This window comes from Equus caballus, chromosome 5, assembly GCF_041296265.1.
Source record: "Equus caballus isolate H_3958 breed thoroughbred chromosome 5, TB-T2T, whole genome shotgun sequence".
NCBI classification, from domain to species: Eukaryota; Metazoa; Chordata; class Mammalia; order Perissodactyla; family Equidae; genus Equus; species Equus caballus.
This window is the reverse complement of record NC_091688.1, coordinates 39,305,204-39,377,130: the sequence shown is the minus strand read 5'-3', so window position 1 is coordinate 39,377,130 and position 71,927 is coordinate 39,305,204. Positions and strand designations below refer to the sequence as shown.

General features: G+C 45.6%; 1 protein-coding gene across 4 annotated transcripts; it reads right to left on the bottom strand.

Annotated features, from left to right (window-relative positions):
* Positions 1-26,861: 26,861 nt before the first annotated feature.
* LOC102150986 (CD48 antigen) lies at positions 26,862-47,352 on the bottom strand. 4 transcript variants are annotated; one of them, XM_005610001.4, is made up of 6 exons: positions 47,029-47,328; positions 38,824-39,171; positions 32,757-33,056; positions 30,921-31,031; positions 30,434-30,579; positions 26,862-28,265 (listed from the first exon to the last, which is right to left on the bottom strand). In XM_005610001.4, the coding sequence occupies exons 1-6, from the start codon at positions 47,093-47,095 to the stop codon at positions 28,131-28,133; spliced, it is 1,107 nt and encodes a 368-aa protein (XP_005610058.3). In that variant the 5' UTR covers positions 47,096-47,328; the 3' UTR covers positions 26,862-28,130. The 4 variants fall into 4 exon arrangements, with proteins under 4 accessions (XP_005610058.3, XP_070123106.1, XP_005610059.3 ...); XM_070267005.1 differs by having other exon boundaries at positions 32,757-33,005; positions 47,029-47,291; XM_005610002.4 differs by lacking the exon at positions 30,921-31,031 and having other exon boundaries at positions 47,029-47,352.
* Positions 47,353-71,927: the final 24,575 nt, after the last annotated feature.

The window sequence follows — 71,927 nt, the reverse complement described above, 5'->3', positions numbered from 1 at the left end:
ATCCAAGTGGACACTCACCTCCCTGATGCCAAAGCTCTCTGTGCTTCTAGAATAACACTTGTTACAGTCTGCTTATAGTCAGGGACTCCCTCGAGGGCAAGGCCGGTGTCTTACTCATCTTTTGTGGACCAGCACTGACGTCCCCTGGAAGGTGCGCAAGAATGCTTCTTGACCTGACCTGAAAGGAGGGGATGGGGGTGGGATTTGTAGAAAAGGCAGGGTTCCACATGAGCCCGTATCTGGGATGACAAAGAAGACTCCAGGGTTCATGTCTGGGTAGGTGGGGAAGGTGGAACTGTTGGCAGAGAAAGGGAAGTTGGGACAAGCTGATGGCTCGGGTTTGAGAAGAAAGTGGGGGAAGAGGAGATGCAAAGGTCAGGTTTAGGCAGGTTGTGATGCAGAGATGGTGGCCACTGAATTAGGATTCCAGGCTGCAGAAACCCCTCTGGCAGCTCCCTACACCCTCCTCGTGGACTGGCATGTGACCTGACGTCAAGGTCCTGGCCCTCGAGTTGCTCCTAATGGGAGACACCTGAGACACACCCAGGAACCCACAGTGTTAGAACACTTACACAGCTGCCTATCAACGCCCTGAAAAGAAAGGGTGTCTGGTCACCGTGGGAGGATGAGGAGCCCTGGAGTGAGTGGGGTGCACAGGGGCCAGTCTAGGAGAGCTTTTTGGAGAAGAGGATGGCGGGGGAAGGCTCAGCTTTGGCCAGCAGGGGTCAGTCAGCTGCAAAGGAGGAAGAGAGAACTGGGGAGGGGGTGCTCACTGAGGGAAGACGAGGCTTCCTGCCCCGGCTGGGAGTCTGGGCTGGTCCCCTAATCCGTCAGTGGGGCGCTGGAGGAAGAACACATCACAGCTGTTGTGAAGGCCCGGATAGATCTCTAGGAGACAGGACGACAATAACCACTCCGTGCCCAGCCCCATTCCATGCTCAGGGCCTTCTGTCCCTGTGGGGCTTTGCTTTCTGCCATGTGGACACCCTTCACTCCCACTCCCTGTTCCTCCACTCCCCAACTTTCTGCCCCAGCAGACCCTGGGGAGGTGGGGCCACCAGCCCCCAGCGAGTGGTGGAGGGTGGGCCTGGCCAGGTGCCTCCTGCCTCACCTCAGCCCATCACCACCCCTTCCTCCTGGCTGGCAGAGCCCACAGTCTGGTCCCAACAGACAAATTGAGCATTGCGCCGTGTCTCCCGCCCCCACCCCTCCTGTCCACTCTCCCCCAGCCCTCACCCTCTGCCCTGAGCTGGCTGACAGAGATAAAATCTGGATACTCAAGAGGTGAAGAGGTTGCTCCCCCTGGCCCTGGCCGTCCTGCGGTATCTCCCCGCCCCCACCCCCCCACCCCCAGCCTCCAGCCCGTCCTTGGTTTGTTCTAGCCCCAGCCCTTCCTCTAGTGCCCAGCCCCACCCTCTGCCCGGGACCCCCTCTGCCACCAGGAGGGCACAGCAGCTCCCTGCCCTGACCTGGGGGGGCTGTGAGTCCCTGGGGGGCAGGCACTGTTCAGGTTCTGGGATTTCCCCAGCTGAGGGCCAGCAGGAAGTCAGCCTTGGATGGGGGAAACCTCATTGTTGACCTCAGGCCAGCTACTAAGCCAGACCAAAGTTCAGGGGAGGAGCCTGTTTCCCTGTCAGCTGGGGCCTCCCACTGACCTCTACTATTCAGGTTTGGGGGGTTTAGGCCTCAGAGGCCCAGAGCACAATGTCAGGGGCTGAGGCAAGAGGGAGAGGAGGCGCTGAGGGCAGTGGGTGAGAGACACTCTATGCTGCCCCTGCCTGCCTCCGCCAGTCCTGGCTTCCCCGTCCCTCGGCCTGTGGAGCAGGGACCGTCTCCTCTCCCAGCTGGGTTGTGTGCCAGGTGGGTGTGGCAGGGCACAGAGTGTCGATAAGGGGCCTGTGGCAGCACCACCCTCCCCAGCCCTCATGGGAACCCCATTGTGGCCCCAGAGCAGAGTGGGTGTGTGGGCAGAGTCCCCATGGGACACCTGAGGTATCCAGGAATTAGGGGCAGGAAAGGAGGGCACCTGGAGGCCTTTTCTCTGGTGCCTCAGTTTCCCCCTCTCTGGGGCTGTTGCTGTTGGAAGTGATGACCCCTGTGGATGGGGCCGGCTGTGGAGGAGTGGCTTCCTTTCCCAGTGGCTCTGGCCTGGTAAAGGCCTCCCAGTCATTCCTAGGCCTCTCTCTCCTCTCTGACTCTTGCTTCTGCCCTTATCCCCTGGTTGCCCTGTTCCCTGGCTCCAAATGAGCCCCTGGGGACCCCTCCCCAGCAAACATAACAAGGAAAGAGCAAGAGCCAGGCCCCGGGCAGACAACACGGTGACTGTGCACATTCCACACCGCCCCACACCCAGCCCTCAGGCATCCTTCCTCGTCTCCCCCTCCTCTGTCCCTCAAATCCCAGGCTGGGGTCCCCTCTTCAGGGCTCTTCTTGGGGCTGGGCTGTCCCACCCTGCAGCCAGGGGCAGAGGCAGGAGAGAGAAACTGAAGCAAAGGGGCAAGCAGGCGGGAGGGAATCACTGGGTGGGCTGGAGTCAGGGTCAGATGGGGCGAGGGCCGCCCTGCGGAGCCAAGAACAGGCGGTTTGCGGAGAGGGAGGGAGAAACTGCGTGCCGGGCCAGCGCCCCCTGGTGGAGAGTGTTGCAGCGGCAGCCACCCAGAGCCAGGTCCCCAGCCCTGCACCCTGGCCCCTGGGCGGTCTTTCCTGGACACTTGGAGGGTGGGGAGCACAGCCCTGTACTGGGCCCAGGCAAGGTCTGCTCCAGCAAGAGTTGGGTTTGAGAAGGACTGTCCAGGACCCAATGCATCCTACCCTGACCACCTCGTTTCTCACCTGTCCGGCAAGCGGTGGGTTACCACACAGTGTCCGAGGCCCCTTTGGGTTCTGGCATCCCGAGACTGTAGGTCAGGATGGACCTGATCTGGCTCCCTGTTACCTCTCTGATCTCAGAAGCTCTTACTTCTCTTGCCTGTGCTCACATCTGTCCAGCCACCCTGGCCTCCTGCTCTTGGAACACACCAGGCGTGGTCCCCCGAGGGGCATTACACAGCTATCACCTTTGCCAAGAAAGCTATTCCCCTAGATGTCCACTTGGTCACTCCCTCACCTCCTTCCAGTCTTTTCTCAAAGTCTGCTCCTTAATGGAGCTTGTTCTGACCTCCTGATGTAAAACTGAATCCACCTCCCAGGTCCTGATCCTCCCAACCTGCTCTTTTCCAGAGCCCTTATCACCTTCTCACATCCTGTACTATTTCCTTGTCTGTTACCACTATTGTGTAGTGCCTTCCTCCTTCTAGTTGAATGACTAGAGCAGAGTTTGTTGAACTCATTCATGGACGTGTCCTGAGCACCTGGAGCAACGGCCGGAACGCAGCAGGAGCTCATGACCATTGCTGAAGGACTAAGTGTACCACTGAGGAGGGTCCTGGTTGGGCGCAGACAGATCCACTCTAAATAGCTCATATTTAGTGAGTAGCAATGGTTGTGCTACTGTGACCAAAACAGGGTTTCACTGAAAGGTCCACGTTGCTGATGAGCGATCACAGGTGGGGAGAGCGAGAAGAAGGCAAGGGCTCGTGGGAGGACACACATGGCTTGGCTCCTGTCACTCACCAAATCCACAAACTGGCACCCAGTTTATCTACATCAGATGTGCTCTGTCTGCTCCATGGAATACCCGTTCTGAGGAATGCTCCTCAAAAAAGGAGTGGGGTGCAAGGTTCAGATAAATTTGGGAAATGCTACAGACCGGATCCTTTCTGAGATATGCAGAGTCCTGACTCCAGAAGGAACAGCAGTTTAAATTCTTTCGGCTGGTATTTCGCAACATACGTGACCATGGGATTCCACGTTCCTTCTTTCTTTTTTCAAGTAAAAGCTCTAACTGAGCTCCTGCTAAATTCGTGGCTAACGCTGCCTTATAAGGTAAAGCTGAACCTTGAGCTCAGCATCCAAGGCCTTCACAGTCTCTTCTGGTCTCTCCAGACTAGTCTCGAACATGCCCCACGTTTCACCCATAATGTGCAGTTCTCTACTTGCTTATGGTTCTTTCAGCTCCCTACCCCCACCCCCTTCTCCAGAACTCCTTCCTGGCTCTGCTCAAGTTCCCCTTTCCCCAACCACACCTGTGTGCATCGTCTACACCCATCACTGTGCATATTCCATCCAGCTCGGGCTCAATTGTCTTGTGGTTTGTCTGCCGCCCCTCTGGACCTGCTCCGCCTGGGCAGGTAGAAAGCCAGCTCACCCGCATCCCCAGGGTCTGCCTGTGAGCTGCTGCAGTGGACGCAGGATGAATGGAGCCAAAGGAAAGGACTCTCACACTCTGTGTCCACAGCCTGGGAAGGGGCCCCAGCTCGTCACAGGTTCTGGAAGAAGAGCGGCCTGGCTGCTCCTCCAGTAGCCCAGGTCCCCTCAGTGTTTGGAGCATCTTCCTCTCCGTGGGTCCTTCTCTCCCCTCAAAATGCTGGGGAGTTACCATCCCAAAGATGACTGAATTTCCCCAAAGGAAAATATTCAAAGATATGTGTAGATGATTCACAAAGTAGGAAATCCAACCAGCTAAGAAACATTTGGGCACATTTTCTAATTTAATAGTATTCATAGACATGCAAATGTAACGTGTATCAAGAACTATAAAGTGTTCATACCATGTGATGCAGGCTCCACGAGCCAAGGAGTCGAAAGAAAGATTTCTTGGACTCTCAAGTTCTGGTGGTAGTGCTCCTTTATTCAGAGAAGGGCATGGGGACAGGACCCATGGGGAGTGAAGAGCTGCAATGTGTTGAGGGTAGGGATGAATTTATAAGGCATAGGTATGTGAGTTATTTTTTACAAGACAAAGGAAAGATCAAGTAAAAAACGTCGTTAAAATGCTATCAGTGCAGGTGGGGTCTGGTTATCGTGTGGTCTTATGACTTTAGATACAAATCAGGTCAGGACGTCCTATACTTCCCGGAGGGTGGTATAGATCAGCAGGTAGGCCAGAAGGCCTTGGGCTTCTCTCTCTGGGGCAGCCTTAATCCACATCACCATGTGCTTCATTGCTGAATCTGTGACTAAATCCTAAGGAAAAAACTGTAAATATTGGAAACACTTTATGTTCAAAAGTTATCCACGGTATTCTTTGTTACAGACCTTTTTGATGGAGAAACACAACACAAAGAGAACATAATGACAAGCGTACAGCTTAATGAACTATCATAAAGAAACACTCCATGTAAGCAAGACGGGTCATGAGGTGGAACAGCCCGGCACCCAGGAGTCTCTGTGTCCCTTACAAATCGCAAGGCCCCGTCCCCTCCCAGATAACCACTTCCTTGCTTTTCTCCCTGTCTGACCACGTCAGTAGGCGTCCACGAATATGATGGATCAGAATTGGCCACCTTTGTGTCTCTTTGGCATGAGGATTGTTTGGGGCTGGTTACTTTTAAAAACTGCAAACACAGGAAAAATCTCTGAAAACCAAGCAAAAGTAGAATTCACCATTTGTGAGAGACATTTACATTTGCAAGGGAAATCTCCAACCTTAAAGGTACTCCCTGGCTGTACCGGGAAGGAGGGGGCAGGATCTTTTTTCCAGAAACTCTTACCAATGTGGAAGGCAAGGACTCATCAGCATAATAACCTTGCTCTCCTTTCCTGTGCTTTTCTGGTAATCTCCCATAACTGACTCCCCCCACCCCCAACATCATCCTTTGTCTTACAGGGCAAAAGCTGGTGTTTAAGATGAGAGCCTCTGCCATTTTGACAAGTTGCTCAGTTTTCCTTCCTCTCTCCCATGTATACATGTTACAAAGCTTTGTTTGAGTTTCTGTTATTCTGTCTCATGTCAATTTAATTCTTAGCCCAGCCAGAAGGACGTAGAGTGAGTAGAGGAAATGTTCCTCCCCTGCACCTGTTTTTGGGGTTCACACAAGTGAAATCACAGAGTGACCCACATCACAGGGGGCTTTCTCACGCGTCTCCAGAGCGCAGTGCAGGCGTTTCTGTAGACCCGGCAGTCAGGGACAGACGCTGAGTCCTGGGGATTCCGTGGGGGAACGAAAGCACAGAAGCCCCTAGCACAGACCCAGCACACGGGGGACATTGAGTACCGGTGTCATTCTTTCCCCAGCTCTGTGACAAGGGCCCAGTCCCATTTCTGAAACAGGACTCTCCCCGCCCCCTCCCCAGTACGATCTGCTGCCCATCCTGCTACCACCCCTTCTTACCGCCGCCCCGAGTCCGGGCTCTCTCCCCTGGCTCCGGGGACAGGGCTGTCTCCATGTTCCATCCCTCTGCCGCCCACACAGCTCCCGCTCCACTGAGGGTCCCTTGGGATTTTCTTCCAGGAGCAAGACAGGGTCACCCAGGTGGAGGCCGCCCCTGTCTCCACCCCTGGTTCCTCACTAAGACCCTTCGTGGGAAGGACCTCGCTGCTGCGCTCTCAGTGGGTGGATCTTTACACAGGGATGTGGGAAAGATTTCAGCTCTATTTCAGAGGAGGATGAATACTCAGTCTTTTCGAACATGTTTTCAAAGAAGTTGAGGCAAAAAAGAATGAAATCCAGGAAGTGGAGCCCACAGGAACGTGCAGGGGTGGGAGGCAGGGCTGGGGCAGCAGGGAGGCTGCCAGACTTGGAGAGGGACAGTGTGGGCAGAGCGGGGCCTATAGAAACAGCCTCGGCGCCTTAATCCCGCCTCTTTTTCACTTTGTCCTTCAAAACATCACCGTTGTGTCCCCCTGCTCAGTTTCCAGTGTCTTGTGCCATTTTGCAGGGTGCGTCCTATTGTAGTTGCCACCGTGTACACCAGGTCTCAGGAAGAATTCCTGAGAATGCATGCGGGTTAAGGAGCAGGCTTTATCCTGGAAACTTACCAGAGAGGTTGGCGAGAAGAGAAGAGGAACGTGACCCCTCATCCTCCGTCCCATCATCACATAGAAAGGTGTGGCCAGGCCTCAGCAATTTGCTGGATGCACAGAGAGTGGGGCTGTGTTCCAGATGAGGGACCCTGGTCCCAAGTCCTTCCCCTTCTTACAGGGCAAGGGGTGAGGGGAGCCTCAACAGTGAGGGGATGGGTAGATCTGTGACCCCAAGAGTCCATGTTAGGTGCCAGCAATTGACAAGAGTTTTCTGGGGGTGCGGGCTGCCCAACACCAGAGCCTTGAGGGACCTGAGGACACTGGTGAGCCCTCTGTCCCAGGGAGGAGAGCTCATGATCTCATGGGCAGTTGAGTGTGGCTGCAGACTCTCCCGGGAGGAGGAGGAACCCCAATACCAATTGGGGCAGTATCCAGGAAAGCCCAGAATGAGCTCCGGGCCCACTTTTGTTCAGTTGTCCTCCGGGCTGTCTAGGCGGCGTGGCAACAGTCAGCCTGTGTTCACTGAGTCCATGGATGAAGATGCAGGATCAGGTCAAGAGAAACACTGCAGTCGCTGACCCCACTCCTGACCTGCATGGGGCCAGGGTCTCTGCTGAGCTGGAGCGGGGGGCTGAGGTGCTCACTGGGGAGGTCAGGGTGTGGGAGGAGGCAGCCTTCTCTACAGGGACCTCTGAGGACCCCGAGGAGCAGAGTTCACAGCAGGCAGGTGCCTCAGAGCCCCGACTGGAGCCTAGAACACCTTCCGGAGAAAGTTAGCTCAGAGCCCAAGGCCCTCGATCCTCAGGGAGACCTGGAGGTGGGAGGAATTCTCTGTTGTTCCAGGGGCTGAATTACCACGTGTGGGCCGAGTCTCCAGAGGAGAATTGTCGCAATTCCACCCGCAACACTTCTGGAAGCTGAACCGTCCTCACACCCAGTGCACGTTTACTCAGCACCCACTGTCTGAAGGGCCTGAGTGAAGCCTGAGCACACAGAGTGGAAATGACTGTCCTTGTCCTCTGGGGCCTCTACTTCCTGTGGAGGCCACAGACCCCACCTGCAGCCGCACCAGGACCCACAGTCTGGGAGGTGGGAGGTCACGGTCGTGCTGCTGCTCTGTATTTTCATCATGTCGATGTGGCCTGTGACACTGGGCTCTGCCTACCTTCCCTGGGTCGTGGCTGGCCTTGCCCTCCTGGCCTTTGCCACAGTCAGCTTGGCCTTGCTCTGCGTCTCTGCTTGTGGCCTCCCTCGCTTCTCCACAGCCCTCCTCTCGGCTGGCTGAGTCTTGCTCTGAGTGGATGGTTTACCAGGAACCCACTGCTGCTGAATTCTGTCATCACCCTTGCCTTGAGGCTGCTGTTGTCAATGTCCGTCCTCTTAGGGCCTGGCCATGGGACCACCATCCCCCCAGCTCACATCAGCCCTCTGGACACTGACTCACAGCTGGAAGGGGCAGCGCAGGAGTCCCTTCTCTCCATCAGTCCTGTGTGCTTCCGTCCCCTGTGCTGAGACCCTGAACCTTACCTGAGCCCCTGGAGACGAGTGAAGAGGGATCTGGGGACAACCTAGGCAGGCACTGGGCTCACTTACTCCCCTTTTGCGCTTCTCCCTCAGACTGTCATGCTACTGGTGAATTTTATGCATAAGCAGCTCATTTTTTCCTGTTTACTTCACCTTAAGGCCATTGCCTTGGCCACTTCTAACATCCTTAGAACAGTCACCTGCAGACTCAGGAACGTGGGTCCCCAGGACGTGGATCATCTCCTCCTTTACAGCCGCCTTGGCCTCCATCAGGAGCAGAGACCCGGGCCACAGGGCTCTGAGCTACATCTCCTCCCACTCCTGTAGCCCCTTCCCCTCCTGCTGGCTGTGCGCGCTCCACCTGTCCCTAGCAGGTCATCCTGCACGCCTCCTCCAAGACGCCTTCCTCCCTGATTTCAGTTTCCACTTGTCTTCTTGATGAAAGAAAATGCTTCTTCAGTGTCTGTACTACAGAACTTACAACCTGCACGGAAATGATTTCTGCTTCTACCTCCCTGGGCTGTGGGCTCCTCTAGGACAATGGCTCTGCTTCCTGTCTTTGCATCCCACGGTGCTGGCACACAGTAGGCATTGATTTCATGTTTGTTGAATGGTGGTGACCTGATGTTGCAAGGCCTCCTATCAGGAAATCTCTAGCGGCAGTTTGGTCTCCAGCCGCCAGGGGGCGCGAGTGCCCAGCGGCTGCCTGTGGGCGGGGGGTGGGGGGGGGTGTGGGGGTGTGGGGGTGGGGGATGCTTTGAGGGAGGCTGAGGCTCTGGCTGCAGGCGGCGCTGTGGGGTCAGTCTTCCCGTTTGGCTCCCAGATTGACCACAGGGGCGGGTAGGAGTGGTGAGAGGCAGAGAAACTGGGAGAGGGTGGTCAGTAGCTGGGGCAGCAGTACATAGCAAACATGCCCGCAGGATTCAGCGGTTAGGAGCCAAGTCCAGGCACTATGAGCTCAAGTGAGAAGTCAGGGGCGAGGTCCTGATGTAGGAGAGGTCGGGGCTTGGGGATCAGGTATGGGATCTCAAGGTCCACGTCTCCGATTGCGCTGGGTGAGAATTGTTTTGGGCTTGGAGTGGGGTGTGTTACCATTGGGAATGGGGGACCTTTGAGGATCCTGAGCCTCAGATTTAAGGTCTTGATCCAGCTATGAGGCTTCTGTGGTGAAACAGCTTCAAAGAGGAGAGTGGGGAGCCTTCACCCCACACCTTGACACAGACTCTGAGAAGTGAAGGCAGATCGCCTTGGGAGGGCAGATGGGGCTCAGGGGTTTTCCTGGCTGAGGTGTCATTTGGAGGGAAATACCCAGCTCTGGGTAGAATATTTTGCTCCCTAGAAGTGGAGCCTGCTTTGAAGGGCTGAGAAAAAGCCCCCCAGTCAACAGCAAACCCACCTCCCGCAGTTAGGTCTCTGTCACTCTTTCCATCCTCACTGTTCACCTTTGAGGTGGGTTTTGTTTTTTCTGTAGAGTGGGGACAGTCCTCCCTGCCTCTCAGGTCTGTTTGGAGACAGGCTGATATGATGGATGCACGGTGCTTGGCACCTGTAAGGCACTTGTCTGGATCTTTTCACACCTGGAGCACTCACAGCTTGGGTGCCTGACTGCTGGGGCTGGAAGCCTGGCTTCCCCTTCCCTGGCTGTGTGACCCTGGGCAAGTCACCCAACTTCTCAGAACCTCTGATTTCTCATGAGTTCAAAATGGATGTTAACAACACTGACCTCATCAAGCTGTTTAAAGGGTTAAATTAAATGGTACGTGATTCTTTGTTTTAATTTCTTGTGCATGGGAAGTTTGTCTCTTCTCCCTTATCTATTTATTTATTCAGTCTTTTGTACAGTATGAACTCATAGATATTTATTTTATCCTTGAGATATAGTTTAATATTCCTTTATTTTTTGACTCAAATTGTTCTAGCTTTGGTTCCTGGGAGTTCCTTTAGTTGACTCCTGGGTCCCTTTGACATATCCTCATAACTGTAGGCTGTTTTGTTATGTTTTTGAGTTTTTCCTTACTTTCTAGCACTGGAAGATGCTCCAGGCTCATCTTGTATATTTCCTGCCCCAGACATAGATTCACCCATTTCTCCAAAAAGCTCCAGTTCTCCTTGTTTACGAACAGTATTAAAACTATGATCTGGGCACTAGTTCTGCCTGGTACTACTTGAGGTGGCAGCACTTTTTCAAGTGTTAGGAATAGAGAATGAGATTTCTCATCCATAGACAGAGATTCTACCCAAACCCACAGGCGTTATTATAGTCCTGCTTTTTAGGTCATGAATAGACTTTAATGACACAAAGTGGTTAGAAAATTATCACAAGCATCTTTAGAAGTAAGAGTAATTAAAATAAAAGCCACTAAAGGAAATGTCATTTGGCTGGAAAAATACCAAAAAGTTGATCATCAGGCAAGGAAAACAGAGTGAGAGTCTATGGCTTATTGCTGAATTAGCTAAGTAATAGCTACAGCTCAGATGCTGTTGTAAAGGCCTGTTGATAAAAGCAATCAAGATTGTATTGGAAAGATTGATTGACTTCTGGCATCATACTAGTTAACCTACCTCCCAGTGGAAAAATTATTTTTAAGAAATTAAAGTCTCTAGAAATGGTCCTTAGGATAATCAGCAAAGGAAGAAACATCTACTCAAGAAAATCTATGAAAACTCAGTAAGAAAGGTGGGAGTCCATGGTATTTGGACAAAACTGCTCCTTTTCTTCTCCCTCTCAGCTTAGGAAGGCAGAGACTCCACTGCAGACTGCTGTAGCCAAGAACACAGGCTCTCCAACTCCCCCAACCCAAGAGCGCCCAGCCAGAGATCTTTCTTCCAGGTGGGAGCAGGACTCAACATTTCTTGCCTTGCCCCCACATGTCTGTTGCTGAGGCTAAGTCCCAGACAGGTGTGGTCCAAGTTGGGTAATTTGGTTATTTCTGTAAAGCTCATGGAATGGAGGTTTGGGAAAAGCTGTGTGGGCTAAGGGAATGACTACAGATGCTGAAGTAAGAATTTTGACAATGTATTGTTGGGTTTCTAACATTAATAGATGTAATATATGTAAAAATAATGCCTTAAACATGGGGAAAAGAGACAAGAGCTATATAAGAACAACATTTCTATATATTACTGATATTAAGCTAGCATAAACCTGAGGCTGATTCTGATATGTTAAGATATTTATGGGAAACCCTAGAGAAACCTCTAAAAAGAAAACTTCAAAAATACGGTGAAAATATTGCTGATTATGTTAAAGTGCAACACCCAAAAATATTCGCTCAATGCAAAAGAAAGCAGCAAAGGAGCAAAAAGGACACAAAAAAAGATATGAAACATACAGAAAACAAAAGTGAGATGGCAGACAGAAATCAAAGCATATCAATAATAACATTAAAAAGTCCACTAAATGTGAATGGACTAAACAATCCAATCAAAAGGCAGAGATTGTCAAACTGGATTAAAAATAATTGATCCAACTGTATGTTGTCTACAGGAAATACAATGTAGATTCAAAGACACTAATACGTTAAAGTAAAAACTTAAAGAATCATGTAAAAACATATAGCATGAAAATATAACAATAGTAAACGTATATGCAGTTGATTACAGAGCACCACAAACCATCCACTAAAAATACATGAAGCAAAACTGACAGATGAAGGAGAAATTCAATAATGACAGTGGTGGCTTCCACGTGCCACTTTCAAAAATGGACAGAACAACTAGACAGAAGAAAAAAACGAAATAGAAGAGTTGAGCAACACTATGAACCAACTAGACTTAACAGACTTTTATGGAACATTCCACCAAACCACAACAGAATATATATTATTCTCAATTGTACATGAACATTCTCAAGGATAGACCATATGTTAGTCCATAAAATCAATCTCAATAAATTTTTTAAGGATAGAAATAATAGTATTTTCTACAATCACAATGGAAGGGAACTAGAAATTAATAACAGGGGAAAATTTGAGGAACAAAGAAATATGTGGAAATTAAGCAACATTCTCCTAAATAACCAGTGGGTCAAGGAATAAATCAAAAAGAAAATCAGAAGATACTTTGAGTTGATGGAAATAAAGACGCAACATACCAAAACTTATGGGGTATAGCTAGCACAGTGGTTGGAGGGAATTTATACCTGTAAATACCCATATTAAGAAAGAAAAATTATCTCAAATTAATAACATTATGTTCCACCAAAGGCCCTCGAAAAGAAGAGCAAACTAAAACTAGCATAAGCACAAGAAAGGAATAGTAAATATTAGAATGGAAATTAATGAAATAGAAAACCAATAGATAAAATCAATGAAAGCAAAAGCTGGTTCTTTGAAAAGATCAACTAAATTGGTAATTGTAAACTAGTTTGAGCAAAAAAACCCAAAGAAGATTAAAAGTACTAGAATCAGAAATGAAAGAGAGGTCACTACTAATGACCTTACAGCAATAAGGAAGATATAAAGGAATGGTATGAGTACTTTTACACCAATAAGAAAGATAATATAGATGAAATGGACAAATTTCTGGAAAGACACAAACTACCAAAAGTGACACAAAAAGAAATGGACAATTGGAATAGATCTATAACAAGTGAAGAGATTGACTAAGTAATCAAAAAACTAACCATAAAAAGAATCCCAGACCCAGACGGCTTCTCTGCTGAATTCTGTCAAACATTCAGAGAAGAATTCATACCAGTTTTTCACAAATTCTTCCAAAATACAGAAGAGGAATGAAGACTTCTCAACTCATTTGATAAGATCAGTATTACCTTGATAGCAAAACCGGAAAAAGGCATTGCCGGAAAACTTACAGACCAATATGTCTTATGAATATGAATGCAATAATTTTCAACAAAACAGCAGCAAACCAAATCCAGCAACATGTAAAAATAATTATACCCCACGGACTTCATCCCAAGAATTCAAGGTTGGTTTAACGTAGAAATATCAATTAATGGAATTTTAATTCCAGCGTGTGTTTTTTCCCACACCACCAAGCAGTTAGCTCAGTTCTTACAATATCTACATGGGGATAGCACCAAATTCCCTGGGTTAAGGGCTGGGTCCTACAAGACTCACTGCAACGCACACACACACACTTCAGATGCCAATCAGTAAGTCCAGGTTGTCACCTGTGCTTCTGAGCAACTGGCCAAAAATCAGGGATTGCCATGATCCCCTCCTCAGGTTTGATTAATTTGCTAGAGCAGCTCACAGAACTCAGAGAAACATTTGACTTACTAGGTTACCAGTTTATTATAAAAGGATGTAATTCAGAAACAGTCAGATGGAGGGAATGCATACGGCAAGTTATGTGGGAAAGGGCATGGAGCTTCCATGCTCTCTCTGGGCACACCACTCTTCCTGAATCTCCACCTGTTCCCCAAACCAGAAGCTCTCTGAAACCAATTGCTTTTTTTTTTTTTATAGAAGCTTCAATTGCCATCAACAATTGATTTAACCTCCACCCCCTTTCCGTTCCTCAGAGATTGGGGGTCGGGGGTGACTGAAAGTTTCACCCCTCTCATCACAAGGTTGGTTCCCTTGATTCCCCACTTCTATCCACAGAAGCTTTCCAAAAATCATCTTATTAACATAACAAAAGACACCTTATAGGTCTTCTCACTTAGGAAATTCCAAGAGTTTTAGGAGCTCTGTGCTCAGAATGGAGACGAAGACCAAATATGTATTTCTTATTATAAATTATATCACACGAATGCATCAATCCAATATAGTAAAACTAGCAAGTACAAAAACCACATGAGCACCTCAACAAACAAAGAAAAAACACTTTCCCAAATCCAACAGCCTCTCGTGGTAAATACACCCAACAAACTAGGAATAGAAGGGAATTCCTCAACATGATAAAGGGCATCTATGAAAAATCCACAGCTGACATCATACTTAATGATGAAAGACTGGATTATTTCCCCCTGAGATCCGGAATGAGACAAGAATGTCTATTCTCGCCACTTCTATTCAACATTGTCCTGGAGGTTCTAGCCAGGGCAGTTGGGCAAAGAAAAGAAATATGAGCCGTTCAGATCTTATATGAAGAAGTAGAGATAGCTCTATTTGCAGATAACATGATTTTCTATATAGAAAATCCTAAAGGATCCCCTAAAAAATTATTACAATTAATAAATGAGTTCAGCAAGGTCACAGAATTGAAGATCAGTACACAAAGATCATTTATGTTTCTATACACTTGTGATGAAGTAGCCACAAACAAAATTAAGAAAATAATTTCGGGGGCTGGCCTCGTGGCTGAGTGGTTAAGTTCGCGCGCTCCACTGCAGGTGGCCCCGTCTTTCATTGGTTCGAATCCTGGGAGTGGACATGGCACTGCTCATCAAACCACGCTGAGGCAGCATCCCACATGCCACAACTAGAAGGACCCACAACGAAGAATATACAACTATGTCCTGGGGGGCTTTGGGGAGAAAAAGGAAAAAAAAATAAAATCTTTAAAAAAACCCAGAAAATAATTTCATATGCAGTAGCATCAAAATGAATAAAGCACTTAGAAATAAATTTAGCAAAAGAGGTGCTAAACTAATATTCTGAAAACTACAAATATTCTCAAAACAGCTAAAGAAGATCTGAATAATGGAAACACAGTCCAACTTCATGTATCGGAAGACTCCACATTGTTAAGATGGCGATACTCCCCAAAGTGATGAACAGATTCAGAGCAATCCTTATCAGAATCCCAGCTGACCTCCCTGTAGAAATTGACAAGCTGATTCTAAATTCATAAGGAATTGAAAGGGATACACAATGTCCAAAACAATCCTGAAAGGAAGAAGTAGGAGAACTCACACTCCCAGATTTCAAAAGTTACTACAAAGCAACAGTAATCAAGACAGCAAGACACTTGTGTCTACTAACACAAGAACATCATTTAGATCAACGATATAGATTGAGAGTCCAGGAAAAAAACCCATACATCTATGGCCAACAAATTTCAACAAGGTTGCCAATCTCATTCAATGGGGAATAAACTTTCCCACAAATGGTGCTGAAACAACAGGACAGTCTTGTGCAAAAGAATGAAGTTGAACCCTTGCCTCACACTATAGACACAAATTACCACAAAATGGACCATAGACTTAATTTAAGAGCAAAACTATCAAATTCTTAGAAGAAAACTTAGGGGTAAATTTCCATGATCTTGGATTTGGCAATGGATTCTTATAGTTATGATACCAAAAGCACAAACAATAAAGCAAAATGTAGATAAATTGGACCTCATAAAAATTCAAAACTTTTGTGCTTCCAAGGAACCATTAAGAAAGTGAAAAGACAACCCACAGAATGGGAGAAGATATTTGCATGTTCTATATCTACGTTACTTTTATCCAGAATATATGAAGAACTCTCACAACTTAACAATAAGAAGACAAATAACCCAATTTAAAAATGGGCAAAGGATCTAAATAGACATTTCTTCAAAGAAGATTTTAAAAATGGCCAATAAACATGTGAAAAGTTTCTCAACATCGTTAGTCACTAGGGAAATGCAAATCGAAACTGCAATGAGATGCCACTTCATACCCGCTAGGATGGCTAGAATCAAAAGTCACATAACAACAAAGGTCTGTGAAGACATCTACAAATTGGAGCCCTCATACACCGCTGGTGGGATGTAAAATGGTGCCGCTGCTTTAGAAAGAAGTCTGGGAAGATCCTCAAATGATTGAATGTAAAGTTACCATATAGCCCAGTGATTCCACTTCTAAGGAGGTACCCAAGAGAAATGAAAACACATGTTCACTTTATACAAATGTTTATAGCAGCATTATTCATAATAGCTAAAAGGTAGAAATAACCCAAATATCAAACAATGGATAAGTGGATACACAAAATGTTACACACACACACACACACACACACTCTCACTCTTCATCATTGCTACCCCCCATCTCTAAGTCCTGGACACTCCCGGGGCCTGTTGGGAAGATGTATGGCAACCAATACAACCCAACACAGCAAACATCACCATCTGAGAGTCAGCTCAGAAGCTGGAGAATGATGAGGAAGAGGGCCCCCCATTTAGGGCCCTGCATACCCTGGTGGGTGCATCCGTCTTGGACAAGGACAGGCCTCTCTGGCTGAGTTCTTCACAGACACCTCCATGATGCATTTCCCAGCCCTTGGGTGATGGCTCCCTTTCATTTGGGACAAAATAGCTTCCTTATGGAGGAGCTACAGAGGAAATCAACATTTAAATATATTTTTAAAAGTACATTCTCACTGATGTGCTTTTTTTAGTTACTACATCATCTGAAAAATATCCCTTCATCAATTAAACTTGTTACACTTGAATGTTTAATTCCTGACAATGTATAATTTAAATAATCTCTTCCAAATACTTTATGTATGGCCAGAAGCATGATGACTCCTTTTGCAGATGGCAAACTGACCATACAAGGGCATTTCTAGCCCTGTCCCAGAAAAATGTTATTGTAGGTGCTGGAGGTCCTGTGTTGAACACAGCAGACAGGGATTCACAGCAATGTAAAAAAAAGGAAGAAAATCTTGAGAGAAAACTGCTGTGATTTGATGTATTTTAAGATGGGCCATAAAGGAAAGCAAATTTGTCACCTCATTCTCAAGAGGTATGATATGTAATGCACATTTGAAATTGGCATTATAGGTTTGCAAATAGACAGAAAACATTGTGCTTTACCTCTACTGAGTGTTCAGCAAAAAACAAGTCTCAAATTCTAGCAGCAAATTGAATTTTAGAAATGATTGTTCAGCCCCGTGAATTATAGGAAGTCCAGCTCATTTGGTTGCGTCTTTTGCTATAAAGAGGAATTGTATGCACTTTATGTGGCAGATCAGAGTCTCTTCCTTTGGGTGCAGAAAGTGGGTTTCACATCACAAGAAGCTTTTGCTATTTTTTTTCCCAAATTTTCCTTAGGCTTGTGCCCAGAATGGAAGGGCCTCCCCTGGCCTCCCTGGCCCCTTTCCCATGACGCCAAAACCTGTGTCCTTTACTTCCTGGCAGTGACCAGCTGCTGTTTCCTTTGGGTCTGTTGTGAAGGCGGGAAACACAGAGGAGGTGCCTCGGAGACCGAGGGCAGTCTTCCCAGGGGCATGGCCTCTGCTCCACCCCATCCAGCCCTCTGCCAACTGCACTGGGGTAGCCTTGTGACCAAACATGGTCCTGAGACACACAAGATTCTCCCTCACAAACCCTTATATGCTGCTGGTGGGGATGCAAACTGGTGCAGCTGCTGTGGAAAACAGTAAAGAGATGCTTCAAAAACTTAAAAATAGAACTAACATATAATCCAGATATTCCTCTTCTGTGTATTTATACAAGGAACATGAAAACACCAATTCAAAAGATCTGTGTACCCCTATGTTCACTGCAGCATTACTGACAATAGCCAAGACTTGGAGACAACCTAAATGCCATAATTGGATGAATGGATAAAGAGATGCGGTATATATATACAATGGAATACTACTTAGCCATAAAAAAGACAAAATCGTGCCATTTGAGACAACATGGATGGACCTTGAGGGTATCGTGCTAAGCAAAATCAGACAGAGAAAGACAAATACCATATGATTTCACTCATATGTGAAAGATAAACACATAGATAAGGAGAGCAGATTGGTGGTTTCCAGAGTGGAGGAGAGTAGAGGGAGGGTGAAAGGGGTAAATGGGCACATATGTATGGTGATGGATGGAAGCTTAACTTTTGGTGGTGAACATGATGCAGTCTATACAGAAGCCAAAATATAATGATGTAGACCTGAAATGTATGATGTTATAAACCAAAGTGACCTCAATAAAATAGAAAAACAGAGAATCTTCCTTCACACCATCTTCTTTAAACAAGACAGGATTCCCCCACAGACAGTGGTGTGCTGGAGCCAGCTGGAACCGGCTGTGAGAGCTGCTTTCATGCATCTTTTCCCAACCATATGTTCTGTGTCATCAGGTTGGTAATTTGAAATGAGCCCTAGAGGGAGTATTTACACCACAGAAGTTTTCGAATGCTGGAGACCAGGGCTTGTTCCTCCTGAGGAGCCAGCTGTTAGGCAGTTACCAGCACACCACTGCCCACCAGGAAAGGCCGGTGGGAGCAGAGAGATGGACAAAGGGACCCCAAGGCTAACCCATGGATTTACAGCTTCCATCTCAAACTCCCTCCAAGTCCTTCAGCATTTGAAGAGAGTGGTTCTGTTAGAATATAATTGCTACACAACTTAAATAGCTATTTTTTTCTCTTATTTTTGTTGTTGAGGGCAAATAACTGAATTTGAGTAGTAAAACACACGTATGCTTTGTCTTCACTGTAAAGCAAGAGGGCTGACGCTGGAAGATGTCTTTGGGCCCAACCCATGATGGAGTCATGCCTGAGTCCTGGGGAGGTGGGGCACCCGCCCAGGACAGGGTGGGCTGTGGTGTTAGCTGGGGAAGGACAGCACACACGTGACTGCTCAGGGTCTGTGGGGACAACTAGCAGAGAGGAGCTCACCTTTGTTTTCCCACAGAACTCTGTGGCGTGGGCCCTCCGGGGCCTAGTGTCCATCAGAAGAGGAGGTGCTGGGTGAGGTCATGCTGCCTGTGAAGCCACCTCGGGGCTCAGTGATGGTGACCAAGACGGGAAGGGAAGTCCCTGGCAGTGCTGAGACACAGGCGTGCTCAGTAAATATCTGCTGAATGGAAACTAGTGATGGCTGCCATGTGCACTTTAGCTGAAAGGTGGTTGTCTTGTTCGAGAGCATATGTGACAACGCAGGGTCCTCACAGGCAGGGTGGGGGCTAGGGTGAGACACCCACTCTCAGGTGCCGACCTGCTCTTGGACCACGTCTCACCTCTTCACAGGGCCTGGGTCCTGCATCAGAAGCGGAAGGACAGAGCCAGTTGATGTTGATGTCACAAATGACCAACAATTTGCTAAAGTGCTGTAACAGCCCAGCACAGACATCACCTAATTCCATCTGAGACAGAACAGGGCAGGCCCCCAGGGAGGCCATTTGAGCTGCTTCTGGAAGGGTCAGCAGACATGTGTCAGGAGACAGGAGGGAAGGTTCTTACTCCAGGGAGCAGAAGCAGACACACAGGCTGGAGGCTGACGGGGCGTCCTTTCTTAGGTCCACAGGGCATAAGGATTGACCCCTATAAACAGGGAGATCTTTTCCTAGTTATCTGTCCTGCTGGGGCTCTCCCTCTCCTCTCTGCCCCCATCAGGAGGGGGTCTCAAATGTCCAAGGGCACATTCTCAGGGGCTGTGTGGAATCTGAAGAGCCCACCCACTGCCCTGTGGGGTGGAGTGGTGTAGCCTGAGCCCCTGGGGTGGGCAGAAGGTGGTGCTGGGTGTTGTGGTCTGTCCTCCCCTACTGGACAGATGAGAGATGGTGGGAACCGTTCAGCCAAGACCCGCAAGGGAAACCTTGTGATAAAGGAAGTCCGGCAGGAAGGGGCCAACTGATGTGTTTGTGGTGAGTGTCACCGACAAACTGAGGTTAGTCGGGAGTCCTGCAAGGGAGGTGGGTTCAAGCAGGAGAAGGGAGCAATGCCCACCAGTGGGGCTTCTCCACTCAAACGGCCTCCTTGGAGGCACAGGCCCATCCGTGATGCACTGAGTGCAGGGGGAGGCGGCTGTGGTTGGCCAGGGGCCGCCTTGGTTCTCAGAGGCTGTGAGATGCAGCCACAGGCCTTGGTTCCCCTGCCTGGGGGTGGTGTGAGGGAGGTGAGAGGCCACTGTGGGACAGGCCTCTCTCCCCCTCCCTGTGGCTTCTCAAGCTCTGAAGCCGTCTTAGTGTGGGAGATTCACCTCACTTCAGATCCAAGGGACCTGGATCTGGAAAGACCATGGGTCTGAAAGGCTGACCACCTGGTTCTAGGCCTGGCTCTGCCACCTACTGGCTTCCAGACCTTGGGTTTATTCATGAAACTCTATGGAACCTCAGTTTCCTCATCTGTGAAATGGGAAGGTAATCCTAATGGTGCCTGTCTCTCACAGGTGGAAGTGCTTGTAAACTGCAACGTGCTAGACAAGTAAGAGGCATTGAAGATGATTTAGCTCTGGATGCCCCTGACAGAGTTAAGACCATGGGAATGTCTGTTATGTAGATTCAGCAAGAACAGATTAAGCAGTGCTGCCATTTATCCATCAGTCAGATTTCTCCCATCCTTAACCCTTCAGATCTTAGCCCAGGGCAGGGTTCCCGCCTCATTGCCATGGGCACAGGGACTTGTTTCAGTGACCTGAGCACAGGAGCTTCCATGAGCCACCTCTGGGGACCGCTCACCCACAGAATTGTTTCTCTCAGGCTGCTCAGCCTCGCACAATGGAGATCCTTCTCAAGTGTCCCCCACAGAACCATGCAGCTGTTTTCATTTTCTCTTTTGATACTCTGGCAAATCATATTACAGATTTAACAAAACAAAAGTTTCCTGAAAACATTAGATGTAAAAAGTTAACCTAAAGTGCCACATATCATGAGTTTCTCAGTGACTATCCTGAGACCATGTCTATATTTAGAATTTTATCTATGCTCAGTGAGTATCTCTTGAGTTGAAAAGATGGAGGTTACCCAGAGGCAGGGTGTCCATCTCCCTGCCTCTCTGCCTCACCCCCAGCCTTGTTGGGAGGCATGTGAAGTGAAACTCTGGGCCCAGCCCACAGCGGAGGTCGCATCTCCTTGAGAATGAGGTCTGTTCTGGGACCCTGAGGCCCTTCTCTGGAGGGGCCAGAATTGTCCTAGCTCTTCTGGTCAGCTTCAGGCCCTGGACTTACAAATGTGCTGTTAGGATTGGAGAACGGAGCCCCAGAGTAGACTGGGGTGCAGGAAGGAGGCTGCCTGAATGGCCTCAAAGTGTCCCTGAGAGCTGGAACCCACATCGGATGCAGGCCCTGGGTGTGCTCCTGACACAGCTAGGAGTGATGGATGGTTCCTGCCCTTGGGTCACTTCCTAGCTAATTTCCGCCTCTTCTGAGCTCCTGGCTCTGCATTAACATGTAGGAAAAACTCAGCCTTTCCTCCTGTGTGTCTCTCCTTTACTCTCACACTACTGTTACTGCCACACACACAACACAACGCTTCTGACACCAGATATCTGGGGATTTTTCCCACACCAAGGAATTCTGAGATACCAGCTGGGTGTCCTACAATTCAACTCAATTCTGACACCATCTATCCGGAGATAGCATCGGATTCCACAGGTTAAGGGCTCAGTCCTACAAGAGTACTCCCCCCACCCCACCCCACTTCAGATGCCAATTGCAAGTCCAGGCTGTTACCTGTACTTCTGATTCATCGGCTAGGAATCAGAGGTTCCCATGACCCCCTTCTCAGGTTCCATTAGCTTGCTAGAGTGGCTCACAGGACTCAAGATAATAGTCAACTTACCATTTGCCAGTTTATTATAAAAGGATGTGATAAAGAATACAGATGAACAGCCAGATGGAAGAGATGCACAGGGCAAGGTAGTGGGAAGGGGCGTGGAGCTCCTGTGCCCTCTCTGAGCACGCCACTCTCCCAGCACCGCCACGTCTTCACCCACTTGGAAGCTCTCTGAACCCCATAGTTTTGGGATTTTTATGGAGCCTTCCTCACATAGGCATGCTCAATCATTAACTCCATTTCTAGACCCTGTCCCCTCTTTGGAGAATGAGGGGTGGGGCTGAAAGTTTCAAGCTGCTAATCAGAGCCTGGTCTTCCTGGTGACCAGCCCCTATCTAGCATGCCACTCAGAGCCACCTCGTTAGAACAAAAGACACTGCTGTCACCCCGAAAATTCCAAGGGAGTTAGGAATGCTGTGTCGGGAACCAGGGTCAAAGACCAAATATTAGAACAAAAGATGTTCGTAGTACTCTTATCACTTTGGAAATTACAAAGGTTTTACAAATTCTGTGCCAGGAACCCAGGGCAGAGACCAATGTGTATTTTCTATTATCTCAAAATTACCTGTCATTGGTGGTCTCACAGGCCCCTCACACTCAAGCCGCCCAGCCTGGGCCTCCTCTTCATCCCCAGGGTGAAGGCCCAGCACCTTCTCCCCTGGATGCTGGATGTCCTTGCCTTCACTCCTCGCATCCAGTCCTCTGTTCAGTGATTCTCCCACAGCCACATCTCTCTATCCTATCCCCCTCCATCCCCGCCCTGACTCAGCCCCTCGTCTCTTGCCTGGGTTTTTACAACATGCCCTGTGCCTCCAGTGTCTCCCAAGAGGCCATGCTACCCTGATTAGTCCTCTCAAGCATCCTCTTATCCTGCCTCACCCTGTTCACAGAGCTTCACTGACTTCCAGTTATTCACAGAATTTATTTCAGATGCCTCAGCCTGGTTGCAGCATCACCTACAGCCTTGCTACGCAGAGTACGGTCCTAAGCCCTGCAGCATCACTGTCTCCCAGGGGCCTATAAAAAGTGCAGACTCATGGGGCCGAACTAACCAGCACAGAGTGGTTGAGTTGTTTAAAAAGATCACCTCCTGACTTTCATAGATTGAAGATAATAAACAAAAGACAAAGAACAAGATAAAGGCAGAGCTGACCCTTCTCCCATGCTTGGTGTACGCTCTTCGTCAATGCATTACAAGACAAAACAGATGACCCAATTAAACATGGGGGGGATTTACTCACTGATACCATTCCTGCCTCCCCTTTGGCCTCCCAGTGGTTGGAACTGACCCTTCTGTTGCCAGGTTTTCTCATTTGCCTGGTGATCCTTGGTTTTCCTCTTATAATTATAAATGAGTCACACAGCTCTGTGGGCATCAGGCTCCACTGTGGGGGTGGGCAGGGAGCTGGCTTTTATGCGCGGATCCCCTAAATGTCAGAGTGACATACGCACACAAGCTGCCGAGTCTCTCCAGACAGTGCATTGAGGGATTTTGGTTTTGGTTTTAGAAGAGCTCTCCTTTGTTGATGTCTGAGAAGGAAATGCCTGGCTCCATGACGGTCCACGCCTGGAGCTGGACAGAGGGTTGGGGGTTGACTATTCCATGCACAGACCTCCCACTATTCTCCCTGTTTCAGCCCCGTTCTCACCCCACCCTCCGTCCTACCTGGGCCTGTGAGTTCAGAGCCCCTGTGGGTTCCTCTGGGCATACAGCTTTGTCCCCTGCTGAGCCCCTAAGTGTGTGTCCTAGGTCACTGGTTCTCAAACTTGGCTGCACGCTGGGTGCACTGGGGCCTTTAAAAAAATTTCTGTTCCTGTGCACGAGCCCAGAGATTCTGATGTCATTGGTCTGGGGTCTGGCTCTGCCCTGCTAGGCTGCCCTCTTCCTTCTCGCTCTGAAACTCCAGGCATCTCAGGTCTGCCGACTAGTTATTCCTGTCTCTCTTTCGTTTTGCGATGTATACACTTAATGAAAATCAATTTAGTATAGTTTTAAGGTTCTGGGGAAGGAGAGGAGACGGATGCATCTACTGGGTTCATGAACATCTTGAACAAGAAGTCCAAACCTAATTTCCATGACCGTGTCCAACTTATTCTCCAGCCCCTCCTTCTCTGTGCTCTACAACTTAGCAGATGCAAACCAACCAGCAAACTGCAAAAGCATTCCCTTTCACCTGTCCACACGCTGCTCCTTCCCGCATCAGTGGTCACAAGATGAATACAGCAGGTCAGTAATTAATCCTTAGTTTCTGGGAAGAGCTGCTTATCCTTAAGGAAGTGCCCATGTCAGGGGAGCTACAGCTCTATCTTTAAGGGCGTCATTCTTGGTTTTTAGACATTGTAAATGTTTAAAGCAAATGTACAAGGAATACTCAACAGGGCACATCGGGCCTTTCTGGAAATGCAAGTTCAGGCCAAATTAGTTTTAAACCAAATGGCTTCCTCATATACTCCTATACATCTTATCGCTTATCGTTTATTCATCACTTTGTATTTTTAAATTCTGCAAAAGAACGACTTTTCCCCTCAATTATTTTCTTCATCCCTCCCTCAATCATATTCTGATATCTTCGTTTATCTTCCGCCTCTGGTTGCATCAGTCTTTTGCAAACTGTTGTTCCTTTCCTCTATTTTTGGAGGGCCAGTTATTTGCATAAATCCCATGTTGGTTTTTTTTCTTCTGGTTTTTCATCTTTGATTGAGGTCTTCCTATTTATTTTGCTGTTTGCCTAGCAAACGTGTTTGGATTGCTTTTGACTTTGTTTTCTGTCAGGACACTGAACTCTCAGCACAGGAGTCAGAGAACTAGATATAATGGCTGTATTCTTTGTTTGATCACAGTGGCCTGGGCAGCGTAGGAAGAGAGCAGGAACTTTGGGCAACAGGAGTTCGAGAACTCCGTCTTCTCCATCCGCTGCAGTTCTGTGAAAACCACATGGAGACAGTCTCCGCTGAGTGGAGTATTCCTGTTCCTCAAGGAATGCCCTGTGGGATTCCATTCCTTTTCCCCTCCTCCCATCAGCCTGGGCCAGCCATGTGGCGTGACATCCTTGTGGCTCCTTGGCTTCCCCCAACCCTGCCCCTCTTGTTCTTTTGTCTGCTGTCTTTCCTGTCTGGGTCCATTGCTTCTAGAACGGTGTTTCCCAAACTGGTGTGCCCGGTAGTCTCAGGGGCCTGCAAGTGCTCTGTTGGAATGTTTATATTTCATGCTTTCATTTTGATAATAATCTGAACATTAACACATGCATGTTCTGGATCCTGCAGTGACCACCTTATAACAGGCATTTTCAGGGCTCTGCTTGCTTTCGTGTTAAGGCATCTTCACAGGAGGACCAGATGACGACACAGACGGTGGTCCTGACGGGGGCTGTCCAGTGCGGGGTTCATGTAGAGGAGACAAGTGGGAGGACTGGCCCTCAGGCGGGGAGGGCAGAATGACAGTAATAACATGCACTGAGCACTGGTGACGTGAGTGCTGCTCTGAGGGCTGTGAGTGTGTTAACTCGTTGACTCTTCTAACAAGTCTAGGAGGGAAGCCCCTGCTTACTCCACTTTTGTAGATGGGGAGACTGAGGCTCTGAGAGGTCACGACCCTGCTCAAGAGTAGACAGCCAGTAAGCGGAGTGAGGGCTTAATGCACGTAGCTGGCCCCAAAGCCAAATTTCTTACCTGTTAAGCAGTAAGGCTCACATCAACCTGCCCAAAGGTCAATTCATCTAAAACTGGTTTGCTGAAAAACAGTTTACAGAAGAATCTGTTTCCTAAATGAGCAAATCACTGAATGATCTATTTGCTAAATTGATAGAATCTGTACTTCTATCAATTATTGATAAAGTTTATAACAATGTGAATTGAATGCATCAACAGGGCCTATGAGAACCTTGGGGAGCAAAGACTCCAGGGTTCTGGCTTCGGATTGCCTCCCTGACCCTCAGTCTCCTCCTCGCTCTGCCTGTCAGTCTCCTCACCTCTCTGCCCCCCGGTCACCCCCTTTTAGGAAGAATCACCAGTTCAGGCTATCCTGTGAACTGACTTCTCCTTCTTTCTCCTCGCAGGGAGCTGAGTAGAGAAAAATCAAACATTGTTTTAGGTGCTTTAAGGAGGAAATAGTGAAAACCTGTCAATGAAAATGACAGAAATCTTCAAAAGCTGTTAAACGAGACTATCCAATGGGAATTGCTTTAAACTTTATACACAGTTAAAAGAAGATTCTGGTAAATGGATAGATTTGATCACTTTGATGGCTCGATCATTCACTGAATTGGCCTCTAATTGGCCCACAGCTCTTCTCACACAGGCACGTCAAGCTCCAAAGTTATTGCTCTGTAGCGGTCAGGGGCGTATCTGCCCTGCACGCAGAGGTGTGGGATTCTGTCTTTGTAGTAACAGCTTTCCAAAGTTCATTAGCGGTAATGTAGTCAATACCCGCTACAGTAGCAAATATCCAAAGAAGAATTTTTTGGTCTAGGGTTTCAGTAGTAAGTAGATAGATATGTATTCAGCGAAGATTTCCATAAGGCTGTAATGTTAAATTTTTTTTCAGGTCAATCAAACAATTTATAGATCTCTCACTTGTCACCTGGCAGAGTTTTGGTTAAGAATGAAGTTGACCGTCTTGAACTGGTAAACAAAGACTTTAATCAAGTGTTGTCCAATAAATGTACATGAACTGGTAGTCTTTGTGTTAAAGTTAAAAAATAGATTAAATACTCAATCTGGTGGGAACCTACAGTTTTTTCCTATAATCCCAACATTAATCATTTAGTTTCAGCAAAACAAGAACACCCATCACATTAAAGTTGTAGGTTTGAATGTTAGTTTGAATGACCATTGCTTTATTGTCTTACTGCTTTGTTTTCATTTACTTTATACATGTTTTTTGGTTTATAGCATAAAAGCTATAAGCACAAGACATTTATATATAGTTTCATGTTTACACATCTTTAAGTAAATTTATAATAAAAGTAATTTAAATCAATGCTGGGTAGTGGGAATTCTTTTCTTTAAATGGATTATTTTTTGAACTATATAGCAAATTTTTATTGAATTATTACAAGAAATGAGGATAAAAAGAATCTTTAATAAGTATCACACAAATACCAAATAGACAAAGTAAAGCATAAAAAAAATACAGGAGAATTTTATTTACGAATAATAATGGAAAATCCCAGATAAATATATTATCAAAGAGTAGCACATTAAAAGAATAATACATAAAGTGGGATTTATTCCAATAACGCAAAAGTAGTTCAATGTTAGGAAATCTGTTAAGGCGTTATTAATAGAGGAAAAAGAAAAAACATATGAAATATTCACAAAGGAAAAGAGAAATTTAACATTTTATTCTCAGTAAAACTCTTGATAAAATAGGAATGAATATATAATTACTTAACAAGATAAAACATATATGCCTTAACCAAATGAGAACATCCTGTGTAATGGAGAAACACTAGGAGCATTGATATTGAAGTTAGGAACGATATGAAGATATCCCTTATCATCACTATTATTTAATCTGGAAAGAAGAAAATGGTCATTTACCTAGAAATAGAAAGGGATCAACTGAAAACCGTTACAAACATAGAGAAATTCAGTAACGCAGCTTCATTAATACATTATGTATGTATTATTTTAATCAACTAGCTGGAAGGTCTAATGGGAACAAGACTCTATTTACAATAGTAACAAATGATGATACATTATCATGTCAACAACGCCTGCCTTTTGACCTTTATACTACATGCATATATTATGGGGAAAAAAAGGGACTGTGAGTTACTTAATTTGAGAAATCCTGAGATAGTCCATTTACTGTGCTTAGAATTGAGTCTGGTAGGTGATGGAGCTCAAAACATGTTTCCCTCCCTTTCCACCCCTCCCTTCTAAGGCACAACTGACCCGGGATCATGTATCTGCCAGCCTCTTGCTTTTCCATAGTCAAAGGCCATCGCTTTCTCAATTCTTGGGTACTGGGCTGTGCTGAGACATGCTAAAGGTTCTCCAACCAAGGCCCATGCTTCTTGGGGGCACCAGGACCCTCCCTATTCCAGGAAAGAATTTCTGTCCCTGACCATCCCTATGCACATCCCGCCTAACCATGGGTGTTCTCTAATGGGGTTAAGATGGTCACAGGTCAGAAATCTGGCTGAGCGCTGAAAGGCTTACCTCTTGTACTTGGATATTCGAGTAGCACCATCACTGCCCACAGTCTGTGAAGTGAGAAAACTTTGGTGGGGAACCCAGGGGAGCAGCTCCTGCTGCTCTGCTGTCTCAGTGGGATGGGTCAGGAAGACTTGGGGTCTAGTCCCAACTCCACCTTAAGGAGGGAGATCTTGGGATCCTGGGGTGAAGGGTGAGGTGGGGGAGATCTTGCCAAGGTCCCTCACTGCCCCAGGGTCTTCATGGTCTTGGTGTCACCCTGGGGTTCTGGGCTTTTCTGGATCTTCTCGTAGATAGTGTGGACTACCGGAGCACGCTCAGGGCTATATGAATGGCAGCTGCCCTTCTCCATGTCTTCCTACAATTCAAGAAGAGTTTAGGAGTGGTCTTGGTCAGTTTCTAAGAATTAGCAACAGGGTTATTCAAGCTACATCTCGTCATGTTCTTCTTGTGCTCAACCAGGTAGTTCTGGCTCTCCATCCTGACAACTCCTCAGAATATGGCTTCGGTGCGGACCTCTACCTTGAACACTGCAGAATCTTTCCACTTGCTCTCTCCCAGACCCAGGATGCTAGCCCTCTCCCCGCCCCACCCACACCCTCCCAGACCTCCACTTTGCTCACTCCTTCATCTCTTGTTGGTGAGGTTCCCTAACAGGCTTGTTAAAATCGCACACAAACCCTCCATCTCTCCTCTCTGTTTTATTCTCTCTTTAGCATTTATCGTCATGTGACCCTTCATGTTTTGCTTATGTTGTTTTTCGTTCTCCCCTCCCCCAACCTAGAATGTATATTCTATGAGGCCAGGGATTTTTGTTGTTCTGTTAACTCATGTAGCCCAGATCAGAACAATTCTGGGAACACAGGAGACACTCTGTAAATATTTCTTGGACAAATTTGTCAATCACCTTGACTGCTCTCACTGAAAAATTGAGAAGCATCAGATAAAACGAAAGTGTTATGACTGTAATCCTCATTTTATAAAACAAGAAACTGAGGCCCAGGGAGTAAAGTAACTTTTCTAAGGTCGATCAAGAAGTCAGTATCAGGGCTGGGTTTCACATCCATTTCTCTGGACTCTGCTGCTTCATGCCACCCCCATCTCTCTTCTGTGCTTGTCTTCCCGTGTCCTGGCAGGGAATTCATTTTCTCCATCAGACTGGGAATGCCCCAAGGGCAGGGACTACGGTGGCAGGGGGCTTCAGGGCCGTGCTGAGTGTCTGGGTCAGATGTGGCCTGATTTGTTTCCCTGTCCCAAAGTCAAACATTGCTCCTTTCCTGTGCTTCTCTGGTAGGGGGAATTGGGGTTTGGGCCCAAGGAGCTATTTCCTGAGATCCCTGAGGTCCAAGTCAGAAGGGAACATAATTCAGAGGGGCTGACACAGGAAGTCGCAAGGTGGCAGGCACTAAGGCAGCTGGGCACAATGCACAGAGCACTGGATGGGGAGCGAGGACACCCCTGTTCTGCCCTGTGCTTGCGTGGTTCTCTGCCCAAGCCCCAGTGTTCCTTCTGGGTCCCACTTTCCCAACTCTAAACTGCTGGGACCAGATCAAGGGATTTCTAAGATCCTGATGTTCTGTGGCACAATGAGCCAGTGTTGCTCCCTCTTTAAAGAAATCAAAGGATGGCAGAGGAAAGGCCTCGGCCATTGGTTAGTCCTGCACGTTCAGACAGCGGCTCTACTTGCCTTCCCCCAATCTCTCTTTAGCCCAGTAGTTCTCAAAGAGTGGGAACAAGAGTGTCAGCATCCTTTGGGAACTCATTAGGATTGAGCAAATGCTCAGGTCTCCCTAGACCTGCTGAATCAGAAACTCTGCATGTGGGCCCAGCAACCTTTATTTTACCACGCCCTACCGGCATGTGAGCTCAGTTTAAGAACCATTGCTTCTAGGGAAGTCCCTTAAGTGTCCTCGCTTCCTACAGTTGTCCTGTCTCCAGCTCTTTCCCTTTGGTGGAATCATTCCATCTGTGACCATGGCACCAATTTCCATCTAAGGGCGAGTGGCCACATGAGATGCTCTCCCTGGGACATCTCATCAGTGGTGACAACAAATGCCTTTACCCAAAGAGGTGGCATTAATGGCAGGGTCTCAGGCAGGTAGGAGGGAGATAGACTGCTGGGAGGAGATTTCCTGATGTTCCTCAGATCCTTGGGTCTGCCCCACCTCCAGGCCCTGCTGGTCTCCCCTACTTTTGCTTCCTTTGGGTCCTATGCAGGTGGCGGGGTCTACCAGACACCTGTCCATTTACATTCTTGCATCTCCTGTTCTGCCACCCCTCCTCCCTGGGTGGCAGTGACATCTGATGAGATTGTGGACACTCAGTCGAGGTGTCCTCCCCATCAGTGGTTTCCTCCCATTGCACCTCAGCTCCCGGCATCCTGTGAGTGCCTGGGCACTGCAACCATGTCATCCAAAGCAAGGGTTGAATCCAGAGCCCGACAAGGAGCAGAGTACTCTGGACTTCCCAGGATTCATGACCTCTGAGTAGATGTTGGTCAACCTGATTTGATTCCTTCAGACCCACCTCAGGGTGTCCCAGGAGTCTGATCTTCATGTAGGGGGAGTAGTGGCTGTCAGCCTCACCAGTCTGCAGGTCAGCAGATTCTTCTGTGGGAAGGGCCTGGGGAGCAGCTGCTGAGCCGGGCCCCTCGGGCAGGAGAGCAGACCCACCTGCACACAGCAGAGACTCAGTGAGGCTGCGTGGAATTGAGGTGACCCCTCATCAGCCCTTGGGTGAGGGCAGCTATTGCTCCCCAGGCTGTAAGCTCAGGTCCCAGACCCCTGCCCTGTCCCTGCCACACATCACCTTCCTTCCTGGGCATGTTCTCAGCTCCCACCCCCAGCAGGCTGTAGCCCAGCCTTCCAGGGATGATTCACAGGAGAGGTCCATGAGCCTCTGTCTGCCCATTGTTCTGCCCATCCCTGCCTCCCTCCCTGGGGTCTCTTCCATCCAGCCCCTCCTCCAGTGGCCCCCATCCCAGTACTCCCCTCAGGGTCTCCCCAGCACCTGCCTTTCCCAGTCTCCATCTTCTTCCTCATCCAGATCCACACTCCAGCGCCCAGGCCCACCATCAGAACCGTGGGAAGGATGCCTACCCAAAGCTGTTTGCTCTGAAGCGAACCTGGGGTCAAAGGCTGGTGTCAGGTCTGCCTCAGTCAGGCCTGGTGCAGGCAGGAGGAGGAGGTGGGACCACCCTGGCTCAGGACCTGTATCCTAAGTGGACATCCTTGATGCAGCCCCAACAGGTTTCCTCCTTTCTAGTCTCCCTGAATGCTGGCCACTGTCACTTTAACGTTTCTGCTGCTAGGCTTTCTGTCTCTTCTCTACACAGGAAACTTGGAGGCTCCTACTAGCTGGATGTGCCATTGTTCATCCCCTCAACCTGCCTCTCTTTTCTGCTCTCAGACCCTCAGAAGAGAAATACATCCCAAGAAGGAGAGAGATGGAAGAATCTAGGATCCCCAGACCTCAGGACATTTCTGTTCTCTGTTTGGGGTATCTTGCTCATACTGCCACAAGAAAACTCCTATTCATCCTTCAAGGCCCAAGTCAGGTGTTCCCTTTTCTGTGATACCTTCGCCAAATCCTGTAGTAGTTACTCAATTTCTTTCTTTTGTTTTTGTGCTTGAACCATATCCTTTGTATTTGCTGACTTCAGCACTTAATGTGTGGCTTTATATTTAGAAATATACTCCTCCTCTGCTTTAAAGTATTTTCTAATAATTATTGACACAATCTATGCCACACACTGTGTTGATAACTTTCCATAGATTCCCCTTTGAATTTGCACCACAGCCCTATGAAGTAGATACAATTATTGCACATCTTACAAAAAGGCTCCAAAAATCAAGTGACTTGTCCAGGGTCACACAGCTGGTGTGCTGCAACGCCCCACTGCACTATGAGCTCCTTGAGGGCGGAGGCTCATCTTACTTCTCACTGATGCCCCCAGCATGTGGTAGGCCCTCAGTCCTAGTGTGAGGGTTGAATGCTGAGTGGCTGAGCGAGGGAGGAAATGACACGGAGGAGACTGTTCAGACGGGAGCCCCACGTGAGCAAGCAGAGCTCGGGGGATGTGTGTGGGAGGGGGCCGCTGAACTGATCATTACACTGCCTTTGTTCCATCCATTGTTCCCGCTGCATAGTCCTAGGGAAAGTAGGATGTTTCATACTGTATGAAACGAGGTCCCAAGTCTCCTTTGTAAGGGCTTCCACCCCCTAACCTACCCTGGACTGTCGCTTTATCTAGCAGGGTGACACCTTAGGCTGATGGGGGAAGTGTGTAACTGGCTGTAGTGACCACAGGTGCTCTCACTGCTCAGTGGGTGGTTGAACTTTGGTTTACTTACTCAGAGGTGCTAATCATCTCAGAAATGGCACATCTGTCATGCAGCAAAAAACGGGCATCTATCAGCCTGAATGTACTAAGCATGTCCAGCCCATCCAGGGAGGGGCCTGAGTCTGGTGAACACGAGCTTTCCAGGTCTAAGGAATCCTCAGTCCTTAATCCTCAAGTCCTCCTCCTCCCCTGCTTGGATTCTGATGACTAATTCAGCCTTCCGGGCTCCTCAAGGCTGGGAAAGGGGGTGCCTACATACCAGTCCTGGATTTATGTCCTGGGTGATGCCGCAGTTTCCACATATTGGTCCAGTTTCTGGACTTGCAAGTTTAAAGACTATGATGAGGGTGTGGCCATTCACTGAGGTGGGGACCTTTTGGTTGCACCACATCAAGTCCCTTAAATTATTCCCCTGTCCCACCACATTCCCTGAGCCCGCCCAGTCTCGTCCCTCCCCCACTCTCTGCTAGCCTATTTTCGTCACCCTTCCCAGCAGATCTCACTCACCCGTCGATGGACAGATGTTCTCCAGGTGTAAGGTTGCATTCTTCTCGTCCACAGGGTTGCTGACCACACAGGTGAGGTGGCCATTCAACTGGCCCAGGGGCAGGCTCAGGCTTAGATTCCTGGAGTTGGGGGCTGGCCCCAGTGTCTCTCTCGGCTCCAGCTCCCTGGGGAGGCCCTTACTCAGCCAGGTCACTGCCAGGTTCTCTGTGGCTCCTGGGGTCCCACACTCCAGGCTGATGTTGCACCAGCCTGATGTGCGAGACGATGAATGAATCTGAATCTGGGGCTGGGGCATGGGCTCTGGGGCAAGGGGGGACAAAAGAGAAACTGACCTTCAGGACTGGAGGCCCCCCCAAGTACATCATCCACTCTCACTAAGGTGGTGCAGCTGTGTGAGGTTCCTAACTGCAGCCCTGGGGAAGGACCCTTCTCCCTCTGGCCCAAGGGGTTCTGACTCCAGCCCAGGGGCAGATGGCTGAGGCCCTCCCATGCCCAGTGAAGCCTAGATGATTAAACAGACATGATGTACATGATAACCACACAATGATATGTATCCATGATAATCATACGGATGATAATAATTTTATATATTCTTATATATAATAACTACAACATGGGAGGAGTTGAGAATACAGTGGAAAAACATGTTAAAGTTCTTGTTTTTTCCGGAGGAAAAAAAATACTGATTATCTTTAAATGTTGAAGTAAAACTTTAATTTTAGTAACTAGTTAGATAAAACTAGAAGGCTGGGGACCAGCCCCATGGGGCAGTGGTTAAGTTCACGTGCTCCACTCTGGCAGCCCAGGTTTGCAGGTTCAGATCCCAGGGGCAGACCTACACCACTCATCACTCATGCTGTGGTGATGACCCACCTACAAAATAGAGGAAGATTGGCACAGATGTCAGCTCAGGGCTAATCTTCCTCAGCCAAGAGGGAAAAAAAAACCCAAGGTGGTATGACTTCCAAACTACTAGAAAAGTTCAGGTCAAAGAAAACTCTATTAATCCAACAGAAGACAAGAAAAAAATGGTAAATAAAAAACATTAAATAAGATGTCAGGAGTAGATCCATACCTGTAAAACACAATGAAATATATATTTGAATGCGTTATATCCCCCTGTTAAAAAGCCAGGACTCAGATGAGGCAAAGCCAGCTGCACACTATTTCCATTACCTAATGGCATGGAAAGATTAAAAAGAAAGAGATGGTAAACAAAGATGAGGAAAATGTCAACAAAATGACTGCAGGTGTAGCAACAGTCACTACAGACCAAATAAAATTTAAGATAAAAAACATTAAGCAGGCCAAAGAGAGACATTTTAGATGAATATGTACCTAACAACATGGTTTGGAAATGCATAAATGTTATAAAACAAAACAAAACAAAATCAAAACCAAAACACTGTTGGAAATTCAAGGAAAAATTTTCAAACCCGCTATTACTCTAGTGGAGTATTTTACTATGGTGGGTAGACTAGAGAAAAGGAAGAAATCCAGCTAAAACCAGCCCGTAACCGCCACGTATGTGGCCAGTCTGAGAGGTGGCTCATCCACACGCAGCCCCACTTCCCTCTCCGTCCCCGCTTCCTCTGCTGTGGAATCTAGAGAGCCAAAGTCTCGGTTTCGGTCTTTCTTACAGCTGCATTGGTGCTGACCAGGGAAGTAGGTGGATCTGCTGGGGGAGGAAAGGTCTTCACTCCTGAAAAGACAGAGCCCCAGACCGAGAAGGACCTTCCCCTTGTCCTTTTCTCCTTGCTGCCTTTATTGTGGAGTGATGTCTGGAGCAACAGCCACCTCTGGACCACGAGGCAACAAGCACGAGGACAAAAGTCTATGTCCGGAGGATGGCAGAGCAGGAAGACAGAGCGAGCCTGGGTCCCCATGACAGCGCCAAGCAGATGGCCCAACACCAGCAAATACTATCTCTTGACTTTCTTCCATGAGAAAAAAAACTTTGCTTAAACCTTTGAAAATCAAGTTTTATGCTAATTGCAGTCAAATATATTCTTAACTTATATGCATAGGTAACAATAAAAAAGGAGATTCCATCAGCAAAATCAAAAGCTGATTTTTCAAAAACAGGCCAATTAAAAGAGACCATATTGATATCTAACTAAAAAATTCAAGCTATAATAAATATCACTAGGAATGAGCATTGGGGCAAAATTACAGATATTAAAAAATTATAAGGAAATACTATGTACAACTACATGTCAAATAATGTGAAAATGTAAATGAAATAATGCTTTTCCAGGAGAGTGTAAATGATCAAAATTCTGTTAAGAAGCAGCAGCAATCCTGAATACACCCACAGCTATAGGAGAAAGTAGAAAGGTGGACAATGATCTGTCCTTACAAAGGGCACGAAGTGCATATGGTTTCAGGAGTGAGTGCTACCCAATGGCCAAGGCAAATGGAATTCCTGTGTTACAGACACTGTTTCAGAGCTTAGAAAAAGGCAAAACGTTTCTCAGGTCGTTCTGAAAGGATGGTTGAACTTGAATGCTCACATCAGACAAGGAGAATACCACCACCAACACAAGACAAAACACATTTGCAAACCCACGGGTTAATGTCAGTAATAAAGAGAGAACTTAAAATTCCTAAATTAAATATTGGCAAATACAGTCACACAATACATCACGATCAAGTTGGGTTTATTATAGGGATACAAAGTTAGTGTAATTAGGAAATTTATTAATGTAATTTATTCCATTAGCAGATGAAAAGAAAACAACAGCTAGCACTTAAGAGCAGGTATGCATTTCCAGTCACGGCTCCAAGGGCTTTACGTGGACTCATTTAATCCTCTGAAGTTGCGTGGATCAGCTGTCAGTAGATTCATCTAGGGAGGGTAGGCAAACTATTCTGTAAAGGGTCAGATAGTATTTTAGGTTTCACCAGCCATATGGTCTCTGTCACAATTACACAACTTTGCCATTATAACAAGAAAGCAGCCAAGTACAACATGTAAATGAATGGATGTGGCTGCCGCTGTGTTCCAGTAAAACTTTATGTATAAAAACAGACACTGGGCTGCATTTGACCAATGGTGATAGTTTGCCAGCCCCTGATCTGGGGCAGTTATTAAAAATACAAACGTGTGGGCCCTCTCCAAGACTGTTTGAACACGTGTCTGGATAAAATGATACTTTTAAGTAGCTTCTTTAAAAGATCTGATTTGATGAACAAATAGTTTAAATATAAAAACAAATGGACTGTCTATTACAAAGTGTAAGGAAACACAGATGGGTGTTTAGAAAGCTCATGCTCTCAGGCATTTAGAGTATTCACTCAATAATTGGTTTACATGAATCTTTATTGTGCTCTTTTCAATAGGTGAAGGAATAGTAATCAGGCTTGAATCATCAAAAATCCTAGAAAAAGTAGGTGTGTTTCTGTAGGTATCCTTTAAATATTGCTTAACTCTATCTGGTTAAAGGAATACAGTACTTCCTGAAGGCCTGCTGGGAGCTGTAGAAAACACTGGGCAGATGCCAAGGGGAGCAGGGCACGGACCCCGCTCTCAAGTGGAGAGTGGACCACACACAAACAATGGTAGTGCAAGGCAGAGAGAAACACGATCTGCAGGAGAACTAAGAGAAAGAACTTTGGGACTTCACAACGGAAATATTCATTCAATACAGATCAGGAAATCGGTTTCGTAGGCCATGGCAGTTCTGAAAGCCATGAGGGAGAGAGCGGCTGTATTTGAGGAGCAACGTGTTTGGCTGGAAACAAGGCTGGAATGACGGCATCAGTTGCGGAGGGCCTAACGCTGTGATGAGTACTTAGTCCTACAGGCGATGGGGAGAGAGCGAGTGTTGTTGGAAGATTTAGTCTGGGCATTGGTGGCATGTCAGGAAATGGAAAACAAGGCAAAAGGAAACCAGCTTGTAGCACTTCTTTTTCTGGCAACTTCTGCTCCAACCTTGTGTTTTTGATATGATGTCAGTCATAGGACCCTGACCCTAGTTAGGGGAGGGCACAAGTCCCAGGCATTGCCAACAGAATATGCTGTTCCCCTGGCCAGTGAGCCATCTAGGGGCAGTCTTGTGACCCAAGCCCAACCAATAAGAGTCTCTCCCTGGAAATTTCCATGTGGAGTGCACCAGGAAACTCCCTTTGCTGTCTCATCCAGTGGGACCTATAGCTGCTGAAGGCCATGTTCCCTACTGTCTAGAGAAGCCCAGGAGAATAAAGCTGACAGGAGAGAGAGAGAGACTGAGAGCAAAGATGGGAGACAATACGGCCCCTGACAAAGAGAAGAGACTGCCCGTCAGCTTTCCAGTCCCTGAGCATGAGGGCCAGAGGAGCTCCTGTATTCATCTTCCTCCTAGAGATCTATGTATCTTTATAATGAAAACCTCTTTATTGACCTAATTTGTGTAGGTTTCCATTTCATGCTGCCAAAAGAGTTAGGATGAGACTGTACCAGTATGATATCACTGAGAGAGCTATTCAAGGAATTTATCAGCCAAGGAGGACAGAGACAAGATCAGGAATCAAGAGCTGGAGGCCAAGGGGGCAGCGGGTGTATTCCCCACCCTTCACCAACTGAAAACTCCAGTTTGGACAGTCAAGCCAGTCTCCCCAGTCTCTTCTTACAAGCTTTCCCATCTCCCATGTTGGAGTCCCTCACCCTTCCCCTATTCCCACTAGGTGAGGCTTTGCTGGTTGCGCAGGGGAAGTGGGGAGATGGATGTCCCCTGGAGAGCCACCAGCATACGTCAATGAGAAGAGAAAGGGCCAGAGGGGTAAGGTGAGGGTAGCAAATTTGGAGCATGGCCATGAGGGAAAATGTTGGGAAATGAGGCTGGAGAGGCAGCCAGGAACCAAATCCTGTGTGGGGTTGGACTTTTCCTGAGTGCCACTATCCTGTGGGGGTGGGGACAAGAAGCATTATTTGGTTTTAAGCAGGGGAATAACAGGTTGAGACCTGCATTTTTAAAAAGATCCAATATCAGCTGGTTGGAGGGTGATTTGGAAGGAGGAAGAGACAACAGGCAGGGAGGCCTGTTAGGAGGCTGCTGGGATCACCCAAGCAGAGGAGACGGAGGGTGGAGGCAGAGAGGAGCAATGGGCGAGAGCTCTGGCAGGTTGGATGCCCCCAGGCACTGCTCCCCCTCCTCCCTTTTTGCTGCTTTCTCCACTGCACATCTGCCCAGGTTCTCTGCTTCCTGGGGCAGGGTGTTGGGCTCCTCCTTGGCCTGGGAGCTCCAGGGCACAGCGGCTAGGTCTCCTCCTGCATCTTTGACTTGGACAGAGCAGGACAGAGATTTGTCCTGAGATCTCCCCAGGGGGACTTCAGGTCAATTGGTCTAAAAGTATTTTCCCTAATGACTCGTCCTAACATCAATCTCCTTCTTAGTGCTTTTTATTCATCTTGTTTGGTGTCCAGTTTTGTTGTTTTGGTGTTTCCAACTTTTATGGATCATTTAAGAATTTTGAAATCAGTTGTTGAACCAACCAATTAATGACACTGCTGATATAATTGCATTTTTCTTTCTTTTTTTTTTTTCAGGGAAAGATTCACCCTGAGCTAACATCTGTTGTCAATCTTCCTCTTCTTTTTTCTGCTTCCCAGAGCCCCAGTGCATGGTTGTATATGCTAGTTGTTAGCTGTTCTAGTTCTTCTATGTGAGCCACCACCACAGCATGGCAACTGACAGATGGGTGGTGTGGTTCCATGACTGGGAGGCAAACCCAGGCCACTGAAGCAGTGAGCGCCGCCTTTAACCACTAGACCACCAGGACTGGCTCTAATTGTGCATGTCTAATAACAACTTTGCGATATTTTATGATTGAAAAAACTTTTTGTATCTTTTGGGGCAGCTCCTGCCCGCCCCCCCGACCCCCAGTTTCATGTGCATTTTATACTTTTTAAGAAATTTTAGCTACTTTTTCCTGAGATGTAATCTTTAAAATTAGTTTTATTTTTATGGCATCAGAAGAAACGCAAAAACTTATAAAATATGGGGTTTTACCCAATTCTAGACTAACCTACTTTAGATAAAGTGGTTGTCAGAATGCCTGTGTGGGGCATGGTCCCTACAAACCTTACCATATAAACAGAGTCTGAAGGCTTCCTCCTGGGATTTTCCTGACTGGAACTTGATTTTCGCTGTGTACAGTCCACTCATTTCCATACTGAGATTTCTGATGATCAAGAAAGCCAGCTCTGTTAGGCTGAATCTGTGCTTGTATTTTTCTTCAAGGCCATACCATTCAGGATTAGAGGTATTAGGTTTCCAGGACACCAGAAACAAATCTCTCTCATCACCGGAATTCCGAATCCACTCAATCTCTCGGATGTCAGGAGACAACGACGAGGTCAGTTGCAGCTGCACAGATCCCCCCACGGTCCTTTGCAATGTGCAGGACGAGCTGGGGTCTTTGACAGTCTGGGAACCTGGTGAGAGAACAGCTGAGACTGAGGAAAGGAAGAAGCAGGGCAAACACCACGCTGCATCTCCTCTCTGCTTTCACATCTCATTAACTTTATATTTATATGAAGAGAATTCTCTCTTTTTACGGGCAGGGAAACAAAGCTGAGAGACAACTTGCCCAGGCCTTGGTCCTGCCTAGAACATGGCAGTTTTGATTCAAGCACGTGTCTGTCACCCTCCCACACTCACGCTCTTTCCTTTTGTTGCAGCTTGCACCTAACATGGTCTTTGGTCTCATTGCAGAAAAAAGAAACTGAAAACATTAATGTTGCTAAACAATAATCCAATTTCCCCGTTAATTTGTACACACCAGAAGAAAATCATTCCAGCTTTCTCTGTTGCCACCATTTTCCACTCAACCCGCTGCACTGTGGCTTCTGGCCCATCACTCCTCTGAAATTGCTCTTGATTGGGTCACTAATAATCCCCTAAAATTAACAAAGTCAATTGTCACTGGTCAGTTCTAGTCTTTCAGGACCATCTTGTGGCATTTGACATGGGACTGTTCTCCCTTCCTTGAAATTCTACTTATTGGATACAAATTTTTCCCCCTCTGGGCCCTCAGCCAGCCTTCATTCAGTAAATGCTTAATGAGTTCGGTGCTGTTGAGGTTGCTGGGGACACAGTGATGAACAAGAAGACTAGGTCCCTGCTCTCATGGAGCGTCCATTCTAGTGAGGGACACTGCTGGAAAAAGCAGGGAAAACAAATGACTTCAGACAGTTATGAGTGCTGTGAAGAAAATAAAAAGGATGTGGCATAGATTTCATCTCTGTTGCCTGGCATCTGAACTTCCTTCACATATCTGTGGAATTTTCTACCTTATGAGGCAGAGCCCACCTCCCGCTATGAATGCCAGATACTTTCCCAGCCTCCTTTGCGGCTGAGACAGCACATGATCTGGGCTCTTCCAATCAGATGCACCTACCACAGACTTTCAAACACAAGCTAGTGACATGAAGGGAGGAGGCCCACAGGATCTGTGCTGTTGACAATGGCAGTCATGGCAGCAGCCACATACAATCGCCTGAGGCAATGGTGGCAGCAGTTCTGGGGCAGAGAAAGTGTCCAGAGTCAGTGGAATAGGGGTCTGAGCTGTGATGTCTTGGCCAAGAGGAACAGACCAGCTACTACTGGACCAGCTCTGGTGGTGTGACTCAGGGTGTGACTCCTGGATGAGTGGTCTCAAAGCCTGGCCATCTGAACCCCTCAAAGTTCTGTGGGTCACCTGTTAAGCTCTGATATATACATATTCAATTAGTCAGTTGACTTCTCTTGCTTGTAACCAAGAACCCTGACTGACACTTAGGATAATGTGATAGAATAGCAGTGGTTTGGCAGATTGTGGGGTGGGGTCCGTGGTTCATGAAGAAAGTCCTCCTAGAGAGGCTGACAATTTGACAATTAAGGCGAGTCCTGAATGATGACAGGACAGAATGAATTATTCCCGGCAGAGGAAAGAGCGTGTGCCAAGTTCCCAGTGCAGAAATGATCTTGGCCTGCATGTGGGACAGAAGCAGCACCGTGGCTGGGGTGGAAGGAGCAAAGCAGAGATCTGAAGACAGGAGACTGGGAGCAGGGAAGGCTTCGCAGGGATGGTAGGGAGATTGGACACAGTCTGAGTGCAACAGGAAGCTGCCAGATGGTTCTTAGCAAAGTGATATCACGTGATTTACATTTTTAATGATCACTTTAGCCTAGATTCGGTCTGGAGAATGGTTGATAGGAGGGAAAGACTAGGAAAAGGGATTCCAGTGAGGGGGTTCTTGCAATAGTATAAGTGAGAGAAGGATGCTGGCAGAGGATGGAGAGAAGTGGAGAGATTCAGGAAAAATCGGGAGGTAGAGCTGACATGGATTACTGATGGACTGGATGTCAGAGCGAAGGAAAAGAAGACTCAAGGATGACTTCCAGGTTTCAGCTTAAGCAGCTAGGTAGATGGTGTGACATTTATTAAGCTGTAATTATTATTAAAGCCTAGAGAAGAGCAAGTTCGGGGTGAGGGGAGGCATAAAACAAATTTTCAGTTTTAAGCATGTTAACCTTGGCTTCCAAGAACAGATGTTAAATAGGCCGTAGGGTCTGGGTCTGAAGCTCAGGGGAAGATCAGGGCTGGAGACACGGCCCTCAGCCCAGCCATGCTACTAAAGCCATGGGATCAGCTAAAATCACCTGGGGGTGGGGAGGATTATAGCTAGGGAAGAAAAGATGGCATAGCACCAACCACCATTAAGAGAGAGGGAGAAGGAGCTGACAGTGGGAAAAGCTGGTGAGCGCAGTGTCATAAAAGCCAAAGAAGGAGTTTCAGGAAGGGAGGGGAGGCCACTGGGACAGCCCTGCTGAGAGGTGAGGCCAGGCTGCCCTCTATTCTTTACTTTTCCTCCTGAGTACTTCCAAAATTCTTTGGTGCTTCTCCATTCCACTGGTGCTTACCCCCGTAATACATACATTTCTCTGCTATTATATTAAGTATTCAAATTATACCCTCTGCCCTCCATGTCCCACTGCTCACCACCCCAAGTAGGATGAGAATGCAGAACACTCAGTAGCCCACGTTCTCTGCCACCTCACAGTCCTGTAACATTCTTACCCCTCTCCCTGCAGTAGCCTTCCAACCTAGAGGCTTTACCGAAACAGTCAAGTGTTCTATCTCCAGACATTATTAGATTTTCTCCAAAAATGTGACTTCTTTGATCCAGGAATCTTTACTTTTCACTTAAATCACAAGTTCCCAGTCACATTACCATCATCCGTTGTGTTTAATTACAATTGTCGTGTGGTTCTTTGCTATCACTGTTGACTGTATCTTTTCCTACTCTGGAGATGTCTGTTATGATGAATTTGTTATTTGATGGAGAATTGTTTGGAGGATTTTCCTCAGATTTGCTCTGTGGTGATATAGTCTCTGAATCCTTACCTCAGTGCTAATATTTTGTCTAACCCTGACAGGAAGTGACATCTAGCTGATTTGCAAGGATTTGTCAATTGCTGTCCTTTCCTTTAAGCAGCTCATAGATGTCCTTTCACTGCTATCAAGCTTCCGTTATTGCAGACAAGATGTTTGATTATTTCTCCTTTCAAAGCATTTTTCCTTTGGAAGCTTCCTAAGTTTTTGTTCCTTTTTGTGGTCTTTCAAGAATTATGCCAGCTACTCTTAGGTGCATGTTGTTTTTTTCATTGAAGTGAAACTCTCATAATACAATTGATGCTATAAAGTGTATAGTTTTTAGTGGCACTTTGTGTATTCACAATATTGCTCAACCGCCACCTCTCTCCAGTTTCAAAACATTTTCATCATCCCAGAAAAACACCCTGTACCCACCAAATAGTTACTCTCTCCTCCTCCTCCCCCATCCTCTGGTAACCCTTACTCAATCATGCCTATGTAATGAGTCTCCATAAAAACCCAAAAGGGCGGTGGTAGGAGAGCTCCTGGGTTGGTGGGCACAAGGAGGTGCTGGAGGGTGGCCCACCTGGAGAGGGCATGGCAGCTCCACATGCCTTCCGCATACCTTGCCCTCTGCACCTCTTCCTGTTCGTGAGTTATATTTTTTTATAATTAACTAAGAATTTAGTAAGTAAATTGTTTTCCCATTGTTCTGTGAGGTGCTCTAGCAAATTACTCAAACCTAACCAGGAGGTCATGGGAACCTCCGAAGTTTACCCCGTCAGTCAGAAGCCAGTCGGTAACAACCTGGACTCGTCACTGGCGTCTGAAGTCGAGGGATGATAGTCTTGTGGGGTTGAGCCCTAAACCTGAGGGATCTGACACAAACTGCAGGAAGACAGTGTTAGAACTGAGTAAAATTGTAGGACATCCAGCTGGTATCTAAGTCACAAAATTGCTCCATGTGGGGAAAAGAACACACATGTCTAGCGTCAGAAGTAGTATGGTAGTCGTGTAAGTAAAGGAGAAACACAGGAGTGTGTTTTTCCATAGCAGGTAATTTCTCTGTTTAGATTCTCTTTCTCTGCTGGAGTCAGTATTGCTAAATCATATTTTCCTAGAAAATTATCCATTTCATCTCAGTTTTCCATGTATCTGTATAAAGTCACACACAATAGTTTTTTGTTTAACTTCCTTTGTATATGTGATTATCCTGCTTTTTCATTTCTTCTTTTGGGCCTTTAGGCTTTCAAGGGAGGGTTTTTGAAAGATTGGAACCACTCAATCATGCTTGTGTGCTTGTGACAATGATCCAGGAGTTTTATCTCTTTCAGACAAAACACTTGAAAGTAGGAACAGTTTGTCCCCCCAAAGCAAGGTTGGTTATTTAAACAGGGAACTAAATCACTAAAAAGAAGGCAAGGGGCCAGGGTTCAGGAAAAGGCAGGAATGAGGGAATTTCCAAAGACCAACGATTTAATGAAGAGAGCTGCCAGAGCTCACACAGCAATGAAGCTAGATCTGTGCATCTGAGTGGTCTCCAACTGCCTGACTCCTGTTTTCTCTCTCTCTCTCTTTCCTTCTTATATTTAAATAAATTTATTAACCTATTTCTCACAGGCTACAGAAAAGATTCTTTACTGTTAACAGGGAAATGCAGTTTCAATTTACAAGAAAACTGAGAGAAATCACTAGAGAGAAGTTGGTGCCACAGTCTTTATGAGATCCAGGTTCCTGATTTCCAGTTCTCTTCCCAGTGCACTGCTGGGACAGATAAAACATACAGGGAGGACCAATTCCAATAACAACTGAGAGACTGGGCAAGGGCAGTGCAATGACAGCCAATCCATCTCTCATATACCAACACATCCTATGCCCTGCTTGAGACACATGCAAATATACTTCCATAAAATTTTTCCCTTGCAAATTTTGAAGGAACTAAAATTAAATATGATGATAAAATGCCATATCCTTTGACTATTTTAAATATTATTCTTTTAAATAAAGGACAAGAGTTCACTAGCTCAGTCAACTTTGATTCTTAATAAAAATGAGTTAACCATGAACCCAGCGCTGCCTGAATCAGCTTTAATCCAAGCTATGTTTACAGGAAAGAGTGTTTGTTTTGTCAATGTTTAAAGGATAGAAAGGGCATTGTGACTAGAGCCACTGGGCCCCTCCCACCTCCCTGCCCTCCCCTGTCCTATGAGACCCCATGCAGCCTGGTAATGGCTGCTCTCAATCTGCTTAGAATTCAGTAAGGCTGATGCCAGCTTGGGTGGGGCAGGAACAGCTGCATTTCCTCCTCTGGGGGACTTACTGCCCTCAGTGGTTGTGTGGCAACCAATAGCACACAAAGAGAGGGCAGCTGGGGGCAGAGGCAGCTTCCTGTGCACCCTGGTCCTGCCATGTATGCAGCTCTCTGAGAATGGTGACAAGTGCTACAATGGCAGAGCAGTGGAAATGTTCGCAGAGGAGCCAGCATAGACCTAACTACAGCTCAAGAAAGAAAAAACCCAGGAGGACTCCTTAAAGTGCTCACTGACCCCACAGACTCTGTGACCTTTAACGGGAAATGATAGCATTTGTTGAGCAGAAAAAGGAAAGAGAATTCAGATGGGGGAAGGCACTAAGGGAGCAGCTGTTTCCCTATTGAGAAACATAAAAGGAATAATTTTCCTAGAGGCTGGGGTGGCGGGAACAGAAGGTGAGAGAGAAACTCCTTTCAACTAGCAGATTTTCCCCTACCTGCTTAGTTAAGAATTCAGAGGTTTGGGTGTGGGAGTGGGGGCGGGGAGGGTTAGGAGAGGAGGCCAACACAGCCTAAGTCCCCAGCTCTCTGCAGTCTGAGGCAGAACGTGGTCCTGGAGCTCTTAAATACCTGGGCTAAGACACAGTAATGCTGAGCTCTCAGGCAAGTTCATTGGCCTCTCTGAGCCTTGGTTTCCTCAAATGTAAGACGAGGGTGGTGTCATCTACTCAATGGGGCTACATAGAAAGCCAGATTCCTGCCATGTGTCACAGTGCCTGGTCATGAGCAACAGGTCTTCTGTTGTCCTGTCCTCCCTGCCTCAGTATCCCTCCCAGCCCCACAGGAAACACGTGGTGATGTGAGGCTGCAATGAGAGAATGTATGGAACACTCCAGGTATAGATCTTGCCTATGGTAGATGCTCAGCACATGTTTATTCCTGTCCCTTCTGACCAAATCCTTTCCATCTTCTCAGTCACCCGCCCAACCCGGCTTACCTGGGGCTGCCATTGTCACCACCTTAATGTTGTAACTGGCCCATATGTCATTTACCCTCTCGTTGGCTTACAAGATTTTCATTATTATAAATAGACCAAAATGAACGTCTTTGTGCATAAGCTTCTTCTGCATGAAGGTTTTTCCCTTGGGGTAAATTCCAGAAGTGGAATTACCAAGGAAAAGGTAGAAATATTTTAAATGTTTCTGCCACGTCAAATGTACTACCAAGAAGCTTTTTACTCATTTAAAAAGCTGCCTACAATATACGAGAGTGCCTGTCACACTGTCCCATTGTCAAATGAAGTATTCACATTAAAAAAAAAAAACCTGTGCTAATTTGATATGAAAATATGATATCCAGTTTTATTACTTTGCATTTGCTTGATTACCTGTGAGGATGACTGTCTTTTATGCTTCTCTTTATCTTATATATTTTTTCTCTATGCTTCATGTATTCATATCCTCTGCTCATTTACCAAGAATCGTGGTAATATTTCTCCTATTGATTGGTAAGGGGGAATGGACTTTTTCAAAGATTCCCACAATGTTCACCACAGTGCAGGAGGTGGAGGGCAGTGGGGAGCGCAGGGACGTGTGCGACCTCTGTGTTACCACGACTACCTCACGTCCCAGAGGGAAACCTTTCCTGTTTTTAACTGTTGGATCACCATATCACTGTCAATTATGAAACAAGGAAACAACATCATTCTTTTTTGGTGTCTATTGGCAAGTTTTTTTATCAATCAAGAAATGTATGATGCTATATACATGAGGAATCTGTGTCCCTGTGTCAGACACCGGTTGGAAAGTGCCCTATTTCACTTACTCTCCCAAATAACACCTCAAGTTGGGTATTATTCTATCCATTTTCCAGGTGAGGAATTGAAGCTCAGAAAGATAAAGCCACTTTTCCAGGGTATTTACAATTTGTCTAAAATTTTACGGCCAATATATGGCAGGACCAGAATTTGTACCCAGTGGGTCTTACTGCAGAGCTCAGCCCCTCATTCTACCACAAGGAAGTTTTGGGGACAAGGGCAGGGGACCAGGCCACCAATTTGGAGCCTGGTTCCCAGGAAGCAGCACCTCCAGCATAATCCCCACCCCCATGGAGAGCTGGGAAACAACCGGTAACCACACAGAAAGGTCACCAGCAGAGTGAGAGGGGAAGGTCCCACTTCCCCCCTACACCCCGCTTCCCCTCCTTTCTCCTCCTCTGCCTCTGCAGATGGTGCCACAGCTCAGCTGTCCCTAATGATGGGCAGTGGGAGCTGTTCTGACCCCTCACTCCCCACACATGCCCTCCTCAGCCTGGGAGGAGAAGAAGGAAGCAGGCTGGGCGCTGGGGAGCGGACGGAGACAAGGACCTGAGACTGTGGATTTGTTCCCACCAAACAGGAAGGTGGAAAATGAGACGCTGGTCTGAGGATCTCAGCGGCAGCAGCCCAATGGAGCAGGACAAATAACTGCCCTTTGAGGTGGAGGTTTGATGGAGGTTTTCCTGTCCTGAGGAAGTTGCAGGCATCCCAGAAAAGCCCTAGACCCCTTTCCCTCCCCCTCAACCCTCAAAGAAGCTGGAAGAGTCAGAATATTAATACCATGCAAGCCCCAGCTCCCCCTCCCACCTGACTCCTCAGCCTCCCCCACACTGGCCTGGAGCTGCCCCACCTGCTCTGCTGCTCACCGAGAAGGAGGCTCATTTGGAGCATCAGGGTCTGGCAGGAGAACCAGCTGCAGCACAAGGAGTCCATGACTGTCTGTTGACAAGATTAAACCAGTGGCTCCTCCTCTCCCCCGCCTCCGGCCCCCCTCCCAGCCTCACTCTCTTTTTTTTTTTCATTTGAGGAAGATTAGCCCTGAGCTAACTACTGCCAGTCCTCCTCTTTTTTGCTGAGGAAGCATGGCCCTGAGCTAACATCCATGCCCATCTTCCTCTACTTTATATGTGGGATGCCTACCACAGCATGGCATACTAAGCTGTGCCATGTCCACACCCAGGATCCAAACCGGCGAACCCCGGGCCACTGAGAAGCGGAACGTGGGAACTTAACTGCTGCGCCACTCGGCCCGGCCCCCTCACTCTCCTTTTGAATCCTCTCAGTTCATGCTCACCTTGCCTGATGAGCCAAAGGACACACGAATTTTTAAAAATAAGGGTTTTGTTTCTGATAATAATTCATATTGATTATATAAAATTTGGGAAGCATAGAAAATTGTCCAGAAGAAGAAATATCACTTGTTATGACACCTCACAAAGCTAACCACCATACACATTCTTTTCCCCCAGTTTATGGAGATATTATTGACATAAAGCATATGTAAGTTTAAGATGTACAACATGATGATTTGATACATATCTATATTGCAAAATGCATACCACAGTGAGGATAGTTAACATCTCTATCCTCTCACACAACTACTTTTTTTTTTATATTTGTAATGATAACATTTAGGATCTACTCTCTTAACAACTTTCAAGTGTATAATACAGTACTGCTGATTATATTCACCATGCTGTATGCTGGATTCCCAGAACTTATTCATTTTATACCTGGAAGTTTGTACCCTTTGACCAACATCTTCCCATCTCCGCCAGCCCCCAGCTCTGGCAACCACTGATCTACTGTCTGTTCCTATGAGTTCAGCTTGTTTAGATTCCACATATAAGTGAGAACATACAGTATTTGCCTTTCTCTGTCTGACTTATTTCACCTAGCACACAGCCCTCCAGGTACGTCCATGTTGTCAAAAAACACAAAATTTCCTTCTTTTTTTTGGCTGAATAATATTCCATTGTGTGTGTGTGTATTTCCGTTCATCCATCAGTGGACATCTAGGTGTTTCCATGTCTTGGTTATTGTAAGTAATGCTGCAATGAACATGGGGGATGGCAGACAGATTCCCTTCGAGGTCCTGATTTCATTTCCTTCAGGCAGATACCCAGAAGTGGAACTGCTGGATTGTATGATAGTTCTGTTTTTAACATTTTGAGGAACCTCTGTTCTGTTTTTCATTGTGGCTGTACCAGTTTGCCTTCCCACCAGCAGTGCACAAGTATCCCCTTTCCTCCACATCCCGGCCAGCACTCTCTCTTATCTTTTTGGTAATATCCATTCTACCAGGTACGAGGTGACATCTCGTTGTGGTTTTGATTTGCATTGCCCTGAAGATTAGTGATGCTGATCATCTTTTATGTTGTCCACCTGTGTGTTTTCGTTAGGAAAATATTTGCAGTTCCTTTGCCCCTTTTTTAATCAATCATAAGCATCCTTATGTAGCTCCTCTGGGTATGTTTTTCTGTGCATTTTAAAATAAAATGAAAAAAAGTTATCTTTTTAGACAAAGTAGTGATCTCCAGAGTGTGTTATGTGAGATGATCCATTGTGGTATCAGAAGAAAATGTCTATTGATCTTTTTACTTATGATAAGAAAGAAAAAGCCCACTTCTAACATGTAACAGAATTTCTCTGGCACCCTGGCTTGGTCTGTATGTTACATGATCACAGGAGAGTGAAATACCCCAAGAGGAAAAGTTGAGAGTGGCGCACTCACTCTTTGGTCAGTTTCGGATGGTTGCTGTCCAGGGGGCAAGAATGTCACCGAACTAACCAGCACAGAGTGGTTGAGTTGTTTAAAAAGATCACCTCCTGACTTTCATAGATTGAAGATAATAAACAAAAGACAAAGAACAAGATAAAGGCAGAGCTGACCCTTCTCCCATGCTTGGTGTACGCTCTTCGTCAACGCATTACAAGACAAAACAGATGACCCAATTAAACTGAAGAAGAAACTCGTCAAAAGTTCAAAGTTGTTTAGGTTGCCATGATGTGATCTCTCTCGCTAGCCACCAAGCGTATTTCTTACAGACACAGATGTTTGTTGTAATGTGGCCTTAAAATAGAGGAATAATGTAAACAGAATAAATGTCCCTAGCTTCTAAACGTCCCTAGCTTGAATTTTTGAACTCAAAAATTCAAACTCGCAAAAAATTCAAGACCATGTGAAATATAGATTTGCCTCTACCACTGTTAATAATAACTGTAACTCTAAATGCATATTGAGCCTTGAGGGGTTAGCTAATGTATGAAGTCATCAGGAAGTGCAAGATATTAAAAGATTATTTATTTCATAGATAAGGATATCTCATATTTTTCTAGATTTTAACTTTTTGGTGTGTGCTTCAAAATGTACAATCCACAAACTAATAAATATACGTATGTTTGGATTGCCTGCTTAAAATCTTTTAACTTATTTTTCATACCCTGCCGTAAAGTTTGTAGACCGCTGATATAGACTTATTTCTTTGCCTTCTCTACCTCCTAATGATTTTGAAGGTAAACATCCTATTTTCAATTTTACTAGCGGTTTCCTATAAATTAATAAAAAGGAGCTTGAACCTGTTTTTCCTCTAATTATCAATGCTATGAACAGAATGCTATTTCTTTGCCCATAGTCAGTGATAATTCACTGTGTTTTCTCTCTCTGTCTCTAACTCTTCTCAGTTTTTGTTGATATAACTTGGGATTTTATATATAGTTTATAATTATTGAATCTTGTTTACTTCATGTCTTCTTTTCCAGAAATTTAAAAATATTTGCACTACAGGTTTGGTTCTCCAGCAGCTTGAGAGGAGTGCGCTGGTGTGGGGCCAAGCTCAAGTTTCTTCAAGTAAAAAAGAGGTTCAGTGTCAGGATTCTCATGTACTGAGACTGAAATTGGATCTGGAAAACTCAGGAAAGAGGAAGCTAGCGACATTTGGACTGTTTACATTATTCCTCTATTTTAAAGAATGTTACAGCAAACATTTGTGTCTGTTAGAGATGCACTTGGCTGCCGGTGAAAGAGAACCAACCACGGTGACCCAAACAAATCATGGGCTTGTTTTTCTCTTGTGTCCAGAAAAAATTCCATAGGGAAGCAGTGAAAGGCAGGAACGGTAGCTCTAGGTAGCATCAGGGTCCCAGGTTCCTTGTATTTTTCTGTTCCTTAGTTTGTGGTTCCCATCCTCAAAGTCACAAAATGGCTTCTGGAATTCTAGCCATCATGTACAAGTTCCAGACACCAGAAAGAAGAAAAGAGAGAAAGAGTGAAAGGGTTTTCCCTCAAGTCCTGACCAGGGACTTCTGCTTACACCTCATTGCCCTCCCTGTCTTACCAGGGAGTCTTAGAAATGCCCATTTTTAGTTAGGCACGTCACTACCACCAAATACATAGTTAGAAAGGAGAGGATAGACAATGGGTAGGCAACTAGCAATTTTCAGCCATGGCACTCTTAAACACGTTTCTTTGAGCATATAGGTATAGCTTTACTCCTGTTAAGATATAGTCCTAGAAGTAGAGTTTCAAGATCAAAGTGCACTCCACATTTACATTGATATACTTCCAATTGCTCCCCAAAAAGGCTGTGCGTGTTTATGTTCCCACCAGCAGTGTATGAGAGTTCCCACTTTTCCACAGCCTTGCAGGTGTCTGACAATCCTGATTGTCAATTCGATATATGTAAAATGGTATCATGTTTCATTTGTTAATTCCCTGTTGACAAGTGAATTTGAGCATCCTTTTACAAGTTAACTTATTGGCTTTGACAAAGAGGGGTTTGTCCAGGGAAATGATTTTTCCTTTCTCCCCCATCCTAACTGCCCAAGACATGACTTGTCTTAATGGGGGTGTTCAGAACTGGAGATGTGTGAAAAAGTTGATTGAGCTGATACAGACAGGTTTTGTGTCACAGCATCTGAGGGAGAAATAAAATTGTCTTCTGGACAGGAAGAAAAGGCCAAGGGAGAGGCTTGCTAATCAGAGTCATGAGGGCTGGGTGATTAGAGAGACAGAGAAGTGGTTGTTTCAGATGTCCTGGGAAGTTGTTGATTCAATTCCCATACATGGCTCACAATGAGGAGCCCTGTCTGGAGTTGCTCCCATGGAGGGAGAACTCTCAAGGGCTGAGAAGAGGGAGAATATCAGCTGAGTCCCTGCTGAAGGACTGGTTGATTCATGGGGTTACAGACTCATCCAGCCTGGATAGGGAGACAACTTTTCTACCCAACATGGAAATCCCCCGTGCACCTCTGATGAATGATGCCCTTGTAACTGAGTAACCCAGTGGAAGTTCCTCAGGCCCAGTATCTCTTGGAATGTTCATCTTTATGTAACTCGGATATCAACTTAATCAAACTGAAACTCACTGTTTTAGTCTAGGATGATCAAAAACCATCCTCAGTCTTCAGTAATTTTTGAACTCTCTACATTCTTGTATGCCCCTCCCCATGCCTCCTCCATTACTAAATTCCTCCTGATGATTCAGGTCTGCCCTAATTGCATTCCACTGAAATGAACCACTCGAGCTCATCATCTCATTAGCTTAATGACTTCACTGAACATCTGGAGATCGTCATAAGAATCACACTGCAGAACCTCCACCATCTTGTTGGCACTACTCTCACTGTCTACCTCCTTTCAAAGCCAGCTTCTCTTGACAAGTGACTTTTCCCTCAGAGGGGGACATCCAGCCTCTGCACTCCAATCACCTGTCTCTTGTCCTCCTCATGCTAGTCGGTCTTCCTCAGCCTCTTTGGAATTTTGGTCACTAAAATTTTCTGTGTCTCATTACATCTCAGAAAAATATTTATAGCTCCTTGCAAATTCTCTCCCCCAAGGTGGGAATGGAGAAGACGAATCACAATATTTACTTGTGGCACTGGGCTCCTCCGTCCTGTGTAGCATCACACTCCCTCCTTTTTATAATGGTGGGGGCAGAATTCTTCTCCAAGGACACTTTTATTTATTTATTTTTTTTTTTTTGAGGAAGATTAACCCTGAGCTAACATCTGCCGCCAATCCCCCTCTTTTTGTTGAGGAAGACTGGCCCTGAGCTAACATCCCTGCCCATCTTCCTCTACTTTATATGTGGGACACCTACCATAGCATGGCTTGCCAAGCGGTGCCATGTCCACACCTGGGATCCAAACCAGCAAACCCTGGGCCGCCGAAGCGGAACATGCGAACTTAACCACTGCGCCACCAGGCCGACCTCTCCGGGGACACTTTTTTTTTTTAAAGATTTTATTTTTTTTCCTTTTTCTCCCCCAAAGGCCCCCCGGTACACAGTTGTATATTCTTAGTTGTGGGTCCTTCTAGTTGTGGCATGTGGGACGCTGCCTCAGTGTGGTTTGATGAGCAGTGCCATGTCTGCGCCCAGGATTCTAACTGACGAAACACTGGGCCGCCTGCAGTGGAGCGCGTGAACTTAACCACTCGGCCACGGGGCCAGCCCCCGGGGACACTTTTAATAGTCCTGTTACTTTATGGTCCTTTATGTCTCTGGACCTCTCCTGTGGGGGCACCAGCTCATCAAATCTGGCTGTATCTATCCAACCCAGCCATTCAGGCATTCCCCTGCATCAGCAGGAGGTGCTAGGGAGCTCAAGCTGGGAAATGCGCAACTGTAAGTTTGATCAAATATGGTAGCATTTGGATTTAGAACTGATCTTCTGCCACACAGCCTCCCTGTCAGAGTCAGGGATCACCCTGGTATGCTCCTGTTCCCTGGAAGAGAGCATCCTTTGGCGGATGCCCTTCCTGTTACAAGAGGAGCAGAATAGTGTACCTGCTAATGTCTTTTACCTCTAGAGCTAAAACTACTCATCACTCTGACACTCCCTTCATTTCCTGACCTTATTTTCTGGACTCCTAGGGTGGGGTTTGCTTCTGGTGCAGTCTGTTACACAATACTCTTTCTTATCTTAACTGAAAGAAGCGGGTGGGATTTTTTGCCTCCCAGTTTCCAGGCAATGCTTTGAGTTATCTGAATCTACACTACACACACTAGAACTGCTAGATACTAAGGACCGGTGGTCACAGCTATGATAACTACTTGCCCCTATCCCACATACATGAACGTTAATTAGTGAACACTGTGCATGATAAGGCTTCCTACAGATCTGATCTGAGGTCCTTTCTGTGGCTAGAGGAGGGATCTCTTTATCCTCCTACCCAGAAGGTTAGTTTGTAGAAATCTAACTTGAGGGGCACAACATACCTCATTGCCTTCAGATCCCTAAACCTGAACTGATGTCTCCCATCCAACCGAGTCATTTGGTGTGTTTGACAAATATGACCACTGTTTCTTCTTCCTCTTCAAATAGCTTCATCAAAAATAATAATTTGGAGGCCTGTCCGGTAAAGTTCAAGCCTCTGTCTGTAAGACTTCACTATAGATCCTCCTGCAATATCATGGCCTAGTGGGCAATCCCATTGTCACTTTTGATGTCTCACTGAGTATATCTCTCTAATCTCAACACATGGATAGAGGCCTTTCCTTCCTTTTGGTTGGTACGCCTTCAGTCACTGACACCGCACTTCTTGCAAGCGTCTCTTGTTTCTGGCAACAGGCTGCCTTCAGCAGCGGTACTAGAGCCTGCCTGACAATTGTCCCCTTAGCTGCAACAGTAGTCTTCAGGAAACTTTGCTTCAAGTGAAACAGGCAGGAGGCCCACGTTAGCCCAGTATTGGCCACAGACCTCCCCTCCCTTCTAGGAATGTTTCCAATTTCTTAAGGAATTGTGGTTCCATTAGGTTAACACCAACTTCCAGCTTGCAGTTTCATGAGTAATTTGTTAGAATTTACTCAGTCAAGTATCCTCAGAGGGCGATATTTCAAGGTAGGATGGTTGTACATATTTTATTTAACGTTTAACCACACGTAGACATATGCCGTGTGGATCTCCATTTGTCCTCTTGCCCAGGGTTCCGCTAATGTTAGAGATGGTCTTGGCAGCAGGAGTAGGTACATTGCGACTGTAAGGGAACTGCTTATGCAATTTAATTGTCTTTGGGTCCTGCTTGAGCCTACTCTTGTACATAACTTCCACTTGATAATGAAATGTTATTGGACATGCCTGACTGTATGATTTTGTGGGTCAGAAAATACCCAGTTGTGGACGATCAGTTCGGGTTGTGTGGTCATTGGGTGTGTCCTATGGTCAGATATTAAGACTCTACTAGAGTCCAATATAAACCTATAACTATATGAGAGGAGAGTTACTTTCCAAAGATGTGGTTCTGCATAATATCAGAGGAACCTCTATGTCTTTTCTTCTTTCACAGTCTGGCACAGGCCCCAAGGAGCAATTAGATGGCTCAAGATCACGGCAAACAGCTTTGGGTCTCCAGGACCATGAAGGTCAGTAGCAGAGCTGCTTACATTGCAGCCTGCACCAGCAAAAGAGTCTTCTCTTGCTCTGGGCCCATTCAAAGTTGGTTGTCTTATGGACTACTTGGTAAAAGTACTGTCATAGTACACCCAGTTGTGATGCATTTGCCTCCAAATACAAAAAGGCCTAGAACACCTAGTGTCTCTCTCCTCATGACAGGACATTAAACTGAAACGAATTTGCTTTTAACTTTGAGGGGATATACCGATATTCCCCCAAATGATGGGACTCCTAGAAAGAGATGTCAGGACCCTTAATTTTCATGGCATTTATAATCCATTTTCTGGTGCTTTTCTGTTGCACCAGGGCATCTAGGGTACCTGCTACTTCCCTCTCACTAGATCAAATCAACATGACTTAATCCTTATGGTAAATCAGCATGATGGCAGATGGGATGGGATACGAGCCTAACAGCATATAATGTACAAAACAGCTTAGTTCTCAAAGCTGGATGCAAACTGGATAGATCCATTCACAGGAGACCCTGGCAGTTCTCTTTGGAAGAACTGAGTGGGCAACTCTGAGCAAGTCCAGAGACAATGACATTTAACTTCAGGTGATCTGACATGTGTGCTTGGATGAGCTCCCCTAGCAGCCCCGAGCCCAAAGGAGGAGCAAATTGGTTTTGAGCAAATGTTTCATATCTTCACCAACAGTTTTTGAACAACTACAATGAAACGACTCTTGTTCCAATGTTAAAGAGTAAACCACAAGCCCCAAATGACGTCACTGGTATTAAAGCCTGTAAATACCAAACCTCGATTTAATACCTAACCTAACTGGTTTCAATCTCTCCCAAAAATGTAAATCTTGATTCACCAGTCTGGAATTTTCGGGTCAGCGTCAGTGAGCTAATCCCTCATGTGGGTCCTCTCCATCTCCCAGGAGGAGAAAAGGCAATTTACATGATAAAACACTTGCCTTTCCCTTCCTCCTGCCCCCCATGAAAGATGTCCTGGCCTGAAAACAATCCTTTCTTTTCTTTTGCTAATAGATCCTTTGCCCCACCCTTCTTCCTATAAAGGTGGGATTTTTTGTGCAATCCCTTGGAGCACCCTTCTAGTTGCTAGATGGATGCTGCTCAATTTATGAATCATTTAATAAGCCAAATATATCTTCAAGTTTACTAGGTTGAATTTTGTTTTTTAACACTAGATACAGGTGATGTAGCAGAGAACAAGAAGAAGCTTCTTCCTTCAAATTGCCTACAATCTAGTGAGCAAGAAATAACACTAAAACTAAGGATGCTAATAGCACAACTAGCATTTGTGAACAGTAACAGGGATCTGACAAATAGAAATGGCAAGCAATAGGATATATTGGAGTATATGAGGAAGCCATTTGGTATAAACCTAATTTGGCCTGACTTTGTTTGTTCCAAAAGGACCTGACTGTGGCCATTGAGCACGCATTGCATATCTGCTTTAAAACATTTCCTATGGCAAGAACAAAGGCCCTTGAGATAAAGGTGCAACTTCCCTCCCCCTCCCAGCATTGGCATTTCCTTAAAGATTAAGCATCTTTCCTTAGGCTAGAAACTGATTGCTGCGCTCACCTGTGACCACCCAGCTCCAGACAACAGACTTGCTTCCTGCTATGCCCGCCAAGATAGCAGACTCACTACCTGCTGTGTCCATCAATCGCTGTGCCAACAGAGCAGTCTCGTGACTATTGTAAAAGGGACATTTCAATCATATGTGAAACATCCTGTTTGGGGGTATATAACCACTCTGTATACCCCACTTCTTTGGTGCCCTTTCTTCCTTCAGGAAGGAAGGCCCCAGGCCATGGTCCTCACATTTTAGCTCAGAAAAACTCTCCCAAATTTTCATTTATAGATTGGTTATGGATTATTTTCGTCAACAGATCAGATATGAAAGGGAAATGAACAGGAAAGACGGTTCCTTATACAAGCTTCATCTGTTCACTTTATGCAAATGAAATAAGGAAAGCAAGAGTTTTATAGTCTTGGAAAGTCCCAAAGGAGAGTCTTCCAGGACCCAGCCTCTGGTCTATCCCACCAAAGCCAATGAGTGTGGAAGTTGGGGAGGGAGCATAGTGATGGACAGAGGCAGTAGAGGTACCAGAGGCATCTGAGTCTCTCTCCATTCCACTCTGGATGAAGATGAAGTAGAAGGAAATGAGGTCAACAGAGAGATTTATGGAACACATCAGGTCTCATCCTCCCAGATCTTGTCTTCTGCATCATGGAGCTATTCAATTTCGCTTCCCTCAGTCCTCTAACATGGAAGTTCACTAGTTTAAGTTTTAATCTCATCAAAATATCCTCATAGAAACATCCAGAATAATATTTGACTGCATATCTTGATACCATGGCCCAACCAAGTTGACACATAAAATTAACCTTTACACCATGTAAACACTAATCCAAAGAAAGTTAGAATGGCTAATTAATATCAGAGGAAGCAGACTTCAGAGCAAACAAAATTACCATGGATAAAGAAGGATATTACACAGAGATTAAAGGTCAATTCACCAAGAAAGGATGAGAATTCTACATGTGTATGCACCTAACAACAGAGCACCAAAATACACCAAGCAAACACTGAAAGAACTGACAGGAGAAATAGACAAATCCACTATTATAGTCAGCCTATTACATTCCTGTCTCAGTAAAGCAACTAGAAGATAGAAAATCAGCAAGAATGTAGAAAAAATGAACATGACCATGCACCAACTTGACCTAATTGATATTTATGGAACATTCAACCCCAAAACAGCTGACTACACATTCTTTTCAAGTACACATAGAAAATTCACCAAGATATATCCCATCCTGAGTCATAAAACAAACCTCGACAAATTTGAAAGATTTGAAATAATATAAAGTATATTCTCTGACCGTCATAGAATTAGAATAGAATTTAATAACAGAAACCTAACAGGAAAATCTCCGAACACTTAGAACTTAAACAAAACACTTCTTAATACTCCATAGGTCAAAGAGGAAGTCTCAAGGGAAATTAGAAAATACTTGAACCAAATGAAAATGAAAATACAAGATACCAAATCTGTGAGAAGAAGCAGTGCTCACAGGGAAATATATGTGATTAAGGGCTTATATATCAAAACAAAAACGTTTCACATTAGTCGTTTAAGCTTTTACCTTATGAATCTAGGAAAATAAGAGCAAAATATTACCAAGAGTGAGTGGAAGGAAAGAAGGAAGAAAAATAGGAACAGAGATCAATGAAACTGATAAATCTAATAGAGAATATATTCTAAAAACCTACAGTTAAAATCACACCTAATGGTGAAAAACTGAATGCTCTCTTTCTAATATTGTGAACAAGATAAGGATGTCCATTCTCAACACTCACCATATTATTTATATGTTTTTCTACGCAGAAAATCCCAAGAAATTTACAAAAGAAGATTCCTAGAACTAATACGTGAGTCTACCAAGGTTGCAGGATATAAAGCCTACAAGCAGGGAAAATTACCCTCCCTGAAGACCAGACTAAAAGTTTGTCTTCCAGGTTGTGGGGAATACACTGAGGTTCTTGAAGGGGGTTTTCAGAGACGGAGACTAATCTAGTGAAGCTGTACAAAATGGTTTAGAGGGTGCAACAGGACACTGGTGGCACGGAGCCCTGGTAGGCTTTGTAAGTATCATCTTAGCCTTGTATGCTCACCCGCAGTATCTGACCCATCACCCTTACCATTTGGTCTAAATTGAAAATATGAATAATATTTCATTCAAGTTGGAGCACTTTTCCCACAGATTATTTACAGTGTAGTTAATAATAATATCATCACCTGCTATAGTTAATGGATCTCGGTGTTCCCTAATGGTTCTTCCATGCCCCCTGCCCACCAGCAAGAGTGAGCATCTTGGGAACCTATAGGCAAAAGAGCTTAGCTCAGAGCATTCACTGCCCAATTCCAAGAGACACCCCTGCTCCCCACCCATCTAGAAGATAATAATGTTTGCAGATACTTAGAACCCTCCTTTAAATTGCAACCTGCATGTTTCTGGGAGAGCCTTGGTTATAAATCATGCACAGCTGTGTGGCAGGAGGCTGCTGTCTATGTCTCTGTGTGTGCAGGCTTGTGTGTGTTCCTTTGCAGAGGCTGGAGTTTTAGGTAGGATCGGCTTCCCTGGCTCCCTCTGATCTCTGGGAATCCAGCTGCTACATGTAGAGTTTGGAGGCTAAGCTGGGGATATTGAAAGGAAGACACATATGAGACACACTTTTGTCTTGTTTAAATTAATAATTTGGGCAAATAGCAGGCTGCTTCGTTTATATGGGGTAATGATGGCAGTAGAAAAAGGAAGGAGAGAAAACGTATTGTGTAAGAAGAAATAACCTCACAATATTTTTCTTAGGCCCAGGTAAACCAGCTAAACTACTCCAGCCTTTCCCATGAAAGAAAACACACATTTATGGCCAAATTACATAGGTAATAATTGCTTCTGCTTTCATGTCCTGTGGGAAAAGAATCCATCCTCTTTCTTGCCAAGTTCCATATAATACAAAAAAGGAACCTGGCACATTGCCATACAGTGTGATGAGAGGGCTAAGAGGAACATGTCCACTGGGCTGGGGTCAGAGAGAGAGATAAGGAAGGAGGGTGCTGTTCTGGATGTGCACAAAATGGGGGGGAGGGTAGAAGCTGAGAAAAAGTGGGATGGCTTCGCGAACTCTTCCTCAATTTTCTTACCAATAAGTGCTAAGAACGGCTAACATTTAATTATTTTTTCTTCCTTTTTAAGATTATGACAATAAAATAAAATCATTGCACGTGAGTTGCTTCGGACACGATCTGATGTGTTGTAGGTACTTGATCAACCACCCTAGATGGTGGAGGAGAAAGAAGCCAAGGAAAAGGCCCAGGTTTCTGGAATGGGTCATTGACTTAGAGTGGGAACACAGAAACAGGTTGGAAGTTGGAGATAATAAATGCATTATTGGACACGTTGTGGGAATGCAAGGACTGATGCTAGCAGATGGTGTGGGGTGGGGATACAGACTCAGACATTAGCAGCATGTGACTGATAATCGGAGCCCACAGAGTAGATATCTTAGTGAGAGAATGAAAAATGAGATGAAAAGGGGCTTATGATCAAATCTTTGGAAGCACCAACGTTTGAGATAAGGGTAGAAGTAGAGGAGGAGGAGCCAGCAAATTTTCCTGAGAAGGATGGCAGAGAGGAGGGGGGCGATCTAGGGTGTGTGATACCAAGGAAACTGAAGAAGAGTGTTTCAAGAAGAAGGGAGTGGTCAACAGTGTTAAGCGCTGGAGCAGTTGCTGGTAACCTGGTAATATCCTGAGGAGTGCTGGTCGAGGAAGGCACAAGGAGAGAGTGACTTGGAGCAATGTAGAAGTGGCTGTGATGTGGAAGAGGAAGAAATAGGGCAACAGTTGGAGATGTGATGTTATCGGACACGTTAAGAAGGGATAGTACCGAGAACATTTAGGGGCTGCAGGAAAGGAGAGAGTAGGGTCAGTGGAACATACCAGAGAAAGAGGAAATACCTTCGACAGCAAGGTTCCTGACAAGGTGGGAGGAGAAGAGGCTTAAAGCACAGGTGAAAGTACTAACTTTGGTCACGAGGAGTCAGTGTCTTTTCTGGGGACAGGAGAGAAAGTTAGGAGAGATGCAGGTAAACGCAGGTCAGTTCAAGGTTAAGCGGTAGGAAATTGAAGGCATCACTTTCTGACTTCTCTCTTTTCCTGAGAAGTAGGAGGTGCTGTCATTTGTCAAGAGTGAAACGATAGAGTTGCGATTTGGGAGAATGTGAGAAAAAGTCAGCAGAGTGAAGAAAAGATGGGCTCTGGAGCTTAATTACTTGCATTTGAATCCTGGTTCTGATATTTCCCAGCTGTGTGGACTAGTCTTTCTATGTCTCCTTTTAATAATCTGTAAAATGGGGATAATGATGTCTATCTCACAGGGTGTTTATGGGGATTAAATGAGTTAAAAACATGTAGAATGATTGGAATAGTACATGGCACGTAGCAAGCCCTCAGTGAGTGTTAGCTGTTATTAACTTATCTTTAAATAGCTATCAAGCGCATAACTAATTGCTGGGTGGTGTTAAAGATTGGTTGAGGTTAGATACTGTGAATTTATAATTGCTTTGTCCAGGTGGCTAGTGATTCTCTCAGGCAGTTGGAGTGCTGTGCAGAGGTGGAGGAGAGTTGGATCAATCTAGGGCTGCCAAGCAGGTGAGACTGAGTGGTAGTGGAACATACTTTTCTACCAGTTGAATTACTCATTTCCCCCTTGACCTTTGTGTCTTATGGTAAACTTGTGCAAAACTATTTAGCATAGAAATTAGCTGATGGTTGGATAAACTCAGTTTTCCTCAGGGTAGTCACTCTCCATCGATATTACATCTTGAGGAGGTTTTTAACTCAAATTGCCAATATATTTGGCCGTCAATATCAGTATTATAATCTTACCAACAATTCCAGTTGGTATGGATTGAACTACATTCCCCCAAAATTCATATGTCCCCCCTCCCAATGTGACTTTATTTGGAGATGGAGCCTTTAAAGAGGCAATTAAGGTTGATTGAAGTCATAAGGATGGGGCCTTAATCCAATATAGCTGGTGTCCTTATAAGAAGAGGAGGAGATACAAATGATGTATGCACAGAGGAAAGGCCTTGTGAGGACACAGAAAGAAGGCAGGCTTCTGAAAGCCAAGGTGAGAGGCATCAGGAGAAACCAAATCTGCCAATACTTTGATCTTGGACTTTCAGCCTCCAATACTATGAGAAAGTAGATTTCTGTTGTTTAAGTGACCCATTCTCTGCTATCTTGTTATGGCAGCCCTAGTAGACTAATACAGCAGTGTTAGACCATATCTCAGTATTGTAAGGGCCTGCTCCCTGGGCATCTCCCCCTTGTTTGGGAAAGAAGAGCTCTTATAGGCATTTTGTGCCTCAGAGGGTACAAGGGGATTAAGCTCATCTCTGCATTGCTGCAGCAACCCCTATCCACTCATGGGCCCAGGTGGCAACCTCGAGTGAGTGCACCAAGATATCTACTTGCCAGTTCCAATCACTTTCCCATCCTGGAAGGAGTTCTTTTTATGCACATCAAAATGTGCATAAATACACCCCTTATATTCCATAGTCATTTCCTTGAGACCACATTCTATATTGATATCCCATTAGGACAGTTTTCCATTACACTTCTGCCTGACCATATGGCTAGGCCAATAAAATTCCAGACATGAGGTAAACAGCACACAATTAATGCCACATGAACTCTTTTATTTTTACCTTCTTCAATTAAACTATTGCTGTTCCAAGCAGGATGTTGTTTATTCACCATATAACTGCCATCCATTAAGCAAGCAGATCTTTGTCAATAGAGAATTGTTCATAAGGCAACTCTCAAGTGGTCCAAATGGCCACAGAATTTAGCAACTCTTCAGGTGTTTCCAAAGTTGGTCGCTAGGGACGAAAACTCATCTGCTCGTGAGTTCTCCTTGCGTTCCTCTGGCAGCATGTTCCTGTATAAACCATATCCATTTTATTATGGAATGCCTCTGGGCACTGTCCTCTCCATTAGAGCATTTCTCTGACATCACTCAAGACATTTTCAGTATTTCAGGATTATTCTGTCACAGGAGTAGTCTCAATTAATATACGATAGCAAGCTTATTGTCTCTCAAATATCTGCCTCTCAAACTCCTGGTCCAAAGTCCCAGCAGTCACTGCTGGGTAGTACTCACTGGCTTTAGCCATAAGCTCCACATAGGGCTATCGTACAGAGAATTTGTCTGCACTAGCACTCCAGCCCGATACTAATATGGCATTAATTAAAGGGCTAGTCTCCTTTTGTCCACCAGATATTCCATACTGATCCAAATTGATGACTTGTATGGGCTCAGGCAATCTTATGGCTGTTCATTTAGCATGTTCTCTTAATATTGACTGAGGGTGAATTTACATGTCTTCTGTTTTACAATACTTGGTAGGGGAAGAATTCCCAACTCAGACACAATCTTTATCTCCAATATATATTTTGGTAAAGGAGATACAACCACTTGACACAAAATCAGTTCGAACATTCCAATGTTTATCCAAACTTTCACCTTAATCTCATCAACTGTTATATCCCTATATAACCCCGGTCTAACTGTAGCCCTTGTTAGAACCTCACCCACAGGTTTTGGAACCACAGTGCATGGGAATGCCAGTCAGAGTCCCAGAAACATCGCTTGTCCTCTGGAGGACATTTCCTCTGCAGCTCAACAGGGTGGCAGGCAGACTAAGATGGGGCCTTGCTCATGAGCACCCTCGCCTCTGCTAGCTCCTGGCATTCATCAGCCTCCTCCTCAGTGAGTGACCCAGGCTCCTGGGAAGAGAAGGCAATTGTGTGGAGCTGGGATGGTGGTGGGGTGGCTGACCACTAAAAGGACACTTCTGATACCTTTGGTGAACAAAAGGAGAAAACCACTGTCTTGTAATTTGAAAATGCAGTGTGCTTGATTTAGAGCTCTGAGATGAATGGAAAGAATGAAATAGCCTTTTGGTGGTGACGAAGCTGAGAATCCTGATCTAGGGCAGCTTTGGCTGCATTAAGGGAACCCTTTACCAGGGAGGTGATACTGCTTTGGCAAAGAAACCACTAGAACCTGGAGTGTCCCTATGTCTGCTGGCGAGGAGCTGGGCGAGAACAAGTCCTTGCCATTATAGGCTTGAAACAGTGGAAACACCACAAAGAAAGGGAAGCTGGCTTTGACGCATGAGTTGAGAGGGAACTACTGTTGGTTTCCCAGTGTGGTGATAGGGTCAGAAAAACGGACAAAATTTTATGTTGACATGTATGAGAGTTTATAATTTTATATTAATTAAATACATTTTAAAATCAATTTTATTTACTACCATCCACTCTCCTGGGTTTTTTTCTTCTTCTTGAAGATTAGCATCTCTTGTTAATCAGAGAGCTCTTGCTGCCTTCCTTCTCTTTCTAAGTCTTCGTCCATCTTCCTCACAGCTGGTACTCCCCACGCAGCTTCTGGGGCCAATCCTCCCTGCAGCCTGAGGGCTGAGCCTCCTCCATCCCTGGTCCCTCCTCTCTAGAAAGTGGGGAGTCAGGCTGGGCTGCTGTTTAACCCTCCCCTAGCCAGAAGCCCCTGCTCTGCTACCCCTCTAAGTCTTGCTTCCCCTTTTCCAGTAGAGGGAAGTTGGAGGGTGAGACTCCGGGACCTGCTCAGATCCTGGGATCAGACAGAGTGCTGGGAGGGAGGAGCCCTGGGGAGGGCAGGGAAAGGGTGGGGGAGCTGGTGGTCAGCTCCTGCAGGGGAGAGCACTGGGCAGGAAAGAGAGAAAGGAGCATAAAGTTGGATCAAGCTGAATTTATTGCTGTAAATAAATCAATAAATTGATTGGCTTACTAAGCAGAGATTCTGCATTTAATGTTGCAACTTGGGAAGTTAGAAAGGGCTCTAACAGTTGGTTTGGTTGGTTGGCTGAAATATGAACCAAAGGTAGCCCACAGTGAGTAATCTCAAAATCTCAAAGCTGCCTTGGTTTACTGTAGAGGAAGAGATTCAAAGGCCTAAGGAGATTGGGTTGTTAGGATTCGTCATTTAAGACATACTCACCTACTCTGGGTGGGTCCATCAGACACATCTTTCACCATGTCTGTGGAAATAAATTTGTGAAGGGAGCAGCTGGCTTGATAGAACTGGTGGAATGGCCTTTTGAAGACCCAGTTACAGACCCAGCTAGGTAGCAGTACCCTGCAGGGCTGAGGCAAGGTTCTCGAGAAGGCTGTGTATGCTCTGAATCAACATCCATTGTATAGCGCTGTTTCTCCAGTAGCCAGGATTCATGGGTCCAGGAATCAAGGGGTGGGAGTGGTAGTGACACCATTCACTATTACCCCCAGTGACTCACTAGCAAAAATTTTGTTTCCTGTCCCCATGACCTTATGATGTGCTAGCATAGAGATTTAGTTACAAAAGGAAGAATGCTTCCACCAGGAGTCACAACAATGATTTTATCAAACTCGAAGTTAGGAGTCCAACCCAGCCACTTTGGGATCTTTATCCCTCTAAATCAACAAGCAAAGAGTGGAGTCACTGTGCTGGCTGTGTTGATTGATCAACATGACTTCAAAGGATAATTTGGACTGCTGCTCAACAGTGGGGGTAAAGAAGAGCATGTCTAGAATATGGTGGCTCCCTTAGGGTATTTCTTAATATTATCATGGCCTGTGATTAAAGTCACTGAAAAATCACCACGATGCAATCCAGACAAGAATACTAATGACCCAGACACCTCAGGAATGAAAGTTTAAGTCATCCCACCAGATAAAGAACCACACTCAGCTGAAGTGCTTGCTGAGGGCAAAGGAAATACAGAATGGGTTATGGAAGACGGTAGTTATAAAAACCAGATCTGACCATGTGACCGGTTACAGAAACCAGAAACAAGGACTGTCATTGTCATGAGTCTCTCTTTCTTAATTTATGAATATGTTTATGTGTTTGTGTGATAGAGAGTGTGTACATAATCTATATATAGTGCATATGTTTATATTATATACAAATGTATGTGTGTGTATCTATATCAAATATCTTTGTTTTCTTCCCTCTTATCCTTTTATCATGTAAACATAAGATGTTTTGACTTTGTCACATCAAACTAAAAAGCTTCTACATGCCTAAAGAAACAATCAATGAAATGAATTGGCAACTTACGGAATGGGAGAGAATATTTGCAAACCATATATCAGATAAGAGGTTAACACAAAGAATATATAAGGAACTCATAAAACTCAATAAAAATAAAATCACAAATAATCCAATTAAAAAATGGGCAAAGGACCTTAATAAACATTTTTCCAAAGAAGATATTCAAGTGGCCAAAATGTACTTGAAAACTGCTCAACAAGGAAATGCAAATCAAAACTAGAATGAGATATCACCTCACACTTATTAGACTGGTTATTACCAAAAATGCAAGAGACAACAAGTGCTAGCAAGGATGTGGAGAAAAGGGAACCCATTGTGCACTATGGATGGGAATGTAAATTGGTGCAGCCATTATGGAAAACAGCATGGAGTTTCCTCAAAAAATTAAAAGCAAAACTACCACATGATCCCGTGAAACCATTTCTGAGTATATATCTGAAGGAAATAAAATCAGTGTTTCAAAGAGATATCTGCACTCCCATGTTCACTGCAGCATTATTTACAAGAGCCAAGACATGGAAGTGACCTAAGTGTCCATCGACAGAAGAATGGATAAAGGAATGTGGTGTATATATATATATATATATATATATATACAATAGAATATATGAAGCCATAAAAAAGAAAGAAATCCTGCCATTTGCGACATGGATGGATCTTGAGGGCATTATGCCAAGTAAAATAAGTCAGAGAAAGACAAATACTGTAGATTTTACTTATATGTGGAAGCTAAAAAATCTGAACTCATAGAAACAGAGAACAGGTTGGTGATTGCCAGAGGGGTGGGGCAAATGGGTCAAATGAAATAGGTATGATCACAGAGTCTTTTAGAGGTCCAGACTTCCCTACAATTTCTGTGAATTATGTTCTTCTGGTCACCTCTCAGATATCTTCTTCTTCGTGGACTCTCTATCTCACAACTGTACATTTCTCTCCTATATGGCGCGCACACACACACACACACACACACACACACGCACTCTGTTCTGGAGACAGAAGTCTACCTTCCTTTAATTCTCTAGAACATTACCGGCACTAGGTTGTCACACGTAGCACCCCCTTCCCCAAACTCTTCTATAGTTGATATGTGTGTGCTTGTTCATGTGTTATGCCTTGACACAGGCTGGATGGGACATTGAGATTAGACTTTTTTTTAAGTCTTTGGCATTTTTCCAGCAGGGAGCGTGTATGGACTGACTCCCTCCCAGTACTCCTGGCTCCCAGCCACATTACTGTCTCCCCTCTCTAGGATCCTCCTCCCCACTCTCCCTCACACAAATCGGTTTCCTAATCAAACAGTTCCTTTGAGTCCTTTCAGGAGAGGTATAGGAACATGAGTGGGAGTGGTGGCATGTGAGAATTGTTCTCCATCATCTTGTGGGGGACCAGGGGATGAGCTGCTTAGATTTTGATTCTGTATAAGAAGAAGGTTTGACCACAGGTTGCATGGACCTCCTTTGGGAGATATTTCCTCATTACTAAGTGGGCTGTAGAGGGAATGTTGAAGCCAATGTTGAAGCCAATGTTGAATAGCCCTTGTCTGAGATGCTGCCTAGCAGTTTGGAAGAGGACAGACTGGACTGCAGGGGACTTGCTTGAGGCCATGCAGTGGGATGGGAGAGGGGCTGTGATGTTGGGGGATGAGTCCTGAGCTTGTTCTCAAGACTCCAGACTCTGCCTCTTGATTAGCTGTACAACCTTTTAAGATCACATAACCCCTCTAAGACTCATGTTTCACATGCATAAAATGAGTTTATATGCAGTCATCCATCTTCCTTGAGTGTGTGGGCGTGGAGCCAGACCTTCAGGCTATAGAACCTCAAATACTGGTTCCAGGACAAAGTAAATACCAATATTTGCATTGGAGACGTGGGAGTTAACACGTCCCCCAAAGAGCTTTGTTCTTTGACCACAGCTTCTTAGTTACACAACTGACGGTTGAACTTTGTAGAAACTGAGAAAGGAGACTTGACTCATTGAAAGGGGGGACCGGAAGACGGCCACTGAATCCAGGAGAGCCTAGTCTAGCCTTGCTGTAAAAACACGACTTCCAGGACTGACCTGGCATTGAGGAACAGGACTGCCAAGGGCAGAGCTGTTGACCCAGGGAAGCAGCAAAGGGTGGGGGAAGGGTGTGTGTGAGAACCCCAAGCTGGCTGGGACCACGCAAAGTGGGGCCTGTCCAACACAATGCCAGGCAGGTCCTAAAGTGATGCTGTTTGTTCTTTCATTCTATGATTATTTATTGAGTATCTACTGTGGTGCTGGGGATTGAGTGCTTACTCTGCTTCAGCAGAGAAGGTACTAGGAATAGAGAGATGATCAAGTTTAATTCCAACTCACAAGGGGCTTACAGTCCTCAGGGATATACTCAAACAACCATAATAGGAAAAGGAAATTGCTCTACTGATGTTATGTACAAAATGCATTGTGACCTTAGAAGAAAGAGTCCTCTGTTGGCCTGAACACTCAGAAGATTTCAGAGATAAAGAATGAGAGAGCAATTCACAGGTGACCAGAAATTTGCTTGCAAGGACCAGTTTGAAGAGCATCTTCCTCTAGGAAAATAGCACACAAAGACACAGAGTTGGAAGGAGTTCAGAATGTTCAAGATACCAGAGGAAGTGTGTTGCCAGAAATGACAGAGGGCCTTGACTCTCCTTAGAAAGAGTTTTGCTTTCATTTTAGCCTGACACCCTGGTTCTCTGTTGGGGTTGTCTCCCCAGAACTAACCTGCTAGTCGGTGGTCAGCAAACGTGGATCGCAGTGTCTTTATCTGCAGGCTTGGCTAGACAACACTGCTCCTCTTCTCTGTGTTGTGTGCCGATGAGCAGGCAGCCTGACTCCTGCTGTGGCCCCTGCCTGGGGGCTTGGGACTCGGCTGGGGCTCCTGGCTTCTAGGCTGCATTTGCCTCCTGCAGGGTAAGTGGTTCAGGATCGCTGGAAAGCAGGGCAATTCAGTGGAGCCAGAACATAGGGTCCTGACCATCCAGAGGATTGTTTAAGCTGCCAGGGCCTGGGCAGCTGAGACAGTGTGATCTGCTCTGAGAGTCCCTCACTATTGCGCCCACAGTGTTTTAGCTCAGTCACTCTGTATCCACCCTGTGTTCCAAAAGACCCCTCCCCAGCAGCTCCCTTCTCAGAAATCCTGGGCAGATGGAAGGGCGCTTTCCCTCCTTCCCTGCCCCTGGAGGGGGAAGATGCTCCACACACTGAACTCTGAATCTGCTCTGTGCTATTCAGCTTTTCTGATAAAGCTGACAAGAAAGCACAGTGGTACTGCCAAAAGTACCACCTTGGGATCTAAGAATTAAGGGAGAAATGAGCTTCCACCCTAGAACAGAAATCTGGAGTCAGGCTGTCACAGACTGGGAGATAATACTTGTAAATCATATATCTGATAGAGCATGGTTATTGCACTAAGTTTTTTTGGAAAATATTGTTATTGTTTCCTTAAAAAATGTTATTTATTTAAGCAAATAATGCCTTCGTAACAAATTACTGCAAATTTGCTGGCTTAAAATGACACTCATTTATTATCTCACAGTTCCATAAGTGAGAAGTCAGATACAGCATGGCTGGGTTCTCTGATCAGAGGCTCAAAGCTGAAATCAACATGTCAGCTGAGAGCGTTCTCATCTGGAGCTTGGAATCCTCTTCCAAGGTCACTCTTCTTGTTGGAACAATTCACTTCCTTGTGGTTGTAGGACTTGTGGTAGCATTCTCTTGCTACGTGTCAGCCAAGTACAACTTTCAACTCCTAGAAGTCACTCTCAAGTTCTCACCCCAGGGCTCTCTCCATCTTGGCAATGGAGAACTTATGCTTCCGGTCTCTCCAATTGCCTCTTCTTCCACCACCTGGAGAAAACCATTTTTAAAAGGCTCATGTGATTATGTTACACTATCCCCAAAATAAAGTCAACTTTGCCATGTAACATAATCTAATCACAGGAGTAAAATCCATTTATATATGTATATATGTATCTATATACGTGTATATAATTCTAATATGTATATATTTTATGTATATTTGTGCTTGTATTACACAAAATATGAATATTTTCTTCCTACCTAAGAACTGCAAGAACATGTAGTATATCCTTCCCTCTGCTCTCCCCTCTACCACTCTCTTCCTAGTTGCATAGATGTGCTCAGGTACTTGGTTCCTGACAGTGGCTGGGGAAGCCAGTTGCTGGCAACACAATGCAATGAATGTTCTCTTAAAGTCAGTGACTTCTTGGGAATGCCAGGTTCTGATCCCAGCTATGTCTGTGACCTTGGTCAAGTAATAATAATAGTTATAATTGTTAGTTGAGTAATGTTATGAACCAGACTCTGTGTTCAAAGCTTTATATGTATATTCATTCTAGCAAGCAGTCTTCAGTGGTGATGTCAACCTTACAGGTACTGCTCACATGACCTAAAGCATAATGGAGGCCACAGGCTTCGGTCCTGTGGGAATCTCTATTTCCAGAAGAGCCCAGGTTGCAACCAGCAATTGCTTCTCAGATGGCATATAATGTGGGCCCAAAGAGGATAGTGTAAGGGAAGAAGACATTTCCTCTACCCTCTCTGGGTTCTTCTGGCTAGAGAATGAATTAAATTCACATGAGACAGAATAACAGGAGAAAATTAAACAAAGCTTTATAACAGGTATACATGGGAGAGGCTCAGGCAAACTGAACAACTCGCCAAAATGGCTGAAGCCACCACCTTAAATATTATATTCAGCTAAAGACAAAGGAGGACGTTGGGGGTGGGGGGAGTCAGTTATAGGAGGTCACCAGACAAGCACAATAAACAGGAATAAGATTATTATGCAGATTTAAGTCCTTGCCTTTGGCATTGATAAGAGTTTCTAGAGATAAGAAACAGTTACAGAGAGGTACAGAGAGGGAGACACCTTTACAGATGGAGATTTCCTTTACAATGTAAATGTCTCTTAACAAAGGGTAAGTAAATTCCACTCTTCAGTTGCTTTCCTGTCTGCAGTTTATTAAAAGTAACCAGTCCCAAATAATCCTCCTGCCAAAGAGATATATCTTAGGGTGGCTAATTCCAGGCCCCTACAATAATTTCTTGCATCGGAACTCCATGGGCAACTTTTGGCCAACATGGGAGATGCAGAGACTCCAAGAAGTATGAGGGAAGTTTGCTAAAGTCTTTACAGTGAAGGAGAGCCTGGGGGCATTTGCAGGAGTGCCTGTGGTATTCCAATTTGGACTTCTCTAGAGCCTCTTGTTGTAAAGGAGTTTACAATTTGTAGAGGAGTTATGTGTTGCCTCTAGAAATCAAAAAGACCTAAAAGATGTTAAATGTGTTTTAATTAACATTGTTAGTGCTAGAGGGTCAACACTTGCTTCTTGACCAGGTCAGGGATGGGGCAGCCTCGGCTCCCTGGATAGTTTTTAGGAAATTAACCAAGGTGTCAGGGTCTTGTACTATGTGTGTGGCAATGGCCCATCTCCTTTTTGTAAGCTCCTTTGTGAAGATCTTTAGGTCCTGACTGAGTGTGTTAAATGACCCAGCGATCCTACTTCTGGGTGTATATACAAGAGAATTGAAATCAGGATCATGAGGAGGTATCTGCACTCCGGTGTTCACTGAAGCATCATTCACAACAGCCAAGATATGGAATCAACCCAAATGCCCATCAACAGGAAAACAGATGAAGGAAATGTGGTATATGCATACATTGAAATATTATTCAGCCTTACAAAAAGGAAGAAAATCCTACCATTTGTGGACATGGATGGACCTGGAAGATATTATACTAAGTGAAATGTCAGTCATAGAAGGACAATATTGCATGATTCTACTCACAAGGTCCCTAACAGAGTTAAAGGTGTAGAAGTAGACAATAGAATGGTGGTTACCAGGGTTGGGGGGAGGAGGACATGGGGACTTATTGTTTAATGGGTATAAAGTTACAGTTATACAAGATGAGCAAGTTCCAGAGATCTTCTGCACAACATAGCGCCTATAGTTACAATAGGATATTGTGTACTTAAAAATCTGTCAAGAGAATAGATCTCATATTAAGTATTCATATCACTCACACACACAACAAGTCAAAGGGACACAAGGAACTTTTGGAGGTGATGGACGTGTTTATTACCTGGATTGTGGTGACGGTAACACGAGCGTATACATATGTCCAAATTTACCAAATTGTATTCCTTAATTATGTGCAGTTTTTTTTCTTATTTTATGGAGGTCATGTTCATTTATAACACTGTGTATATGTATCAGTTTCTGTATAGACTGCAGCTTGCTCATACCCAATAGTCTAGTTTTTATCTCTCACTATACATATGTGCCCCTTTACCCCTTTCACCTTCTCCCCACCCCATTCCCCTCTGGTAACCACTAATCTATTCTCCGTATGCATGTGTGTGTTTATCTTCCACATATGAGTGAAATCATACAGTGTTTGTCTTTCTCTGTTTGGCTTATTCCATTTAACAATACCCTCAAGGTCCATCCATGATGTTGCAAATGAAGCACAGTTTTTTTATACCAATAATATCTCAATAAGGCTGGGAACAAAAAGCAGTCAACCATCAAAAATGGAGTCAGTCTCCTCATTACAGGGCAAAGTTAAAACTCCCCTGCCCTTTCTTAACCCAAGGAAGGCACTGGCTGCTCCTCAGTGTGGGCTCTGACCGAGAATCCTAGGTGAAA

Coding starts and splice junctions, on each gene's coding strand:
- LOC102150986 (XM_005610001.4), bottom strand. CDS start 47,095: ATGGACTCCTTGTGCTGCAGCTGGTTCTCCTGCCAGACCCTGATGCTC. Junction 39,172..47,028: donor CCAAATGAGCCTCCTTCTCG/GTGAGCAGCAGA, acceptor TTCTCTCACCAG/GTTCCCAGACTGTCAAAGAC. Junction 33,057..38,823: donor CTTCAGACTCTGTTTATATG/GTAAGGTTTGTA, acceptor CCCTTGCCCCAG/AGCCCATGCCCCAGCCCCAG.